General features: G+C 40.3%; 3 protein-coding genes across 3 annotated transcripts in view; 2 read left to right on the top strand and 1 right to left on the bottom strand.

Annotated features, from left to right (window-relative positions):
* LOC136333302 (zinc finger protein 699-like) overlaps nt 1–2103 on the bottom strand; it is a 16790-nt gene extending 14687 nt beyond the window's left edge. Inside the window, exons 1-2 of the mRNA XM_066272271.1 lie at nt 1848–2103; nt 1675–1758 (exon numbers count right to left, since the gene is read on the bottom strand). The gene's annotated coding sequence lies outside the window, so the exon portion shown is untranslated. The remainder of the gene's footprint in view (nt 1–1674; nt 1759–1847) is intronic.
* Nucleotides 2104–20725: 18622 nt separating this feature from the next.
* On the top strand, nt 20726–46865 carry LOC136333445 (zinc finger protein 699-like). The gene is made up of 6 exons (XM_066272604.1): nt 20726–21153; nt 24420–24472; nt 25682–25808; nt 28066–28170; nt 36520–36703; nt 41828–46865. The coding sequence occupies exons 1-6, from the start codon at nt 21051–21053 to the stop codon at nt 43290–43292; spliced, it is 2037 nt and encodes a 678-aa protein (XP_066128701.1). The 5' UTR covers nt 20726–21050; the 3' UTR covers nt 43293–46865.
* Nucleotides 46866–57990: 11125 nt separating this feature from the next.
* LOC136333426 (olfactory receptor 7E24-like) lies at nt 57991–58941 on the top strand. Its single transcript, XM_066272569.1, is given in 4 exon segments — nt 57991–58291; nt 58294–58314; nt 58317–58901; nt 58904–58941. Coding segments are annotated over 4 exon segments (879 nt in total). The 5' UTR covers nt 57991–58056.
* Nucleotides 58942–72089: the final 13148 nt, after the last annotated feature.

A 72089-nucleotide genomic window follows, 5' to 3' on the forward strand; every position in this document is an offset into this window, starting at 1 on the left:
GGCTCACCAAATAAGTAAACATTTTAATATTCCATTATAGGGGTGGAAATACTTGTTTTCTCAAGTATTTCCAAAACCAGGTAAGTACAATTAACAAAAATCTCTTACACATTAGTGCAAATAATATATCAGTATAGTCAACAAATGAATAATAAATATATTAATCACAAACAACATTCATTTTGTCCTAAGAATAAAATGTGGTTAAAAAAGAAATCATTAGGCCCTGGCCCATTGGCTCAGCTGTAGAGTGTTGGTCTCACATGTTGACCTCGGTCAGTATACAGGAGAAGCAACCACCTGCTTCTCCACCCCTCGCCCCCTCCTCTGTCCTCTCTTGCAGCCATGCTCAATGGTTAGAGCAAGTTGGCCCCAATGCTGAGGATGATTTCATGGCCTCGACACAGGCACTGATATAGCTCAGTTTTCCCATGGAGCCGTGGCACCAGATGGGCAGAGCATAGTCCCTTACTGGACTGGGTTATGCAGGAGTCTGTTGGCCTGCCTCCCTATCTCTCACCTAATAAAAAAAAAAAAGAAAGAAAATGTTATGAAAATAGAATCGATTTATATAATTCACCTTATTAAATTGTCACGTGACTCATCCCCTTCAATAAAAAGTAGTCACTGTCTAGATTAATGTTCACTAGCGATAACAATTTAACCCACCAGAACTAGAGGGGAACACGTTTTACTAGGAAAAAAACCTACAGACATACAATAAACATTGTATTTAATGCTGAAATGGTAGAATAATTCCCTCTGGGATCGGGAACAAGGCAAGGATATAAATTCTATGCTATTCAACATGAACTGGATGGAGGACCTGGCACGTGCACTAAAGAAATACAAGGTACAAGGTAAAAAACAGCTAAAACGGGCAGATGATCAAGCCTTATGTATGAAATTCAGAAAAGATCTACACACAAATGATTACAATGGATAGCTGCATTCGGCAACGACAGTTACAAATACACTTAATTATTAGTTCACTTGTATGCACCTGAATATAATGTAGCAAACGGGTGCCCACAGGCAGGGTAATGTAAAGATTAAATAATATCTTGTATGGCCAGTAGTCACCACCGTTGTGGCTATGCAAGTGCAGGTTCCCATTGGATTCTGGCAGACAATAAAGAAACAGTGGAGCCAAAAAATGGTGGGCTATTTCTTTACTAAAGTCGCGCACCAGCCAATGAGCAACACGCACAGGGAACACACTTCCCTTTCACTCAGGGCTCCCAAAGCCACTGACACATCCAGTTCCACACACAGGAGAATCATCTCCGGTTTCTCCTAGAATCAAAGGCCCCACCAGTCTCAGTGGAGCTCGCAAAAGCCCCTAACCTCTGGTTCCCATCTGCACACTTTCATTCTCTCTGTTCTTACTCTGCAAACATGGCTTCTCCCTCTGCCTCTTTTTCTTCAAAACTTTCTGGCGCGAAAACCTCTCCTCCAGCAAACATTAGCAAAACAATGGCCCATCCCACGCAGGAAAGTATTCTGCAATTTCACAGACACACATATACCTGTCCCTGCCCAGCCCCCATGCAAGCTATAAGCGAACAAACATAAAAATTATTATTTTAGAAACTTATTTGACCAACATATCTCCTGCACCAGAGGGGAACGGAAGGGGGACGTAATGGAGCTGAATGCCAGCCCCTTGCTCACCGAACACGCCGAAATCCGCAGATCAGCGCAGAGACGACCAGGTGAGGCTCTTGTCCCCGGATGCGAAAAGCGGTGATGCTTTTCCTGTTTGGAAAGGGAGCAAAGGACTCATCTAGAGGCGATTTATAAATATTAGGATATAAGCGTTGTTCTCTACTTCCCTTTGCTCTCACCCGATTGTACCCAGCCTAGAGTGCCCGATTCAGGGAGTTGGAGACGAGTAACAGCCACGGGCGGAGCGGACCAGGGCTCTGAGGTAACGTGGCGGCGATCGGAGGCCCGGGTGCGGGGTCCGGCGGCGCCACCCTCTGATCTCTGCCTTCCCCAAGCCCGAGCTCTCCACCTCTGCCACCAGACCTGAGACAGGGCCGACCCAAGCCGGGAAGATTGCAGACCCAGGTGAATATTGAGCTCAGACAGGAGTGAGGACACTAGAAGACAGAGCCCACGGCGCACGCACGCGCAAAGGCTCACTTTTGCTTCCTGCTAAGGGGCGGGGCCTCGGGAGCTGGGAAATGAAGGTACCAGACGCGAGAGAAACAGGGAAGCACCCAGAAACAGGGAGGGGAGGAGGAGCAGGGAAACAGTCACTTCCAAGGTAGCGTAGAGACCTGTTAGTTTCCTCCCAGGAGAGATGAGCTGTTGGAATTGGATGAACTTGGGACCGAACTATGTCAGCGGGTGAGGTTTGAACAGTCCTATGATGTGAGACTTACTCAGATATTCAAAGAGGCAAGGCTAGGTCGAGGGGCAGGACTCGGGGAGGTTGGGGCTACAGGCGGTTAGGTTTAGGACCTATTCAGGCTCTCAAGAGTCACAGACTGGACACAAAACTTAAGCCAGTAGGAATCCATGAGATTGCGTTTCCATTCACTCAGTCCTCTCATTAGGCCTTTAGTGTTACCTTTCATTGCTTTATTGATAACTGGTCATGTAGAGCAGGGGTTGGGAACCTATGCCTCACAAGCCAAATGTGGCTCTTTTGATGGCTGCAGACAAATCTTTAAAAAATATAATGTTAAAAATATAAAACATTCTCATGTATTACAATCTATTCATTTCCTACCACTCACGTTCATGGTTGCAGGTGGCTGGAGCCAATCACAGCTGTCCTCTGGGACAACACCAAATTTTTATTGGATAATGCATAAGGTACACGGGTCATTGTGAGGTAAAGGAATGACTTTTCTCCTTTTAATCAAGTAGTCAGCTAGCTAATTGCAGAAACCCTTTTGATGAACAAGATGGCTAAAGAAAAAAGGATGAGGAGTATTGTACTTTTCAGCAGAAATGGACAGAGGAATTTGCCTTTGTGGAGAGAGCAGGTTCTGCAGTGTGTCTAATATGCAATGATAAAATTGCACCTATGAAATGGTCAACTATAAAGTGGCACTTCACACACGCCATAGTACATTTGCATCGAAATATCCAGCAGGGGTCAGCAGGAAGAAAGCATGTCAAGAGCTACTGTGCAGAGTGCAAGCTAGTCAGCAGCAACTCCGTGTTTTGACCCAACAAGGTGACTGGAATTTGGCTAGCTTTACTGTTGCTTTAGCAATTGTGAGAAATGGAAAGCCATTCACATATGGTGAGTATGCCAAAACATTCATGCTTGATGTTGCCAATGAACTTTTTGACTACTTTTTGGATAAAGACGAGATAACCAAATGAATAAAAGACATGCCTCTGTTGGCAAGAATTGTTCCTGATCATACCATCATGATGGCAAATCAAATTGAGGCAACACAAGTGAAGGACATAAATGCAGCATCATTCTTTTCTCTCGCTTTGGATGAATCAACAGACGTAAGCCATTTATCCCAGTTCAGCATGATTGCAAGCTATGCTGTTGGTGAAACACTACATGAGGAAAATCTTGCTGTTTTGTCTATGAAGGAGACAACAAAAGGGGAATATTTATTCAAGTCTTTCACTGCTTTCACTGAATTTGCTAAAGAAAAAATCTACCGATGGATAAACTTATTTCGGTGTGTACTGATGGTGCTCTGTGCATGGTGGGGAAAAACAGAAGATTTGTAGCACTTCTTTGTGAACATGAAAAGAGACCCATCCTAAGTTTTCACTGCATCCTACATCAGGGGGCGCTTTGTGCTCAGATGTGCGGTGAGCAGTTTGGTGAGGTGATGTCACTGGTCATTCAGGTGGTCAACTTTATTGTTGCCTGAGCTTTAAATGATTGCCAGTATAAAATACTGCTGATGAAGTTGGGAATAACTATCCTGGTCTGCTTCTGCACAGCAATGTGTGTTGGTTGTCAAGAGGGAAGGTGCTCAGTCATTTCGTGGCTTGTCTGAGCGAAATACGAACTTTTCTTAAAATGAAAAATGTCGAGCATACTGAGTTAGCTAACACTGAGTGGCTCCTAAAGTTCTACTATCTTGTGGACATATCTGAACCAGCTCAATGTGAGAATACAAGACATTGGAAATACAGTCTTATCTCTTCAACAAGCAGTGTTTGCATTTGAAAACAAGCTGGAAATCTTTATTACAGACATTAAAACAGGTCATTTATTACACTTTGAAAAACTGGGAGAGTTTAAAGATGCATGCACAGCAAGTGACCCTGCTCAACATCTTGATCTCCAGCAGCTAGTGGACTTCACATCTGATCTGCAGTTATTCAAAGTGCGCTTTGGAGAATTTCATGATTGCACTCATCTTTTTAAGTTCATCACCCATCCACACGAGTGTGCAGTGGACAGCATTGACCTGAGTTACATCCCCGGTGTCTCCATCAGAGATTTTGAGCTACAAGCTGCTGACCTGAAGGCCTCAGACATGTGGGTGAATAAGTTCAAGTCACTAAATGAAGATTTGGAAAGACTTGCATGACAGCAAGCAGAGTTGGTGAGAAAACATAAGTGGGGAGAAATGAAAAAACGTCAACCTGCAAACCAGCTGATTGTCAAAACTTGGAACACACTTCCTATCACATACCACACACTGCAGCATGTGAGTATTGCTGTACTTACAATATTTGGCTCTACCTGTGCATGTGAACAGTCTTTATCACATCTAAAGAATGTTAAGACTAACCTTGATCACGTTTAATGGATGAAAGTCTCAACGCCTGCATGAAGCTTAACCTCACCACGTATCAACCACACTACAAAGCCATCAGCAAAACCATGCAGCACCAGAAGTCACATTAATGGTAAGAAGTACTTTATTCATCATTGGTTAGCAACAGCATAACAATGTTATTAAAAAGAATTTAGAGACTTATTATACTACAAAAGTGTTGGTTTTACATAAAATGCACACATTTACTTGTATTTTTTTTTGTATTTTTCTGAAGTTAGAAACAGGGAGGCAGTTAGACAGACTCCCGTATGCACCCGACCAGGATCCACCCAGCATGCCCACTGGGGGGCAATGTTCTGCCCATCTGGGGCATTGCTCTGTTGCAACCAGAGCTATTCTAGCACCTGAGGCAGAGGCCATAGAGCCATCCTCAGTGCCCGGGCCAACTTTGCTCCAATGGAGCCTTGGCTGTGAGAGGGGAAGAAAGAGACAGAGAGGAAGGAGAGGGGGAGGGGTGGAGAAGCAGATGGGTGCTTCTCCTATGTGCCCTGGCTGGGAATCAAACCCAGGACTCCAGCATGCCAGGCCAACACTCTACCACCGAGCCAACCAGCCAGGGCAATTTACTTGTATTTAATGTTAAACATATTATATGGCTCTCATGAAATTACATTTTAAAATATGTGGCATTCATGGCTCTCTCAGCCAAAAATGTTCCTGACCCCTAATGTAGAGAAAGGCTACTGCAATTATTTATGTAGTTTACTTTAACTGGAAACCTTGCTGACCTCTAATGTCCATTCCTAAACTTGGACTTAAAGTACAAATAAAATGTTCTGTACATATTTTTTTGTTCTAATATTTGTTAGATTGAAACAAGGGGCGGCCACTTCACTGGGGAAGGGGAAAGCCTCCTTTTAGCTTCTCTTGGAAACTGCCGGGTCGGTATAAAACTGTAAGAATGAGATGGCACTCGAACATCAGATCTGCAGGCTTTATTAGATGAGAAAGACCTGCCGGGGCACTTCTCTGGGAAGAAGGGCCTCAAAAACAGACTGAGGCAAAGTTTTATACTTTGGGAATAGCCTTGAGCAAGGGTGTGCTGGTATGTTTGGCTTTCTGGAATACTCCTCTTTGGGGTGACTGACCAGCTTTCTGGAATTCCTTTGTCCCAGGGGCGATTGTCTGGTAATTAAGAGTGGGGTCAGGTAGCCAAGTGGAACAGGAAAAGGGCAGTTGTAATTCAGTATCTATCATTTCTCAACTCTGTCGTATGATAAAAAAGGAAAAGAGGTGTGGGAAGGAGAGGGTATTGGGTCCAGGAAGGAGGTTTGTCTCGGACCAGCCATCTTCTGGAGCTACTTCCTGATGTTATGCCTATAGGGGGCTCCTTCATGAACCCCCCCAATGGGGAAGTTGGAGTAGGGGTTGTAAAAGCATTTGATTGTAGGTAATCTTAGAGATTTCTCTCATTCGAGCCTGTAGGAACTTGATAAAGAAAGAGGCAAGCATTAAAATTACGTACAGATTAGGATTGGTCCTATAATTGGTGCTAGCATGGAGAACAAGGGGTTCTTACACCATTGTTCAGAGTAGAGGTGTATTTATAGAGTTCCAGATTTTTCTGTTTTGCAAGGGCAGGTTTCAAGGTTAGTTTATATGGTTAGGTAGATTTTTCCAACTTTTTGATTGGCGAAGGTCTGCATGTAGTTCTGTAAGAAACTAGTGAATAAACATAAGAGGCAGGGTCCAAAAGTTAGAAAAATAAATAGGAGAGTGAGTGGACTAATGAAAGGCAATAGTCAAGACACCCAGTTTGTGTGAAACCACCGATTCCATGACTTGGTTTGTTTTTTATGAATTTGCTGGGCTTGAGAGAGAGAGAGAGAGAATAAGACAGGGCAGCGGCCAGCCCCCCTGCCCCTAGACCTATTTTTATAGAGATTTTTAAAGCAACAAGAAGAGGGATTACCTGTACAGCTTATTTGGTCGTTAGATTGACGGGAAGTGTACTAGGAATTGAAAGAGAATCATAGGGTGGGATTAGGTTGATATTTGGGGTGAGAAAGTTTAGGGTACAGGTTTATTTCCAATTAGTAGGGAAACATATATAGGTGTTGGTCCCACACGAGTAGAAAGCCCCCGATTGGTTGATACAGGATGAGAGGTGGATAGAGAATAGAAGAACAAGGGGTTGGTTTTGTTTCTCTGATTCTGATCTCCAGATGGTCAGGGTGGAGGAAATAGTTGCACTTAGCAGCAGTGGGAGTTGTCAGGATCATGGTGTGTGGGCCTGTCCATGTGAAAGTCAGTCCTTGGGTAATGTAATGCTGGAAGTGCCTCTTGGACAGTGTTTGAAGAGTTTTCTGAGTAACCTGTAAATCCTGCAAGTACATAGGGAAAGGGTGGTTACATTTCTATACTTTGTAGCTAGAGTTTAAGTCCTAATGATCACTTCTTCTAGCTGGAATTAGCAGCAGGTCCCAGCTTGCAGTAGACATGGGGCATTGAGACAAGAGGAATAAAGGAGATGTTATACATTAAATAAAGTAACAAAATCAGACTGTCAATACCCAGAGTAGAAATCTTCAAGGGATAAATAAAACTCAAATATTCAGGAAAGGCACAATAGATGGCCCTTGTGTTTCCAAGAAATGAGATCAGCTTATCTGCTACTTGGAAAAAATACCTTAGGCTCGTGAACAATGTCCTTGGGCCTTCAGTGGCAATTCCTAGCATGCTAGGCTAGCAAGGTCAGGTCACAGGTTGCTGGAGCAGGGCTAGAAGAGACTGAACCCTCCCTCCATGGAGCAAGGGGCAGCTTACCTTCTCATGTTTCTCTTTTCACAGCAGAGGTGTGTCCCTTGATGGGGCCGGGAAGCCTGGAAGACTTCAGTTCCATAACCTTTCTTTCTACTCTGGAGCAGGGCCCTGATGGAATCCTATGAAGCCCTTTAGGGTGCTGGAGCCCTTAAGAGTGTATGCCAAAAGCTGGTATTTCCTGACTTCTTTTGGGCATTACTTGCCTTTCCTGTTACTTCCTTGGCCATTATAGATCTTAAAAGCCATGCTCAGAAGATCTCACTGAGGGTCTTGAGTAAGAGAGCAAAATTGGAAATCCAGTGTTTAAAGAAGCTTATTAGATTAAGGAAAAAAAGGATTTAAATTGTGGTATTAGGTGGTTGGAGACTGCGGAGGGTCTGAGTTTGATTTAGGGTGAGAATTCAGGTGGTGGGGGTTAAGGTGATGCCTAGATAGACTACAAACTGAGAATGAAGTTGAGCTTTAGCAGAGAAGACATGTTATCCCTTTACAGCGAGGAAGTTAAGAAGGGTGGTGGTGTGTCTCCTTGAGGCAGGCAGGGAGGGGCTGCAGAGGAGTATGTCATTTACATATTGTAAGAAAGTACTAGTTTTGAGATTGCATGCTGCGAAATCCTAAGCTAGTGCTTGCCCAAACAGGTGTGGGCTGTTTCTGAACCCCTGTGGTAAGACAGTTCATATAAGTTGCTGGGCTGCATTAGTGTCTGGGTCAGTTTAAATAAAGGTAAATAGAAAGCAAGAGTCAGGGTGTAGAGGAATGGTAAAGGAGGCATTCTTAAGGTCTAGGACTGTGTAGCAAGTGGTATTTGAGGGAATGTGTGACAGTAACTTGTAGAGATTATGGACTACTGGATGGAGGGGAATTACTGCCTCACTGATTAGGTGTAAGGCTTGTAAGAGGCAATAAGCTCCTGAAGGTTTTCAAAAGGAAGGATGGGGGTATTGCAGGGAGATTTTGTGGGGATGAGTAAGCCTGGTGTAAGAGGTGGGTAATTATTGGTTTAAGGCCTTAGAAACAGATACAATTACACATTAAACAAAGAGTTTATATATAAATTATGAATTAAGGAATTTAAATGAGTGTGCTTTACTTGTTTTAATTAAAATTATACTAGAGGTGTTTTCTGAAAAACAAAGAGACAAAACAAGTTATTCACTCATATAGCTCAATAGACAACTCTGCTTTTTTTAAGTTTTTCAAGATGGCAGGGAGTTGTCAGCATAGAGGGGAGGAAGAGAGAAAGCAGATGGATGGACAGTGTGAACAGCTGGATGGAAAGAAGGAGAGTAACAATCTGCAGAAGAAAGGTTGAGGTGCTAGTGGTGGTGCCACGTGGTTAGAGAAGTCAAAAAGATTTTGAGCTCTGAAGAGAGGGGAGAGGATGAGGGGGAGAAGGGCATAGCTGTCTCTTTTTCCAGCAGGGGAGGAGAAAGAGAGAATGGTATTTGCAGGTGAATTAAGAAGAGGATTCAGCAAAGAGAGGGGAGGGGGCCATATGGAGGGAAGAGACTCAAGTGGAAGAGATTTGCAGAGGGACCAGAGAGGGGTCTCAAGAGAGGGGTGCCCCCGGGGGTCAGGCAGGAGGGGAAGAGAGTTGGGAGTCCGCAGAGGACAGATTGGAAGTGGAGGTTTTAGGTGAGGTTTCTTGAGCCAAAAAATGGCCTGTGTGTAGAACAAGTGGTACAGAAATTAAGGACAGGAGTGAAGGTAGAAGGAACCTTGCACGTAAGGAATTTCTGAGACCTTCCCAGTTCAGTGGTAAAAATTATCTAGGTTTCTCAGAATATTGTAATCAAATGTTGCTGGGTTCCAGCCCCGGGGGGAACCCAGGGGTCCCACAGGAAGAGACAGCGTTGGCGCGAATCAAGTGAGAGAGCTGAATTCTTTTTTTTCTCTTTAGCATTTACTGACAGGCATCTCTGCCAAATGCTGGTCTAGCTTTATTTTTATACACACACACTAATTTACAATCACATGGTATTCAGAATACATTGATAAATCATTATTTTTGTTTCACTATGGTTACATATTTCTAGGTAACAGTTAATTTATTTCTATAAGCTACAAATCAGGTGGTAAGTCATTCAAAGTACAGTTATACAATAACTTGAACAGCAATAACAATATTGGTACAAACTTCTAAAAGGTCAGTACTGATTAATAACTCTACCTTACCTAAGGTCCTATTGTCTAGTCAAATTTTATTTATCTACTATATTTATACACTAGTTAAGTTCTAACTTTATTTTTCTCAGAGTGTTCTACCACCTGTAGGTCAGGTATGAAAGAAGAAAGGAAAGTTTCTTTACTCTACCACATGAAAAGGCTAGGGAGGTAAAGTAATGAATTAAGTGAAGGCTGAAAGGTGCTTCTGTGTATAGTTACTGTTTCCTATCTATTCATAAGTCACAATCTATTTTTTCTAACATGATTAATAAGAAGGAATTCTCCTACAAACTTAACCCTTTTTGAGGGATGTCATAGCCAGCCTCTTATGTCTATGAACCCAGGCAAAGGGGTTTACAGGCTTTTCTGTGGAACTCACACCCTCTGTCTCATTTCCAAAGAAATTACTATGAATCTACAGGGAAAGCACGGTGCTATTATTCCTGTGCCATAAATGATAGCACATACACCCAGAAAAGGGGGGATATAAGGTCAAATTAATTCAAAAGGTCAAAGGGGGAAGTATTGTTGTGCCTTTTCTCTGCTGTGACTTTGTCAACCAGCAGCTGTTGATCTTCTCTGCTGTGACTTTGTCAACCAGCAGCAGTTGATCGGCTTCTGACAGAATGTTCTGTTTTCAGGCCAATGGGAGTCATTGTCTAATTTGTATTGGGGCCACACCATGTTACAGAAGAAAATGGAGTTTTTGGCTTAAGGTCAGAGAGGCCCAATTTAGTGAAGTTTTTTTTTTTTAATATTTTATTTATTGATTTTTTTAGAGAGAGGGGGGGGAGAGAGAGAGAGAGAGAGAGAAGGGGGGGAGCAGGAAGCATCAACTCCCATATGTGCCTTGACCAGGCAAGCCCAGGGTTTCGAACCGGCAACCTCAGTGTCCCAGGTTGACACTTTATCCCACTGCACCACCACAGGTCAGGCCTAGTGAAGTTTTTTATGAGACATCCTAGAGGGGTCTGGTAGGAAGGCTTAGACTCTGAAGAGCCGTGGAGACAGGTGAGCAAGAGGGGGTGTCACCACCTTTTGTCACTGTCCCAAGAGGAGAAAATCTCCGTGTGTCATCCCTGATAGAAGTCGTCACCACCTGTCAGGGAGTTCCAAGAGAGAGAGTGGAGAGGTTTGGCTAGGCACCTAGTCTTTTGTGCAGTCCACTGAGACTGAAAGTCAAACCCCTCAAAATGTGAGGTGTGTCAGAGAAACCCGTCTGACCAGAGAAAGTTGTGGAAAAGAGAAGCCGACCAAGGAAGGGAAGGCAGAAACTTTTTACCTTTCTCTGGTCTGGCAGGGGTGCAAGACAGGGTTAGACTGCCAGCCAATTAACCTACAATTGCTTGTCCAGTCTTCATCTGGACAGCAAAGAGGGGTCATCCAGGCAGTTAGTCCCCTGTCCCAGGTTTCAGCACCAGATGTAAGAATGAGACCGCTCTTGAACATCAGATGTGCAGGCTTTATTAGACGAGAAAGACCTGCTGGGGCACTTCTCTGGGAAGAGGGGCCACTAAAACAGACTGAGGCAAAATTTTATAGTGTTGGGAATAGCTTCAAGCAAGGGTGTACTGGTATGTTCAGCTTTCTGGAATACTCCTCTTTGGGCTGATTGACCAGATTCCTGGAATTCCTTTGTCCCAGGGGTGATTGTCTGGTAATTAAGGGTGGGGTCAGGCAGCCAGGTGGAACAGCAAAAAGGCAGTTGTAATTCAGGTATCTATCAAAAACCCGACTGGGTCAGAGCTCTGAACTGCTTTATTCAGTATGATGTACTGACAGGCTAAACCCCTTCCCGGTTCTGTGGGTTGGCACTGTTGCAGGAAGGCAACCCAATGGAGGATAGAATCTAAGATAACTTTATTAGAGGAAAAGAAAATTTATTAAAAAGCCAATGGAGAATGCAGGACTAGTGACTCCAAAGACACGTGCTCCCCAAAGTTGATTTTCTTACAAGTTATATACCTTTTACAAAATACAGGTTTTCATGCAAGGGGCTTGTGATCTCTTTGTCTTGAGGTTTACATTAGTCTCATGACTCCAGGAGGGAAGGGTGAGTTTAGGTGAGGTCAGAGAATAAGCAGTGACTCCAGGATAGAAGGGTGAGTGTAGGTGAGGTGAGAGAATAAGAGTTGGAAATTGCAAATTAGGGTCTTAAAAACTTTTTTTTATTATTCATTTTAGAGAGGAGGGGGAGAGATAGAGAGATAGAGAGAGAGAGAGAAGGGGGAGGAGCAGGAAGTATCAACTCCCATATGTGCCTTGACCAGGCAAGCCAGGGTTTTGAACCGGCAACCTCAGTGTTTCCAGGTTGACTCTTTATCCAATGCGCCACCACAGGTCAGGCATTAAAAACTTTTTAAAAAGGGAAAGAGGAAGGGGTTTTTAGATTAATTCTAACTTCCTTTCTCTGTGTAGCAAGTTGCCCCATGCACCATTTCAGAGAACTACAGGAAGCAGTTAATCTCGTGCAGGCTCCCTTCCCCCTGCATTCTTCCTTGCTTCTTCTCCTTCCTTCTCTCTTCAAAACTTTCTGGCTCAAAAACCTATCCTACAGCAAACATTAGCAAAATAATGGCTCTTCCCAAGCAGGAAGGTAATTTGCAATTTCTCTGACTACATTTACCTTGAACTGCTGTTGTAAGGTAGAGAAAAGCTGAAAATTGATATTGATATTTTGTTAGGAAAGGTCAGGCTTTCCATTCAGGCTTTCCTGTCCTGTCTCTCCTTTAGGGAGGGGAGGGAGAAGAATGTAGAAGTTTCTGGGCCCTGGCCGGTTGGCTCAGCAGTGGAGCGTCAGCCTGGTGTGTGGGGGACCCGAGTTCGATTCCCGGCCGGGGCACATAGGAGAGGCACCCATTTGCTTCTCCACCCCCCTTCCTTCCTCTCTGTCTCTCTCTTCCCCTCCCGCAGCCAGGGCTCCATTGGAGCGAAGATGGCCCGGGCCCTGGGGATGGCTCCTTGGCCTCTGCCCCAGGCGCTGGAGTGGCTCTGGTCATGGCAGAGCAATGCCCCGGAGGGGCAGAGCATTGCCCCCTGGTGGGCAGAGCATCGCCCCTGGTGGGCGTGCTGGGTGGATCCTGGTGGGGCGCATGCGGGAGTCTGTCTGGCTGTCTCTCCCCATTTCCAGCTTCAGAAATAAAAAAAAAAAAGGAAAAAAAAAAGAATGTAGAAGTTTCTGGCTTGCAAGAACAATGGGTCATTCAGTTTCAAATCTAAAATAAAGGTTAACCTAGAAACTTCTTCTCTTTCAATAGGAGGCAGCATTTACATACCACCTTGCATTGATTGTAGTTTCTCCCCCTTCCTGGAATCTTGAGAGTAAAATACCTCTAGGCTAGTGAGGGAAGAGGAACCCTGAAAGATTTGTAAACATCTTTGATTGTGTTACCTTAAAAGTTTTAATGTTTCTGTGTATCCCCTAAATGAATGTTGCCAGCCTATGCCATGATGTCATGCTCTCCCCCACCCATGTGTGAGCAAGGGTATTTAAACAGCCCCTGAACTATTTTTGGGACTGCACGATTTGGGCTTACAGATGCCCCGTGTCAGCCATATGTGGCTAGCATATTTAATAAATCTCCTCCTCTAATAAAACTCTTGAGGAGCCACTGAGCCATTTCACCTGCAGATGTTGTAAAGTACCAAAAGGCTACAGAATTAATATTAATATTTTAGGAGACTTGGAGAACATTTTATTAATTTGGGTTAAGGTGTGCAGAGAAATTGTGAGAATAGTCTCTGTACTGTGTGATTGGCATAACCAGGATGGCTCTTGCCATTGTATTGTAAATGAAAAGGGAAGGAAAGCATAGATTCCCTGATTCCACCACACCTGTGGGGAAAGGAGTGAATGGCTAGCCAGGTGCAGGAAGAGAAAAGCCAAAATAAACCTTTTCTTATAACTATGAGCCATTTGCGGGCATTTGTCCCCACGGAAACTACCTCTCTTATGTAAATGCATGTGGTTAATACGTCCTACTCTGGACAGAGAGATGGCGGATGAACACTAGAAAATATAGGAAGGCCTTTTAATATGTAAAGAGATATCTTTCTACCATTGTGTTGACTTGTAAATTTTGTTTTCTCCAAAATGATGTATGGTTTGCAAATTGAACATGGTCCTATCATGTTAAAGGACATATGACTATAACCAATAGCGGTAAGGGGCTCCTAATTGCAATTTTTGCTTCTGTACTTCCCACTTACAAAACTATAAAAACTAAGTAGAACAAAGGGCCAGCGCGCTCTCCGTCAGATTTCTTGTCGGAGTTCCCGCCGCTTGGCCAAGCTAGACAATAAAGCTTTAATGTGTAAACGACGGACCTTGCTCCTGTCTTCCATATTTCGGGTCCCTCCGAATTTGGATTAACACTCTTTAAAATTTATCTGGACTGGGTGTCTCTATGTGAACTCGATGAAATGAGGTACAATGCCTTTCAGAATCTGGGATGTGGTACTTTATAACATATGGGGGCTCATCCAGGATCTGATGTTGTCTCACTGGATAGAGACACCTTGAATCAGCTGGTCTCTCCAGGGAGTTGCCCAACCCCACTTGAATCTCGAGGAGATGCACACCACCTGGGACTTTCCAGGGCTCCCAGTCTTCTTGTGGGGTCCAGACAGTTCTCTGCTAGATGCCTTCTGGTTCCCAAGTTTGACAATTTGGATAATTTGGCAGAAAAAATTGAGGAGGTAGATAGAGCAACTCTTTTTGCTCTACTGAACTTTCTGGCTTTCCTTTGAACTCTTGCTTTCACTTTTCTGTTTTGGACAAGAATGTAGGTAGAGTGGATTTGGGGTCTTTGCTTATTTGGGACTCCAGGGATGTGGAACTCCAGTGAGTAGGTAGTGCTTTCAAGACTACTTTGCTGTTTGTTACTAGTCTATAGTATTGCTTTCATTTTTGTGTTTAGGACTGGTACTGGTCTGGGACTAGTTGTAAGTAAGGTAAATTTGTGATTTACTAATCTGTAACCCTGTGGGTAGATAAAACAGATCTCCTATTTTGCTGATCTGGAACACTGGTAGTCTGTAGGTAAGGTCAATCTAGATGTATGGCCAATCTAGATCTGTGGTTTTTATAATTCTGGTCTTTAGGTAAAGTAAACCTTTTGTTTTGCTAATATGAAACTCTGGCAGCCTGTAGGTAAAGCAGACTGTTGCTTTGCTAATCTGAAGCTCCAGGTGTGTAAGTGAAACAGAATTAAGCTCTAGCTGCAAAGTGTAGAATGTGACCACAACTCCAATGCCTTGTGGACTTTTTCTGAATATGTGTAACTCCTGTTCTTTAGGACATTTCTCAGACTTAGTGAAATTATGTTAACATGTTAAGAACATTAATGACTGTAAAAATTTTATTTTGAGCCTGACCAGGCCATGGCGCAGTGGATAGAGCCTCGGACTGGGATGCAGAGGGCTCAGGTTTGAGACACCGAGGTTGCCAGCTTGAGCACGGGCTCATCTGGTTTGAGCAAAGCTCACCAGCTTGGACCCAGGGTCACTGGCTCAAGCAGGGGGTTGCTCGGTCTGCTGAAGGCCCCTGGTCAAGGCACATATAAGAAAGCAATCAATGAACAACTAAGGTGTTGCAATGTGCAACAAAAAACTAATAATTGATGCTTCTCATCTCTCTCCATTCCTGTCTGTCTGTCCCTGTCTATCCCTCTCTCTGACTCTCTGTCTCTGTTAAAAAAAAAATTATTTTGAATCCTGTTATATTAGTTAGAATTTTATTTTTGTTTAATAATCTGGTAGGCTTTAGTCATTTTATTGTATTAAGATGCTTGTTATAGTATTTGTTAACATTAGCTACTTGAATTTTATTATTATTTTTTTATTTAATTTTATTTATTTATTTATTTATTTTTATAGAGACAGAGAGAGAGAGAGTCAGAGAGAGGGATAGACAGACAGGAATGGAGAGAGATGAGAAGCATCAATCATTAGTTTTTCATTGCGACACCTTAGTTGTACATTGATTGCTTTCTCATATGTGCCTTGACTGCGGGCCTTCAGCAGACTGAGTAACCCCTTGCTTGAGCCAGCAACCTTGGGTCCAAGCTGGTGAGCTTTTTTTGCTCAAACCAGATGAAACTGCACTCAAGCTGGCAACCTCGGGGTCTTGAACCTGGGCCCTTCGCATCCCAGTCCAACACTCTATCCACTGCGCCACTGCCTGGTCAGGCTTGAATTTTATTTTTAATTGTATATTTTTCTAGTCTGCTTCAAAATCAGAACATAGTAATTCAAATGCATAGATGCCACCCAGAACCAATGGGGTCATGGGACCCTTATTGCCAAAGGTTTATTCAAAACCAATTAGAAAAAAGGATTTAGCCAGTATAAAAGGAACTGAATAATAATTAGAAACTAATTTGAAGTTACATTGTGCCCACAGGTACCAAAAGGTCCAGGCAAGTAAAATGCATGAATCAAATAGTAAAAGAAATGTAACCACTCTTTCCCTAAGTAATCACAGGATTTACAGGTTACTCAGCAAACTGTTCAAAGACTGTACAAGAGGTGCTTCCAGCAGTATATCACCAAGGACTGAACAGGTCCATACACCATGATCCTGACAACTCTCACTGCTGCTAAGGTAGAAAAACGGCATGCCTTACTACAATCAGAAACCAGAAGCTGGCTGGTCTACATATGGCAAATGTATGAAAAACTCACTAAGGACTTCTTTTTATCAGACTTTGGAAAAAGGGAAACTAGGGTAAAACAAAAGCCAACTTAATTGTCACTAAAGGTAAGATTTTTAAAATCAAGAGTTCTGACTAGAAAGGAATTGTATGGTTTTGATAATAGAAGGTATAAGATATGGAAATACCTTTTTTTAAAAAAAGGAAAAAGCAGGTTGTTGTGAAGGCCAGTTATTTCTGGATAAGAAAGTTCATGAAAGTTGAAGGTTTATGTAAGTTACAGAAGGTTTGTGCAGGTTGTAGGAGGTTTGTACAGACAAAAAAAGAATCTGAACAGTCAGAAAACTGGTTTTCAAAAAATGTTTAATTAGTTACGGTAGCTAACAATCCTATTGTCTGCGGTGATTAGTCCTCTTACTTTAGTATTGTCTTGTACTATGTTTAATCAATTTTATAGCAAGGTTTGTTCCTGTCTGTTAAATATCTGTTACATGTTATAAGTTAATATCCCTAGACAGCAGCCTCATACTTTTCAGTAAATCAAGTCAAGGATTTGACTTAAGAAATAGAACCATTGGGGATGTTGTAAGGTACCAAAATGCTGAAAATTGATATTGATATTCTGGGAGGAAGGGTCAGGCTTTTCTTACAGGCTTTCCTGTTCCATCCCTCCTTTAGGGAGGGGAGGGAGAAGAACATAGAAGTTTCTGACTTGCAAGAACAATGGGCCATTCAGTTTCAAATCTAAAATAAAGGTTAACCTAAAAACTTCTCTTTCAACAGGAGACAGGATTTACATACCACCTTGCATTGGTTGTGGTTCCTCCCCTTCCTGGAATCTTTTTTTTTTTTTAAAGAGATTTTATTTATTGATTTTACAGAGCGAGGATAGAGAGAGAGAAGGGTGGGGGGAGGACTGGGAAGAATTAACTCATAGTAATTGCTTCTCATATGTGCCTTCTTGACGTGGCTAGTTCAGGGTTTCAAACTGGTGACCTCAGCATTCCAGGTTGATGCTTTATTCACTGCATCACTACAGGCCAGTCTTTCACCTTTTGCATTTTAATTATGATGTCTTGATGTAGGACTCTTTGGGTTCATATTGTTTGGGACTCTCTCTGCTCCCTGGACTTGTGAGTCTTTTTTCTTGACCAGGTTAAGGAAGTTTTTAGTCATTGTATCTTCAATTAGATTCTTTTTTTTTTTTTTTTTTGTATTTTTCTGAAGCTAGAAATGGGGAGAGACAGTCAGACTCCCGCATGCGCCCAACCGGGATCCACCCGGCACGCCCACCAGGGGTGACACGCTCTGCCCACCAGGGAGCGATGCTCTGCCCATCCTGGGCATTGCTATGTTGCGACCAGAGCTACTCTAGCACCTGAGGCAGAGGCCACAGAGCCATCCCCAGCGCCCGGGCCATCTTTGCTCCAATGGAGCCTTAGCTGCAGGAAGGGAAGAGAGAGGCAGAGAGGAAGGAGAGGGGGAGGGGTGGAGAAGCAGATGGGCACCTCTCTTGTGTGCCCTGGCCGGGAATCGAACCTGGGACTTCTGCACACCAGGCAGATGCTCTACCACTGAGCCAAGCGGCCAGGGCCGGAATCTTGAGAATAAAATAGTTCTAGGCTAGTTAGGGAAGATGAACCCTGAAAGATTTGTAAACATCTTTGATTGTATTACCTTAAAAGTTTTAATGTTTCTATGTATCCCCTAAACAAATGTTGCCAGCCTATGCCATGATGTCATGCTCTCCCCTGCCCGTGTGTGAGCAAGGGTATATAAACAGCCCCTGAACTTTTTTGGGGACTACACGGTTTAGGTTTTCAGATGCCCCATGTCAGCCATATACAGCTGGCATATTTAATAAACTCCTCCTCTAATAAAACTCTTCAAAATTTATCTGGACTGGGTGTCTATACAGGAACTTGATGAAATGAGGTACAGTGCCTTTCAGAATCTGGGGTGCGGTACTTTATAACACTGCCTAGCCCTCATTCCAAACTATAAGCGAGCAAACATAAAGATCACATTTTACAAACTTATTTGGCCAATATTTCACTCCTTTTGCTCGCTTTTTAGTCCACACCACAGGCATTTCTGTGCAGGGAATGAGGTAGTCCAATGCTTCATTCACTGCACCACTGCCTGATCAAATGAGTCTATACTATTAAAAGAGTGGTTTCTGACTTCTGGTCAAGATGGCAGCATAGGTAAGCACAGTACTAGTATCCTGCCACAACCATATCAAAATTACAACTAAATTACAGAACAACCATCATTTGGAACTGCTGGATATTTAGCTGAATAGAAATCCTAAAAGTGAGGATTTAATGAAGAAGGCTCATCAAGACTAGTAGGAAGGGCAGAGATGTCAAACGGGCTGGTTCCACACCCAAGTGTAGCAGATAAACATAGGGAGAGCTATGACTGCTGCAAAGGCCCCCGCTGGGAAGCTAGTAGTCCAAGCTTCACAGCAGGCTCCCCAGCCCAAAGAACCTTGGTGCCTTTTGAATTGCTATTTCAACACCAGAGCTCAGAAAGAGTGAGGCAGACAGATTAAGTCTGCGTGCTGGCCCTTCAGGAGAAACTGCCTGGGTCTCCAGCAGCACTCAGCCATTATCCCTGGGGGTTTTTACTGCCAAAAGCTATAGGAACGCCCTGGCCGGTTGGCTCAGCAGTAGAGCGTCAGCCTGGCGTGCGGGGGACCCGGGTTCGATTCCCGGCCAGGGCACATAGGAGAAGCGCCCATTTGCTTCTCCACCCCCCTCCCTCCTTCCTCTCTGTCTCTCTCTTCCCCTCCTGCAGCCAAGGCTCCATTGGAGCAAAGATGGCCCGGGCACTGGGGATGGCTCCTTGGCCTCTGCCCCAGGCGCTAGAGTGGCTCTGGTCGCAGGGCAGAGCAACGCCCCGGAGGGGCAGAGCATCGCCCCCTGGTGGGCAGAGCGTCGCCCCTGGTGGGCTTGCCGGGTGGATCCCGGTGGGGCGCATGCGGGAGTCTCTCTGACTGTCTCTCCCCATTTCCAGCTTCAGAAAAAAATACAAAAAAAAAAAAAAAAAAGCTATAGGAACTTCTCTTCCTGTTACTAGAATCCTGGGCTGGGGAGCCTGGCATGGAGATGGGACTACTTGCATGAACCTCTGCAGCAGATATATGTCTTCCCATTTTAATCTGCCACAGTTGGGTGTCGGACCAGTTCATTTCACATCTCTGCCCCTTCTACCAATCTTGATGAGCATTCTTCTTTAAATCTCTGCTTTTAGGATTTCTATTCAGCTACATATCCGGCAGCTCTGCATGATGGTTGTTCCGTAGTTTAGTTGTAATTTTGATATGGTTGTGAGAAGATGCAAGTACTGTGCTTAGCTATGCTACCATCTTGACGGGAGATCAGAAACCATTCTTTTAAAAGTATAGACTCGGGCCTGACCTGTGGTGGCACAGTGGATGGAGCGTTGACCTGGAAGTGCTGAGGTCACCGGTTCGAGACCCTGGGCTTGCCTGGTCAAGGCACGTGTGGGAGTTGATGCTTCCAGCTCCTCCCCCCTGTCTCTCTCTTTCTCTCTCTCCTCTCTAAAGTGAATAAATAAAATAAAAATTAAAAAAAAAAATTAAAAAAAAAGTATAGACTCAGGCTATATAAAATTAAAGATTTTATACAGATATCACAAAGTAAGTTAAAGGAGCAAAGTTATCAATTCAATAGATACAAAAACATTTGATAGCATTAATCAACAATTGATAACATGTACACATAAACCAGATTTAAAAGGGACTTTATTAACTTAATAAAGGCCACAACCTAAAGCAAATAAATTGATAATTATTACTAAGAAAAGAATCCTTTATTTCTTTCTTACTTTAAGAGACACTACACAAACAAGAAAAAAAAACAATATTAGAAAAAAAAATCTGTACAGAACATTTTATTTATTTATTAAGTCCAAATTTAGGAAGGGACAACATAAGAGGTCAGCAATGTTTCCAGGTGAATAAACCTACAGGAGGCCCTAAACCTAACCCCGCCTGTAGCACCAATTTTCCTGAGTTCCACCCCTCCACCTAGGCTTGCCTCGCTGAATATTCAACTAAGTCCCGCCCCATAGGACTAGTCAATCAAACCTCCGCCATCGTCCCCTCTCACATCCACCCAATCTCAACTGCGCGGACCTGGCTCCAGGACCGGACCACTTCTCTGCCCGGAGGAAGCCAGCCTCTTCCCGCTCCGTCGTCCCTTTTACTGTCCCTCCGCGCCTTGTACCCCTAACTGTATTTCCCAGCTCCCGAGGCCCCGCCCCTTTCGCTGAGCGCGGTGCAAAAGCAAAAGTGTGCTTCTACGCGTGCGCAACTCGTGAGGCGGCTCTGGCCTCACCGTCACTTGCCTCTGAGCTCAATATTCACCTGGGTCTGCAATCTTCCCGGCTTGGGTCGGCCCTGCCTCAGGTCCGGTGGTGGTGGCGGAGAGCTCGGCCTTGGGGAAGCCAGAGATCAGAGCGTGGCTGCCGCAGGGACCCCGCACCCGGGCCTCCGATTGCCGCCAGATTACCTCAGAGCCCGGGCCCGCTCCGCCCGTGGTTGTTGCTCGTCTCCCAACTCCCTGAATCGGGCACTCTAGGCTGGGTCCAGTCGGGTGAGAGCAAAGGGAAGTGGAGAACAGCCCTTACGTTTCTGATTCGCTTCTAGACGCGTCCTATGCTCTCTTTCCAGAAAGAAAAGGCATCCCTGCCTTTCCCGTCCCGGGACAAGAACCTCACCTGGTCGTCTCTGCACCGATTTGCGGATTTCGACATGTTCGGTGAGCAAGGGGCTGGCATTCGGCTCCACTACGTCCCCACCTTCCCTTCTGGTGCAGGAGATACTAGTTAATCCTTATGTTTCCCTGCCTGTGGGCACCCGTTTGTTACATTATATCCAGGTGCATACAAGTGAACTAATTATTAAGTATATTTGTAACCGTCATCGAGGAATGCAGCTATCCATTGTAATCATTTGTGTGTAGATCTTTTTTGAATTTGACACATAAAGCATGATCGTCTGCCAGTTTTAGCTGTTTTTTACCTTGTACCCTGTATTTCTTTAGTGCACTTGCCAGGTCCTCCATCCAGTTCATGTTGAATAGCATATAATTTATATCGTTGCCTTGTTCCCGATCCCAGAGGGAATTATTTTACCATTTTACCATTAAATACGATGTTTATTATTATATGTGTTTGTAGATGATGTTTCCTAGTAAGACAGATTCTCTTCTAGTTCTGGTGGGTTAAATTGTTATTACCAATGAACATTTTTTTTTTTTTTGTATTTTTCTGAAGCTGGAAAGGGGGAGAGACAGTCAGACTCCCGCATGCCCTGGACCGGGATCCACCCGGCACGCCCCCTGGGCGACGCTCTGCCCACCAGGGGGCAATGCTCTGCCCCTCCGGGGTCGCTCTGTTACGACCAGAGCCACTCTAGCGCCTGGGGCAGAGGCCAAGGAGCCATCCCCAGCTCCCGGGCCATCTTTGCTCCAGTGGAGCCTTGGCTGTGGGAGGGGAAGAGAGAGACAGAGAGCAAGGAGAGGGGGAGGGGTGGAGAAGCAGATGGGCGCTTCTTCTGTGTGCCCTGGCCGGGAATCGAACCCGGACTTCTGGACGCCAGGCCGACGCTCTACCACTGAGCCAACGGGCCAGGGCCAATGAACATTATTATAGATCCGTCACTACTTTGTATCTAAGGGGATAAGTGATATCTTTTTCTGTTAACACAGTGAATTATATTAACTGATGATTCCATTTTTAACCACATTTTATTCTTAGGACAAAATGAACGAGGTTTGTGATTAATATCTTTATTATTGATTTCTGGACTGCACTAATTTATTTGCACTAATGTGTATGAATTTTTTTTAATTGTGCTTCTCTGGTTTTGGAAATACTTGGAAAAACAGTGTTTTCGCCCCTATGATGGAATGTTCCATTTTTTTAATTTGGTGAGCCAGCTGGTTAAACAATTTGTAACTTCTGTGCCCTTTGTGGGTATGTTTTAAAGTGCTGAATATTCTTTTCTTTAATGACTGGATATAATCAAGTGTTGTGTTTATTTTAGACATTGCTGGAAAGTTGTATTTCTCTCTCTCAAAATTAATTCATTACTTGTTCATTAGTTCATTCCCTTAACTTTTTTTGTTGTAGTCTTTCTGTAACATGTGTAATTATAATTAACTCATATCTCCTTTTGTCTGGGCTCCGTTCCTAAACAAAATTGCTACAGGTTTGTAGACTTCATTAGGTTTCAAAGGATACATTGCTGGCTTTTCTGATTTTCTTTATTATTTTTAAAGTATCATTAATTGTACCTTGTTTTCACTTTTCTTTTGAACCATTTATACTGTTCTTTCCCCAACTTCCTGTGGTGAGCCCATTTTTACTGATTTTGTTCTTCACTGGGATTTGATGATATTTGTAAGTCTATAAATATATGTATACAACCCCAGCTGTGGATTTCCAGTGCTATATGTAACAGTTATTTTAATTTTCTGCTTCTGTCCTGCCATTTGAGTAATTCTGACTCACTGAAGTAAAATGTGTGTGCTCCTTATCCCAATAATGTGCTTCACTATATATAGCATCTGCAACCACCTGAGAGTTTGTTAATTTACTGACTTCTTTCAAGAAATGATGAAGTTCATGTGTTTCAGGGTTCTTCTGTTTTGTTTAGTGCTGTGTCCCCTGTGACTGCATGTGGTAGGATCAGGGGAGATGTTACCTAAGTGAATATGAAATGAAGGAGCAGGAGGTAGGGGCCTTAAGGGAAGCTACCTTGTTTAAGAGATAGGTCTTAGTAAAGAGAAGGTATTCAAAGATAAAACATTTGAATGGAATACTCCATTTGTCTATTCTGCATAGTGTGCCCAACAAAGTTCTAGGACAGACCCTGGTAATGTTAGGGAATAAGGTCCTCACTAACTTTGAAATTATAAGTGTATGTTCAAAAATATACTCACTGGGCATTTAAGCTTTGAAGATAAATAGACCTGCATACACACCTGACAGAGTGGCTCTCTAAATGGGTAACATTGAGTGTGTAGTTAATGGACTGTAAGATTCCTGAATTATTAATTAGTAGTAATAATATGATTTGCAGAGCTTCTATAAAAAATAAGTAATTTCTTTGCAAAGTAATGGTCATCTCTTCACAGTCATTCTCACGTCATGGTTGCTAAAATGGAACATGTTATTAATATAGTAAAGAATATCACAGTTTTTATTGGCTTTAAAATACATACTTGATCTACTGCGTTGGATAGAACAGCTGTGTTTTTATTATTTGAAATTTGTGCACCAGTACTGTATATATTACTATCAGATGACCCACATTTCAACTTAAATATTCTTCTGTTGCTGCTTCTGTACAGGTAAACCTTTGCAGCAGAATTACACCATGGCAGTCTTCTCTGCCTCCTATGTGTGGAATTTAGGCAGTTTATGCACTTTTTCAAAAACCAGATTTCAGAGACCCTGCTGCACATGGGGGGAGCCCATTGATCGGGGCAGAGCAGTAATGTGTGTTAGTCTGCCAAGGGGTGCAGAAGTAATATTGGGAATGGAGCACCCAAAAGTGGTATATAAGTCAGTTCTATTTTGGGTTTGAGACAGTGTATATTCTTAATATATTCTAAAGGTTGAAGGTATTGCCTGATACTTTTTATGCTTTTCAATATCATGGGCAAACTGCCAGTTAAACTTTTAGACTGCATTGAACTTAACTTGCAAAATGGGACTCTTCAAAAAATAAGAAAAACACTCAACAAGAACCAGATAATAGTTTTCTAGTTCTAGATGAGGTAAGATTACTCCACCTTCTTACAGGATCAGTGTGTGTTTGCTTCACTGTCTTGGGCAAACCTTGAGTGTGAGGGTTTTGTATGTATGGGAGGGAGATGGAAGTGTTTGAGGGGAGTGGTCCCTTATAGTGTGCTGCAGCATCCAGGCTCATGATTGTGCGAATTGTGGGGAGACCCAGAGGATCATGACTCTTTTGCCTCAGCTATAACTTCTCAACATTCTGTCTTTCTTCATGAAGGGAACACGGCTGAGGAAAAAAACACTACTGAGTTCTTGAAAAACATGAAACAGGTCAGTAAGAGCTAATAATTTTCCGAGTATATTCTCATTTAACCATTTGTTGATCTGATTGTTTAGAGCAGGGACCAGCAACCTATTTCTGTGTTAGTCCACATTGGAAGTATGTCACTTAGATTTTCCATTTAATTGTGTACTCATTTATTGTTTGTCATATGCGTACAGACTTGGGGTCGAACTCATGATATCTGGCACTCCACATTGATTCTTTATCCACTGAGCCACTTGGCTAGGACTGGATTATATGTCTGTTTTTTTTTTATGTTGAGTTTTATAAGTTCTCTATAATTTTTGGATATTAATTCCTTATCAAATGTATTAGCGAAAATGTTCTCCCATACAGTGGGTTTGGCTTTTCATTGTATTGTGGTTTTTGCTGTGAAAAACATTTTAACTGATGTGATCCCATTTTTAAATTGTTTTCTTCCTTAAGAATATAGATCAGAAAATATACTGCTATAAGAAATACCCAAGATTTTAGTGCCTATGTTTTCTTCTGGAATAATAGCGTTTCAATTCTAATATTTAAGTGTTTATTCCATTGTAAGTTTATTCTTGTGCATTCCATATTGTGTTTTTATTCATTAAAACCTCATCCAGATTTGACCCAGTGTTTCATGATGCACTAATCACTACATTGAGAGAGAAGGAAGAGGTGAAATTGTTCGTGAAACAAGGAATTGTTGGTGTCAGGGTAGAAATTACAACTAAGTACTTAACATTGTTGATAGGTTCTGTATCTTTAAGAAAAACAGCAGATAATAAAACCAATTTCAATATAGACTAATTGATATAAATAAGACTAAAGTTCCTATAGCATCTCATTAACATTGTAACAAAAAGAAGACATTCGAGGACCTGTTGTGTTTCATGTATATAGTTTTCTCTGATTTTTTCTATATGCTCTAGACTGTTCTGGATCATGATAAGACTGGAATTGTTTACCACCACATTGTGGAGATAGAAATTGTGTTTCTTAGGAGTGTTGTGATGTCTGTGATACAGGACTTGATCAGTCAGGAGCATGTATGGGGGAAGGAGAAAGAGATCTGATGGCTGAGTCCCAGGGTTGATGTTAGGAGACTGTACAATTCTCAAATATCCTGTAAATGGATTCACTGTTCGCGGTATTGTCAGTATCATCCTCCCTCCTTAACTCGGGGTATTGGCACCGTTCTAAACAGAATGTATGAAATGTTTCAGGACCCAGTGGTCTTTGAGGATGTGGCTGTGGACTTCAGCCAGGAGGAGTGGGCTTTACTGGATCTCACTCAGCGGAGCCTCTACAGAGATGTGATGCTGGAGACCTTTCGAAACCTGACTTCACTAGGTAAGGAAGGCAACATTCCTAGGTTCAGTTGTCTAGAAAAAAAATCTAACAAATTGACCTTATTCCTTATTTTAGAATTTGGGCTGCAGATTTGAAATACATTGGTAAATATGATGGACACAGTCAGGAACCCCAAGAAACGTATAGTTTAGTGGCTTGACCATGAAAATAAACATCTGTGTGTTGAGCTGCCTTATTGTGATTGAAAGCCTCAAGGCTTATTGAGCATTGAAAGTGTGGGCATAGACTTCGGGGGTCACTGTGGGACACAGGGAGGATTATGGTTTGGGACCTGTTAAGAATTTTGCTAACATCAGTACGCTTTAGCCAAATACCACCAGGAAGAAACCTAAAATTTAAACAAGTTGAGTATTTTACTCAGTCCAGTGAGAAAAACACATGACACAGGGAGCTATAGGGTGTCTCAGTCAGATAGTGTTGGTACATATTACAGGATTTGAACTTTTGTTGAGTGATTGGAGGATGGATCTGTGGATCAAGCTGTATTAGTTTCTGAGGCCTTTTGTAACAAAGTACTGCAAACTGGGTGACCAAATACAAAAGAAACTTTGAAGTGTGAAACCAAGGTGGTAGCAGGGCCATGCTCCTGAAGCTCTATGGAAAAAATTCTACCTGTTTCTTCCTAGGTCTGGTGGTGGTCAGCAGTCTTGGTATTCTTGACTTGCCGATGCATTTCTCTAAATCTGCCTCCATCTTCACACAGACTTCTCTCTGTCTCTAAGTCTCTCCCTCTTTGTAGGACAGTAGTCATTGGATTTAGAGCCCACCCTAATCCAGTGTAACATCATCTTAACTTGATTACATCAGCAATGACCCTATTTCCAAATAAAGCAACATTCTGAGATTCTAGGTAGACAAAAAACTTTTAACAAATATGTTTGTTTATTTTTAGAGCTGTTTTAGGTTCACAGCAAAACTGAATGGAAGATACAGAGATTTACCATATACCCCTTACCGCCCCATGCACAGCCTCCTCACTGTCAGCATGCACCACCAGAGTCCTGCATTTGTCACAGTTGATGAGCCTACACTGACACATGATCATCACCTAGAGTCCATAGCTTCCATTAGGCTTCACTCTTGGTGTTGTACCTTTGTTGTTTGAACAAATATGCAATGATGTACACCCACTGCTGTAATATCATGCAGATAGTTTCACTGTCCTAAAAGTCCTCTTTGACGATTCTTTCCTCCTTTTCTTCTATCCCCTGGCAACTATTACTCTTTTTACTGTGTCCATAGTTTGTTTGTTTTTTTTGAGAAAGTCATGTAGTTGGAGTCATACAGTTTGTAGTCCTTTCACATTGGCTTCATTCACTTAGCGACATACATTTAAAGTACTTTCATGTCTTTTTATTGCTTGATAGCTTACTTCTTTATAGCATTGTAAAATGATCTCAGAGTAACCTTGTGTAAGATTGCTATTCTGTGAGATTACTCATGTTCAGCAGGAGTATAAAATGTCCTAGCTGTAAGTATTAAACCAGTCTAATAATACTGAGAATTAGATATGAATGTCAGATCAGTTTTTAATTTTTACTTATTGACTTTAGCGAGAGTGTAATAGGGAGAGAGAGAAAGAGGCAGGAACATTGATCTACTTCTATATGTGCCCTGACCAGGGATCAAACTTGCCACCTCTGAACTTTGGGACTACAGTCTAACCAACTGAGCTATCCGGCCAAGATTCAGATCAGTTTTAGACATCAGAGGCTTTATTGTAACTCCTCTCCCTTAAACATATTTTGGTTAAACATTTGGTTGCAATTAAATTTAGACTTATGGCCTGACTAGGTGGTGGCGCAGTGGATAGAGCGTCGAACTAGGATGCCAAGGACCCAGGTTCGAGACCTTGAGGTCGCCTGTTTGAGCACAGGCTCATCTGGTTTGAGAAAGCTCACTACCTTGGACCTAAGATTGCTGACTCGATCAAGGGGTTACTTGGTCTGCTGAAGAACCATGGTCAAGGCACATGTGAGAGAGCCATCAATGAACAACTAAGGTGTCACAACGAAAAACTGATGATTGATGCTTCTCATCTCTCTTCTTTCATGTCTATCCCTATCTATCCATCTCTCCAACTGTCTCTCTCTGTCTGTTTAAAAAAAATTTTTTTTTTAAATTTACACTTATGCTCTTTTCTGTATCAGAAGACCAAAGTATCAGCCTTGTCTCCTGGAAATGTTTGTAGTTCCTGATTGTTTTCCTACACGTGACAAGCCTTTCTATTTATTAGGGTACGCACTGCATACACCCTGGCTGATCTTCCAGTGGAAGCAAGAGGAGGACCTGGAGATGACAAAGAGAGGGCCTGTCCAGGGGGAGCACCAGGAAGGCAAGAGTTCTTGGGAGAAACTGTCTAGGTTGGGGGATATTCATTTGGAAAAATCAAGTGAAAGCCTAACACAGCTGTTTTGTCTGAGATATGGTTTTCCATATATATCAGTGATTACTGTTTGACTTTTTATTAATAGTCTTCCTTATTTTTGAAAAGACTTTCCTTGTTTCCTTTTTGTAAGTTGTTTTTGGTCATGTACATTGTACGCTGTTCCTGTTTGTTTTGTTCTCCCAATAATACCCTATTTGTATTACTATTCATCAAAATCTTCATGGAATTATTTCTCATTCAGTTTCTTTTTTTTAAAATTTTTATTAATTTTATGGGGTGACATCAATAAATCAGGGTATATATGTTCAAAGAAAACATGTCCAGGTTATCTTGTCATTCAGTTACATTGCATACCCATCACCCAAAGTCAGATTGTCCTCCATCACCTTCTATCTAGTTTTCTTTGTGCTCCTCCCCCTTCTCCTGTTCCACTCCCTCCCTCATTCCCCCCCTCCTAACCACCACACTCTTGTCCATGTCTCAGCCTCGTTTTTATGTCCCACCTGTATATGGAATCATGCAGTTTTTAGTTTTTTCTGATTTACTTATTTTACTCTGTATAATGTTATCAAGATCCAACCATTTTGTTGTAAATGATCCGACGTCATCATTTCTTATGGCTGAGTAGTATTCCATTGTGTATATGTGCCACATCTTCTTTATCCAGTCATCTATTGAAGGGCTTTTTGGTTGTTTTCATGTCTTGGCCACTGTAAACAGTACTGCAATGAACATGGGGCTACATGTATCTTTACGTATCAATGTTTCTGAGTTTTGAGGGTATAAACCCAGTGGAGGGATTGCTGGGTCATAAGGTAGTTCTATTTTCAGTTTTTTGAGGAACCACCATACTTTCCTTCATAACGGTTGTACTACTTTACATTCCCACCAACAGTTGATGAGAGTTCCTTTTTCTCCACAGCCTCTCCAACATTTGCTATTCCCTGTCTTGTTGATAATAGCTAATCTAACAGGTGTGAGGTGGTATCTCATTGCAGTTTTGATTTGCATTTCTCTAATAACTACTGAAGATAAGCATCTTTTCATTTATCTGTTGGCCATTTGTATTTCTTCACATCTGGGAGATGTGTTTGTTCATGTCCTTTTCCCATTTTTTTTTTTATTCATTTTTTTTATTATTTATTTATTTATTCATTTTAGAGAGGAGAGAGAGAGAGACAGAGAGAGACAGAGAGGAGAGAGAGATAGGGGGGAGGAGCTGGAAGCATCAACTCCCATATGTGCCTTGACCAGGCAAGCCCAGGGTTTCGAACCGGCGACCTCAGCATTTCCAGGTCGACGCTTTATCCACTGCGCCACCACAGGTCAGGCCTCCCATTTTTTTTATTGGATTGTTTGTTTGTTGTTGAATTTTATGAGTTCTTTGTATATTTTTGGATATTAGACCCTTATCTGAGCTCTTGTTTGAAAATATAATTTCCCATTTAGTTGGCTGTCTGTTTTGTTGTCAGTTTCTCTTGCTGAGCTAAAACTTCTTATTCTTAGTCTGACGTAGTCCCATTCATTTATCCTTGCCTTCACTTCTCTTGCCTTTGGAGTCAAATTCATTAAATACTCTTTAAAACCAAGGTCCATGAGTTTAGTACCTATGTCTTCTTCTATGTACTTTATTGTTTCAGGTCTTATATTTGGGTCTTTGATTCATTTTGAATTAATTTTAGTACAAGGGGACATACTGTAGTCGAGTTTCAATCTTTTGCATGTGGCTTTCCAGTTTTCCCAGCACCATTTGTTGAAGAGGCTTTCTTTTCTCCAGTGTGTGTTGTTGGCCCTTTTATCAAAAATTATTTGACCATATATATGTGATTTTATTTCTGGACTTTCTATTCTGTTCCATTGGTCTGACTGTCTATTTTTCTGCCAATACCATGCTGTTTTGATTGTTGTAGCTCTATAATATAGTTTGAAGTCAGGTATTGTAATGCCCCCAGCTTCATTCTTTTTCCTTAGGATTGCTTTGGCTCTTCAGGGTTTTTTTATAGTTCCATATAAATCTGATGATTTTTTGTTCCATTTCGTTAAAATATGTCATAGGAATTTTGATGGGAATTGCATTAAATTTATAAATTGCTTTGGGTAATATGTCCATTTTGATTATATTTATTCTTCCTATCCAAGAACAAGGAATATTTTTCCATCTCGTATCTTTTTCGATTTCCCTTAACAATGCTTTGTAGGTTTTGTAATATAGGTCCTTTACATTCTTTGTTATGTTTATTCCTAGGTATTTTGTTGTTGTTGTTGCAATTGTGAATGGGATTATTTTTTTGAGTTCGTTTTCTAATATTTCATTGTTGGCATATAGAAAGGCTATGGACTTTTGTATATTAATTTTGTATCCTGCGACCTTACTGTATCGACTTATTGTTTCTAGTAATCTTTTTATGGAGTCTTTGGGGTTTTCAATCTATACGATCATATCATCTGCAAAAAGTGATACCTTTACTTCTTATTTTCCAATATGGATGCCTTTTATTTTCTAATCTTGTCTGATTGCTCTGGCTAGAACTTCTAGCACCATGATAAGAGTGGAGAGAGGGGACAACCCTGTCTTGTTCCTGATTTAAGGGGGAAAGTCTTCAGTTTTATGCCATTTAATATGATGCTAGCTCATGGTTAATCATATATGGCCTTTATTATGTTGAGATATTTTCCTTCTATACCCATTTTGTTGAGTGTCTTAAACATAAAGTTGTGTTGGATTTTATCGAATGCCTTTTCTGCATCTATTCATAAGATCATGTGGTTTTTGTTCTTTGTTTTGTTAATATGGTGTATTGCATTAACCGTTTTATGTACGTTGAACCATCCTTGAGATTCTGGAATGAATCCCACATGATCATGATGTATTATTTTTTTTAATATGTTGTTATATCCAATTTGCTAGTATTTTGTTTAGTATTTTAGCATCCGTATTTATTAGAGATATTGGTCTGTAGTTTTCTTTTTTTGTGCCGTCCTTGCCAGGTTTCAGTATGAAGGTTATGTTGGCCTCATAAAATGTGTTTGGAAGTATTGCTTCTTCTTCAATTTTTTGAACACTTTGAGTAGAATAGGAACTAAGTCTTTGAATGTTTGATAGAATTCACTAGTATAACTGTCTGGGGCTGGACTTTTATTTTGGGGGAGGGTTTTAATAGTTTTTTCTATTTCTTCCCTGCTAATTGGTTTGTTTAGGCTTTCTGCTTCTTCTTAACTCAGTCTAGGAAGGTTGTATTGTTCTAGGAATTTATCTTTTTCTTCTAGGTTGTTGAATTTAGTGGAATATAGTTTTTCATAGTATCCTACAATAATTCTTTGTATATCTATGATCTGTGGTTATTTCTCCTCTTTCATTTTGGATTTTGTTTATATGAGTCCTTTCTCTTTTTTCCTTGGTGAGTCTTGCCAAGGGTTTGTCAATTTTGTTGATCTTTTCAAAGAACCAGCTCCTTGTTTTATTAATTTTTTCTATAGTTTATCTGTTCTCTATTTCATTTATTTCTGCTCTGATTTTTATTATCTCCTTTCTTCGACTGGTTTTGGGTTGTGTTAATTCTTTTTCTAGTTCCTTAAAGTGTGAAGTTAGGTGATTTACTTCGGCTCTCTCTGGTTTGTTCTCATATAGGCCTGAAGTGATATGAACTTTCCTCTTATTACTGCTTTTGCTGCATCCCAGAGATTTTGATATGTCCTATTGTCATTTTCATTTCCCTGTGTATATCTTTTGATCTCTGTGCGTATTTATTCTTTGATCCATTCATTTTTTAAAAGTATGTTGTTTAGTTTTCACATTTTTTGGTGTTTTTTTTCTCTTTTTTACAGTTGAATTCTAGTTTCAAGTATTTATGATCAGAAAATATGCTTGGTACAATTTCAATTTTTCTGAATTTGCTGATGTTATTTTTGTGGTCCAACATATGGTCACTTCTTGAGAATGTTCCATGTACACTAGAGAAAAATGTATTCTCTGTCACTTTGGAATGAAATGTCCTGTAGATGTCTATCATATCCAGGTGCTCTAGTGTTTTGTTTAAGGCCAATATATCTTTATTGATTTTCTGTTTGGATGAACTATCAGCAGTGTATTGAGGTCTCCAAGTATGATTGTATTTTTGCCAGTTTTTGTTTTTAGGTCAATAAGTAGCTGTCTTATATATTTTGGTGCTCCTCGGTTTGGTGCATATATATTAAGAATTGTTATGTCTTCTTGATTCAGTGTCCCCTTAAATCATTATGAAATGACCATTTTTGTCTCTGAGCACTTTTGCTGTCCTGTAGTCAGCATTATAAGGTATGAGTATTGCTACACCTGATTTTTTTTGGATGTTATTTGCTTGGAGTTTTGTTTTCCAGCCTTTCACTTTGAATTTGTATTTATCCTTGTTGCTTAGATATGTTTCCTGTAGGCAGCATACAGTTGGATTTTCTTTTTTAATTCATTGTGCTACTGTCTTTTTATTGGTGAGTTTAATCCATTTACATTTAGTGTAATTATTGACACTTGTGGGTTACCTATTGCCATTTTATAAATTGCTTTTTGTTAGTTTTGCATCTTGTTTGATTCTTCTCTTTTGTTTTTCTATCATTTGTTTTTGTTTGTTTGTATTCCATACTTCTTTCCTCTGTCGCTATCTTTTTTAAGTCATGTGCTTCTGTGGTGGTTTTTTCAAGGGTGGTTACCATTAAGTAATGAAAAGGGTACCTACCATGTTCATTGTAGTACACTATCTTATGAGTGCTTCTGCACTCCATCGTCCTATGCTACTGTTAATCTCTGTCCTTCCCCCCCCCCCCTTTTCGGTTTTTGTCACAGTTTAAATTTGGTTTTATTGTGTTCTTGGTGGAGCATTTTCTTGTGGTTTTGTTTTGTTTTGTTCTTTGTATCTACTTGGAAAACCCCCTTTAGTAATTCCTGGAGTGGGGGTTTTCTGATGATAAATTCCCTCATCTTTTCTGTATCTGTGAATGTTTTTATTTCTCCTTCGTATTTGAAGGATAGCTTTGATGGGTATAGTATTCATGGCTGAAAGTTCCTCTCTTTCAGGACTTTAAATATTGGGTTCCACTCTCTTTTAGCTTGTAGAGTTTCTGCTGAGAAATCCAATGATAATCTAATAGGCCTTCATTTATATGTTGTATTCTTCTTTCCCTGGCTGCCTTGAGAATTTTTTCTTTGTCGTTGGTTTGTGCCAATTTCATTATGATGTGCCTTGGAGTAGGTTTGTTCGGATTAATAAAACTCAGTGTTCTGTTTGCTTCTTGAATTTGAGGCTTTAGTTTTTTCCACAGGCTTGGGAAGTTCTCATCTATTGTTTGTTTGAATATGTTCTCCATTCCATTTTCTCTCTCTTCTATCTCTGATATACCTATTATTCTTATGTTAGTCTTTTTGATGGAGTCAGACAATTCCTGTAGGGCTTTCTTGTTTCTTGTTTTTTTTAATTTTTGAGTCTCTTTCCTCTTCTCTCTGTTGTGCCTTAAATTGATTGTCTTCTGTTTCACTGATCCTACCTTCTATCTTTCCTGTTCTATTAGCTAAGCTTGTTACCTCTTTTTTCAGTTCATGAATTGAGTTTTTCATCTCTTTTTGATTTGTTGTTATAGTTTCCATTTCCTTGGTAATATATTTTTTGTGTTCGTTGAATTGTTTTCTCAGCTCCCTAAACTGCTTTTCTGTGTTTTCTTGTATATCTCTGAGTATTTTTAGGATTTCTATTTTAAACTCTCTGTCATTTAGCTCCAAAGTTTCCAATATATTAAATTTTATCTCCATGAATTTTTCCTCATCCTTCTGTGCTATCTCTCTGTCTTTTGTATCCATGATATTCTATTTCCTTTTCCTTAATGGCATCTGAGGGTGGTTTTGTTGATAGTACTAATGAGAATTAATAAAGAATAAAAAGTAAAAAAAAAAAATTTATTATTTTTCTTTTTTTTCTCCTTTCCTCTTCCCTCCTCCTTGAGAAAAAGTTGTGATGAACTGTGAGTTATATTGTACTAAATGGAACAAAAACTACTTATAACAGAGGGCCTGTTTTGGGGAGAAGTGATAAAGGGGTAAAAAGGAGGTAAGGACCCACAAAATGCAAAAAAGGAAAAAATTTGGGTCAGGAATAAAATGATTTGCTTCTAAGTGATGGTTGACTAAGAGATATAATGAGAGGGTAAGAGGGAAACAGGAAAAAGGAAAAAAAATTTAAAAATTCCTGTTGTATTTAGTGGAGCAAAAACTAGATAGAATGGAGAGCCAGGGTTGGGAGAAATGCTAGTGAGTTAACAAGTGAGGTATAAAGCACCCAAAGTGCCACTAAGAAAAAATTTGAGTTTCAAATAAAATAATTTGTTCATGATGATTGAATTAGAGGAAAAGTAAAGGAGAAAAGAAGAAACTAATATAGAGGGAGAAAAAAAAGAAAGAGGAAAAAACAAAAAGAAAAGAACAAAAGGAGAGAGAGAGAGAGTTAAGAGTTTTGAAGTGCAACACTGCTAGAGAGAAAGGAAGAAGAAAGGAAAGATAATGGGAGATGTAACACTTATGGGTAATGTAGTTCAAGGAGAGGAGAGAGTAAGACTGGCAGAGAATTAAATGACCAAATTGGAAGAGGAAGAAAATAATCAAGACAAGAAGAAAAGAGAAACAAATGAACAAATATAATAAAATGGGATAGGTTATAAAGTCTGTGGATTATTCTTAATTTTGAGAGGTTATCTTCTTGCTTTTTCTTTCCTCTCCTTCTTCCTGGTCAGTGACTCTGTACCCCAGGTTCTGCCCCTGTGGCACGCTTAGGTAGAGAATTGCAGTAGATAAGTATCTATGGCAATATCATATATTAGGCTTCAGTCTCGTTGTTAGTCAAGGCTCGTTAGCATTTGCAGGCTCCGACAATAAGAGAGTCCATTTTCCCGGAGCCTCTCTCTTAGTCTCTCCTTCCTGAATTAGCAGCCTGATGATCCAGCTATGGGGTTGCTGCTTTCTCTGCCTGGAGAGTAATAGGCTCAAAGAGCTGGCAAATCCCCACTCTATCCCCACTCAGCTCAGGGTTCTGGGTAAGACTCTGACAGTCAGAGCCACCAGCATAATCAGGCAGGGCTGGGAGCCAATTGCTCTCAAGGTGCCTTTCTATGTGCCTCCAGGAGTGTCCAGTATGCCTCAGCACTCTGTGGGACCACTCTCCCAAGGCTTTTTGCACTTTGTAACCTGTTTTGGCTGGGTAGAAGATGCCCTAGTCGCTGTTTACATAACAGGAGGTCTTACAAGCTGCCAAATCCCTCTTTTTAATGTATAGCCCTGAGTATGAAAGCTCTGCCAATCAGAAGTTGCCCCCACCCCTATGTGCATAGCAAGAGGCACTAAAAAATATAACACCTCTTATCTTAGATCACTGAACTAAGAGTGATCTTGTCAGAGCTGCATAGGTCAGTTGGGAGGTGAGCAGACTGTGGGTTAAGCTAATTTCAGTGATTGGATCCACAGATCTGCTCCCGAGTCAGACTGGAAGCTGCTTGCCGCCCCTCCTCCCAATGCTTTCATATTTTTCTTTTTCTCCCCAGGTCTGTTAGCTTGAATAGCTGGGTGAGGTGCCCTGCCTGCTTGGAGAAGTTTGGGCGTAGGAAAGTTCGCTTTCACGCACTTCCCACACGCCACTGTTCAGGGTGCAGGGACCACACCGAGACTGGTCAGAGCCCACCTAAAGGCCTCTGACTCTGCCCCTCTGTCCAGTAACCCGGGTGCCCACTCCCGGGGCACTAGGATGAACCTCTTGCACACTAGCCATGCTCGCCGACCAGGATATCGAGGCTAATGGCAGCTGCCATTTGCCTGTCTTTGTCAGGGTCTGGCACAGGCGTTAGCTCGCGTTGTCTGAGTCACTGCAGGCACACTCTTTCCTTGGCTTGGACATCTGTGCTGCCACCTGGCTCCCTCCACACCTTTAGCCCTCTATCTCAGTTCCAAGCAAAAGCAGCCCTTGCTTAGGTTAGTGAGGAAGGCAGAGTGTTCCTTTCTCCATCTTATTTCTTTTGGGGTTGATTATATATTTAGTCAATTTTTTGCTTGATCATACCTTCATGTTCAGTGTGTGGGACTTCTAGATGCTCCAAGGATAGATTTTTCTGTTTCTGGTTGAAGAACTTGTTGAAATCTTGGGGAGATTTATTGGTGTTGCTCCTCACGGTGCCATTTCTCTGATGTCCTCTCATGCAGTTTCTTATCATTTGACCCTGTGCTTGAAAGCAGTCTTGAAATAGCCACACTGCCCAAAGCCCTTTGTTCAAAGGTGCCTTTTCATTTCGTTTCAGATTCTGACACTCAACTTAAGACTAATGAATCAGTCATTTCACAAGATATTTATGAAGAAAAAGTAACCAAGAAGCAGGAAATAGTAAGATTCAAGAAGAATGATGCACAGTCATCTATTTTATACAAAAAGTGGGAATACCATGGGATTGACTGTAAGAACAAAAACCATGAGAGACATTTGAGGTGAGTTCCATTCATATAAAAGAATATAGTGCTGCATAATAGTGTCTTAAAATGTCACAAAATATAAAGAACATGTATATAAAACTTGTCAAAAGTTGTAATTTTATAAAGAATTTTCACAAGATTTTCTTGTACAAATGAGACTGCGATTTTCAATGTTTGATATAATTCCATTATAAGCAGTTATGAGAAAATTCCCGTAAGTCAAAAACTCAGTGACACATAATGCAATTAACAATTCAAATGCTATAGAGATGTTCACTGAAATTTATGTACTTTTACAGATCAATGTCATCTGATTGAATTAACTTCAACAAAAAACAAAGAAGGTCCTGGCCCATTAGCTCAGTGGTAGAGCATCAGCCAGGCATACGGATCTCCCTGCTTCTCCTCCACTCCCTCTTTCCCTTCTCTCTCTCTCTCTCTCTCTCTCTCTCTCTCTGCCTCTTGCATCCTGCAGCCATGGCTCAATGGCTTCTAGCACATCAGCCCCAGTCCCTGAAGTTGTCTCAGCAAAATCATGCATCAGGCTCTAAAAATAGTCCGGTTGCTATTGTAACCACAATGAACTACTCAGGGACCAGATGACATGCTCTGAGGGGCAAAGGGGAGACAGCAGTCCCAGTCAGCAAACCAAAGGACTGAGGCCCCAGGCTTACTTACATATTTATTAGAAAGTACAAATAACTCAAGGAAGCAGGCAGCAGAAGTTTTCAGGGGATGAAATAATGGACAAGGTATGTGCTGACTTCTAATCTCTGTTCTGAGAGCTTAATCATTTTCCATTACTGAATTTTATCCTGCTGCTTCACTTTTTTCAGCACATACTGTTTCTAGTACATGGTCAGAAAGGTCCCTGGACTCTCGTCCACTCAGAGGTTATACGCTCTGGCAGCTCGCTGTCTCTAATTGTAATTTTAACTGTGTATTTTCATAGCATATTGGTACGTATCACCCTTTTTTGTTTTAGTAAAGATTAATATAGAGAAAGATGATTGGGTGGTTGCAGTGGAAGGTGAAGAGCAAGCATAGAGAGAAACAGGTTTTTAGGGGTCACAGTTGTGTCTGTATTTTGCAAAAGTTCTTTAGCATGTCTCGTTACATGTTTCAAAGTGTCCCTGGTGATATCAGGCATGCCCTGAGTACTTGGTAGCATGTTAGGTGTCCTCTATTCGGGTTCATTTACAGACATGGTTTTACTACTAGCTTCTGAATCTCTGGAATCGGGTTGCTTTATAGGGGCGGATGCTAATTCATGATGAGGCTTCACATTTCTCACTGGTATCCAAAGAGGACCTGTTGATGACAAAATTACAACATATTCTTACCCTAAGGTTAGCAGACTAAGTAGATTCTGCCACTTAGGGCTAGCTAATATTTCCCAGTACAACATGAGAGGCTTAGGTTGTTGCTTGGCTTGGTATAAAATGCCTTTCAGCTGCAGTAAGTTTAGATGAAAAAATGTTTTAAAAATTGAGAGTAAAAAGAGCCTTATACAATTGTTTTTGTGGGGTGAGTCTCTCCTCCTGACTCCCTGATTTTTGTTTCTGTAGTTGGGGCTTAAGAAGGCCATTGGATCTTTCTGTAATACCTGTAAGTTTGAGTGAATTGCTCAAGCTCTTGAAGCCCCTAAGAATGTTCTAATGTTTCTTTTTAATTTTTTTTTCAGGACAGTACTTCTTTTAAAATCCTTTCTTCCTCTTCTCACCTTTGTCTATTTTTTTAGTTCCTTCTCTTTTTGGTTCTTTATTTTCCACAAACCTTCTACAACCCACACAAACCTTCTGCAACTTACACAAACCTTCTGCAACTTTCATAAACTTTCTTATCCGGAAATAACTAGCTTCAGAACTTACTTACTTTCTATCTTTTCCTTCCAAAAATATCTCTATACCTTATACCTTTTATCATTAGAATCATATAATTTCTAATTAATCAGAATTCTCAATTTCTAAAAACCTTAATTTCAATGAGGACTAAGTTATTAGTAATTTTAGATTGATACTTTTATATTTTAAGACCCTTAGAACTGGTAATTTTACTGGCAAACAAACATTTTTAAAGGCTATCAAAGAGATAACAGGAACCTAGGCAAAATAAGCACTAGTAGTGATATCAAATGTATTTTTAGACCACCTGGTTAAAGAAATTTGGAATACTTTTATATTTTACAATATTCTTAATCATTTTTCTATTGTTCTCAGGATTACAGTAGTTCCCAGGTCTCTAGAAGAAGGCTTTAAGATATTTAAATGACCTGGTTTCTCTTCTTCCCATAATTACCCACAGTCATTTTCTTAATAGCCAAATTAAGATTATTCTAGTTAGAGTATTAACCCCAGTTTTAACTTGGCCTGGTAATTTGCATAAACGGAACAAGAATAGTAATTAATGAAATTGGTTAATTAAAATCTGCTTTGCTGGTACTTTTAAAGGAATTTTTAGATTGAGTTTTAATTAGTCTCAGGGCATACTCAAAAGCTAGGCTACATATGGTTGTTGTTATTAGGCTCTGCTTGTAATCTTTCTAAAAATCTTTTTCTTTTCCACAGTTGTAACAGGTTGGTGGCCTTGGTCACAGACTTTCTCCCTTTCCCAACCCCGAGATCTCTCCTGAAAGCATTGTCCTAAGGACTCTTACTAGGATCTTCCCAGGGTGGGGATCGTTGTTTAAGTTGGGGTGAGGGGAATTTGAGACTTTAAAGAGATTCTGGATTTAAAGGAGCCCTGGGCCCAAACCTAACATTCCAGCTTTTTGTTGTTTAAGGAAAAAGGTTGAAAGTCTCTTCTGTAGCTCCTTCCTGCTGGTTAGGGTCAATAAAATAGCTAAGGGTGTGGCTGGTCTGGGGTTTGGGCTAGTCAGTAGTCTGTAAACTCATTAGTCAACAGAGCCAAATATCAACAATACAATGATTGAAATTTCTTTTGAGAGCGCAATATTTTAAACTTAAACTATCTATATAGGTAGGTACATTTCTTATCGAGGTATTGCCCATACATGGTATTTTGTGGAAGAGCCACACTCAAGAGGCCAAAGAGCCTCATGTGGCTCGTCATCTATAGTTTGCCGACCAGGGGGCTAGGTGGTGAGAACAGTTTTTACAAGCCCTTTCCAATTCTAAGGGGTCATTTATATTCCATCGATGTTGCTTCAACCATCCCTTTGGAAAAGTCTTTTTCAATCTTCTAAGTCTGAACTTCTGTCCTTCAGATACGAAGGGCTTTGTTGTCAGGTTGTGAGCAAGAAGGCAGTTCAATTCTGATCCGACACTGCATTTTGAAAGAGTCCCTGTAGCAGTAACTTGAGACTCCACTGCCCAAAAGAAAGGGAATTCCCCATGATGAAGGAGAGATGAAGGGAAAGAGAAATCCCCTGGTCTGATCCCTAAAAGTGACCTCACCACATGCATTCAATGGCTATTCCCCTGCTGCTTGTGTTCCTTAACAAATAGGATGAGCAGACGTCTTTTTTTTTTTTTTTTTTTGCTAGTCTTTGGGAGGCTGTTTCTTCTGATTCCTCATATGAGGAATCAGTTGTGATGAGAATGAACTGCTCAGAGTAGCAAACCTATCATTTGGTTCCCATTCGTCACAGAGGGCCCCACATGTCATAGAGACAAAAACTACTGAGACCAGATGAAATGCTCCAAGGGGCTGAGGGGAGGCAACAGCCCAGTCAACAGACTAAAGAGCTAAAGCCCCATCCCCAGCCTTACTCAGATATTTATTAGCCAGTACAAATAACTCAAGGAAGCAGACAGCAAAAGTTTTCAGGGGGTGATGTAAAGGACAAGGAACATGCTGACTTCTACTGTCTGTTCTGAGAGCCTAAACATTGTCTGTTACTGAATCTTATCCTGCTGTTTTGCTGTCTCCAGCATGAACTGTTTTCAGTACGGGTCAGAGAGGCACCTAGACTCTCATCCACTAAGGGCTTTCACCTTAGATCACCTTGCTGTCTCTAATTATCATTCTAACTGCATATATTCCTACAGAATTTGAGTATGGCCCCAAATGGGCAGAGCATTGGCCCCAGATGGCATTCATTGGGTTAGTCCTTGTCAGGGTACATGCAAGAGTCTGTGTATCTCCCCTCCTTTCACCTGTAAAAGAATTTATAAAAAAAACAACAAAAAACTTGGTGATAAATACTGGCTATTGTAGAGCCCTCTGTGAGAACTTTCAGTTTATAAACCCTTAGGGCAGTGATTCTGAAACTTTTTGAAGTCGGGGTGCATTTAAAATCCTACAAATAATTGTAGGTTCGCTATATACAAATTTCTGAGAAATATGTTATAATTAAGTCAAATATTTAAAAAAATATATAAATACAGCATGCATTTATGGAAATTAAAATAAATATGAAAAAATTAAATTATTCTGATATTGAAAACATCTTTATGTTAAATTCTTTGTTATGCTTTTTAGAATTCATATAAAAGTGGTTAAATAATAAAAAAAAACAAAAATGTTATCTTTTTATATATATACAGATACATTCTTAGTAAGATTTAGTAAATTCAGCAAGTCCCAGCATAAATGTGTTAAGTTCTTTCATTCTTGTGTTTATGAGCAACATAAGCCTGATGTGTCCTAGTGTCTTCTTCAATGTTTGGGCATATATTGAAAGGCAAAGTCTCATTTCCTTGTCAATATACTGAAGAATTCCTCTCTTTTACTCTTAATTGTGTTGAGTGCAGAAAACCCCCACCATACATATCATCTTAACTTTACACCAAACAAAGGATAGTAGAAACTTGCCTTCAGTCTTTCTGGATAACATGGGCAGTAGTGTAAACAATCCAGCACCACAGCTTAACAGCCTTTTGCAACTTATTCAGGCAAGTGAGGTGGGGCATTGGGCAGACTATCAGCTTACAGCCAATTCCCCACACTTCTGTTCCCCAAAAATCTAAACTCCAAAAACCCTGTTGTTTTTTTGGTCCCCAACAGGCACATATTTCTCTGGAATACCATAGGGTGCACCGGAAAATCTTCTATGGCACACCAGTGTGCCCTGACACACACTTTGAGAACCACTGCCTTAGAGTGAAAAACATGCACAGTTACTGAAAATATTAAAAATATATTTATTACTAATATTGTGCTTTTTATTTTTAAAAGAAATCATGTGGTGGAGAACATTTATGAATGTAAACAAGAAAATCAGTGTGAAAAAACCTTTGACCAAATTTCAAATCTTAATGTACTCAAGAGAACTGCTGAGGTACAGTCCTATGAATGCCATGAATGTAAAAAGGTCTTCACAGATCATGTTTCCCTGAAGACCCACGTCAGTTCGCACACGGGAAACAAACCCTACCAGTGCAGGGAGTGTGGGAAGGCTTTCTATTTTCTCGCCTGTTTCAGGAAGCACATGAAAACCCCCATGGAAGACAAACCCTACGAATGTCAGCAGTGTACCAGAGCCTTCGGCTGTTCTTCATTCTTCAGGGCGCATATGAAGCTTCACTCTGGACAGACAAACTGTGAATGTGAGCAATGTGGCAAAACCTTCAGCTGTTCTTCATCCCTCACAGAGCACAAGAGAATTCACAGTGGAGATAAGCCTTTTGAATGCAAGGAATGTGGGAAGGCCTTTAGTTGCTCCTCCTCACTATCCAAACATAAAAGAATTCACAGTGGAGATAAGCCTTACGAATGCAAGGAATGTGGGAAGGCCTTTAGTTCTTCCTCTCACCTCATAATACATTTAAGAATCCATACTGGCGAGAAGCCTTATGAATGTAAGGAGTGTGGGAAGGCCTTCAGTGAGTCCTCAAAACTCACTGTACATGTCAGAACACATACCGGAGAGAAACCCTATAAATGTAAAGAGTGTGGGAAGGCCTACAATTGTCCCTCCTCCTTAAGTATCCATATGAGAAAGCACACAGGAGAGAAACCTTATGAATGTCTGGAATGTGGGAAAGCCTTCTCTTTCCTCAGTTCCCTTAATACCCATGTGAAAAATCAAAGTAGAGAGAAGCCCTATGAATGTAAGGAGTGTGGAACAGCCTTCAGTTGTCCTTCATCCTTCAGAGCACATGTGAGACATCATACTGTCAAGACAAAATATGAATGTAAGGAATGTGGGAAGGCCTTCAGTCGTCCCTCATCTCTCACTGAACACTTGAGAACACACAGTGGAGAGAAGCCTTATAAATGCAAGGAATGTGGGAAAGCCTTTATTAGTTCCTCCCACCTTGCAGTGCATGGGCGGACTCACACTGGGGAGAAGCCTCATGAATGTAAGAAATGCGGGAAAGCCTTTATTTATCCTTCAGCTCTGAGGATTCACATGAGAACACACACGGGGGAGAAACCTTATGAATGTAAGGAGTGTGGGAAAGCCTTTCGTCACTCTTCATACCTGACTGTACATGCCAGAATGCACACTGGAGAAAAGCCTTTTGACTGTCTGGAGTGTGGGAAAGCCTTCAGTTGTCCCACATCCTTTCGAAGACATGTAAGAAGCCACACTGGAGAGAAACCCTATGAATGTAAGGAATGTGGGAAAGCCTTTGTTTGTCTTGCCTATTTTCGAAGGCATGTGAAAATTCACTCTAGAGAAAACATACAAATGTAAGAACTATGGGGACATCTGCAATGCTTTTCCAATCTTAGGCAACATATGAGATCTCCCACAGTGAGAAATCCTATGACTGTAACTAAGTAGATAATTGTCCCTCATCTTTTAGATGACTCCTGAGAACTCATAACTAAGAGAAAACCTTTGTATGTAAACTATGTGGTAATGCCTTCCAAAATATTACTTATTATGTCATAATTTCTAAGAAATAAGTGTATAGGAAAATTTGCACTAAAAGCAAAGATCAGTGCTTCACTTTTAAAGTAGAATGTTGGTTCACTTGTTTCTGGTTTGTATTTTTTTTATGTATTTCCTGGTTAGTGTAGTCTAAAATAGAGAGTTTGTATGTGAATTGAAAGGCAGACTATAGAATTCCTTATTTGAGTTTAGTAAGGCCATGATACTGGGAGACAGATTGATAGGTTCCTGGTGGACTAGTTTCCAGCTCATTTTCTTGATCATTGGCCTCACCATTCAATACTGGCTCAAGAACATTAAGTCCTTGATGTTAGTTACCTTGGAAGCAGTGGTTCCATAAACTTCCCTATAAGTTTCTTCATTATGGCCATACACACCCTCTTAGACTTTGACAAGTTTTAGCATTGTCATCCTGCAGATGTTACACTTTCCCTGAGAGATCAACTGATTATATAGATTTGGCCCCAGTTTGGAGCTGACTGTTGTCATCTCCACAGTCCAGTCGCATGATATCATTACTCAATTGGAAAGATACATCTGTGTAAGTTCACTGTGGTTTCAAAACAAAAAGAGCTGTGGACAGTGAGTAAAATTGCATATAAGTAAGATAAGCATCAGATAGGGTGTCATCCCATTTTAGTGGAGGAAGATTTATATTTGACATCTTCAAACAGAAGATTTTACCATTTTTTTTTTTTTTTACCTAAGATGATGCTTTATTGGTTTGTGCTTCAGGTATGTTTAGCCACACTTTTTCCTTCTATTATATTTTCCCTCATCTCAAAAAGTACATTCCTGTGTTGCATACACCACATAAATCAGCAACGGATGATGGTTGTCCCAGAAGATTATAACGAGCTGAGAAATTCCTATTGCCTGTGAATTCTAATATGTTTGCACAGGGACAAAATTGTCTAATGATGCCCTCAGAATGTATCCCAGTCGTTACATGGAGCCACACTGTATACCTATAGAACTTCCCGTCATTGTTTTCTATTGTTTTATTAAGGAATATGTACACTACTGTACAGAAGTGTGCTAATTCTAAGTATACAGCTTGATGAAATTGCACATAATGTTTACACCCTGATAACTGACCACTTCCATCACTCCAGAAAGTTATTCATCTACCTTCTTAGTAATTGCTCTATAGAGGAAAGCACGGTTTTTACTTTAATTATAATTTATTAGCTTTGCTTCTTCCTGATTTACTTTTATTTTAATTTTTATGCGTTGATTGTAGAGAGAAAGAAAAGGAGAGGGAAAGAGAGAAATTGACCTGTTTCACTTATTTATGCATTTCTTGGTTGAGTCTTGTGTGCCCTGTCTGGGGATCAAATTCACAATGTTGGTGTATCAGGATAATGCTCTAAGCAACTGAGCTACCCGGCCAGAGCTTTGATCTTTGCATGAATGTTAAAATATAACGTACAGTTATGTGTTTGGCCTGTTTTCTCTACTTAATGTCTGTTTCTTTTTCCATTGTCCTTTTGGCAGACACACACTTATTTTTCTTGGTAAATGCTCTGTATGTGGGAATATGGTTAGTGGGTCAGGGTAGGCTTCAGGTGTAGTTTTGGTAGGTATTTCACTATTTTAGAAAAACTGACTGTACCTACAATTCTAGATCAATAGATGAACATTTCAATTGGTCTAGATACCTGGCCAGCACACACTCATTTTAGCCATTCAGCATAAGATGTAATATTTTGGTTTTGATTTTAATTTGCATTTACTTGATCTATAATTATGATATAGTTAAAAAAATGTTTTAAAATTTATTTACTGATTTCAGAGAGGAAGGAAGAAGAGAGAGAGGAAAAGAGAGAAGCATAGACTTACTGTCCCAATTATTTATGCATTCATTGGTTGATTCTTGCATGTGCTCTGCCTGGAAATGATTAATCCCACAATAGCGGCATGTCATTATGAAACTCTAACCAACCAAGCACCCGACCAGGGTTGAATGTATTTTTATGTGCTTGTTGGCTATTTGGGTATCTTTCATGAGGGTACCTGTTGAAAAATTTTACCAATTTTTATTTCTAATTTGGAAAATTTCTGTTACTTGTCCATTTTATGTATGTGCATCTCTGTAGTTACATAGGCCATATATGATATATATGTAATGTGTATTTTACACATATGTATATTGTGGAAAACTTTTCTCAGTCTCTGGTTTGTCACTGTTTTCATATTTTTTAGTTATAACAGGAATTTATTGGTTGGATTACTGGAAAGTCCTTGGATATAACTGGCTTCATGCATGGTTGGATCTTCAGGCTAAACCAATTTTGTCTGGCTATACACTTTTTTTTTTTTTTTTTTTTACAGAGATAGAGTCAGAGAGATGGATAGATAGGGACAGACAGGAACAGAGAGAAATGAGAAGCATCAATCATCAGTTTTTCATTGCGACACCTTAGTTGTTCATTGATTGCTTTCTCATATGTGCCGTGACCGTGAGCCTTCAGCAGACCAAGTAACCCCTTGCTCCAGCCAGGGACCTTGGGTCCAAGCTGGTGAGCTTTGCTCAAACCAGATGAGCCTGCACTCAAGCTGGAGATCTTGGGGTCTCAAACCTGGGTCCTCCGCATCCCAGTCCGACGCTCTACCCACTATGCCACTGCCTGGCCAGGCTGGATATACTGTCTTAATGTCTTGGTGGTGCATCTTATTGCATTAGTTTTTGGCAGGCTATCTCTCTTTATGGCCCCAGGAAATGCACACTGCTTTCTTTCTGGATTAGATTTTTAGGGAGAATAGAGTGATGGTCTTTTGGGACAATTCCAATATGATTGTTGCCACTGAATCTGATTGGCTCCCTTGCCCACTGTTATTCACAGGAATGTGAGACTCTGACTTGCTTTAGGAGTGGGCACTCATACTCATCCACACACCAGAGTAGAGTCTATATGTGCTTCTCTGTTCATTTCATTCTGTATTAATTATAATATCTTCTTATCGATTTTAAAAATAAAGCTGAGACTATGCTTGGAATTACATTGATTTGATAAAATAACCTGAATGAAATTGACATTTTTATAATGCTGGGTCTTACAGGTGATGAACATAATATAATTGTCCATCTTTCTGGGTCATCTTTAACAGTGGATTGTAGTTTTAATTGTAGAGGTATTGAGTACCTTCATTTATGTATATACTGTGTTTTACTTTGTAAACATTTTTATTTACTTTAAAAATATTTTTTATTGAATTTATTGGAGTGACATTGGTTAATAAAATTACATAGGTTTTATATGTACAATTCTGTAATATATCATTTGTATATTGTATTCTGTGTTCACCACCCAAGTAATTTTTTTTTTATTTAGTATATAGAATTTCAATTTCTTTTTATACATTGATCTTTTCTCCATTAACCTTTATAAATTAAATTACTTATTTAGATATTTATGGCTTATTTTGGATTTTTTGTGTATACAGTCTTAATATCAATAAAAGAAATTCTAAACTTTATCTTTTATTTTCTTGCCTCATTACTTTACAGTGATGAAAAGGTAAAAACACCATTGCCTTGTTTCTGATCTTAGGAGATAGTGTCCTATAATACTCCTTTTAGTATATATATATTAATAGCTATAAAGTTTTTATAGTTAATGGCATCTGTTAGATAAGCACTAGATATGTTTTCAATCATACACAATTATATGGGCTACCAATGTTGTGAAAGGAGCGTTAATCCTTTGAGTATGAATGCTCATGTACGTCCTTGTGCCTTCTGACCATCCAGAGTATGATTATTTTAATGTGTAAGACAACATTTAAAAAAGGCAAATGTATGTTCTTATTTTTAAAATTGGTTATCAAACAAACACGATTTTGTTAGTAAAACTGTAACTGGAACTTATTTTACTTTTTGAAAAATAATTCACTACTGGGGGTCAGCAAGCATGAAAAAAATCTCACTACTCAAAGGTTAAAAAGGAAGAAAAAACTCAGTTGGCAAAGTATGAGAGATCCAAGATCATGGTATCTTTGAGTGACAACATATGGCACATTGTTACTTTATAAATAATAGTTTGGTTTGACTAAAATAGCTGTGGTTTATTTAGTGATTACAGGGGTTCCTTGGGTTATGATACAGTTTCATTCATACAAGAGTGATATAACCTGAATTTTGATGTAAGTCGAAACACACCCTAGTCCAGGAGTCTCAAACTCAACTCGGCATGTGGGCCGCAGAGCAAGATCACAGCCGTTTGGCGGGCTGCACTAGGTCTACAAAAGGCAACTGTTACGCAACACTTTTCTCACTGCAGTTGAAAACAGTCTGCGGGCTGCACAAAATTGTTCGGCGGGCCGCATGCAGCCCGCAGGCCGCGAGTTTGAGACCCCTGCCCTAGCCTGTCAGTTACCTATCCTTACACAGTTGTAAAATCATAATGTAGAACATAAAGACACAAGTAAGCCACAGAAAAAGGAAAAAGACATAAACATACTGTACTGTACACTACTGTGTATTCTGCCCCGCTGCAACCAAACTGGTTTGCCAATGTCGTCCATAAGTATGTTAACAGCAGAAGCTGAAATACATCTTGATTTTTTTGGTTTTTATGGTAGTGAGTGTAGTAAACTTCAAATGTTGTATGTCGATACTGTCATAACCTGAACTCCCTGTGCTCTGTGTTAGACACCCTTTAATGCAGTCTAGCTCTATTCTTCACAAAAATGCATTTCTTTTCACAAAAATAATGTGAGATGGGTGCTGTGTTCACCATGTTTTACAGATGAAGAAAAAGTGTCAGAGAAACTGCTTGCCCAAGGCCACATAGCTTGTAAATAGCTAAATCTACCTGGCTTCAGAATTCAAACTTGTGTCTGACCAGTGGTGGTGCAGTGGGTTGAGCATCATCCTGGGACACAGAGGACCCAGGTTATACTTTAAAAAATTACTTGGAGCCCTGGCCGGTTGGCTCAGCGGTAGAGCGTCGGCCTAGCGTGCGGAGGACCCGGGTTCGATTCCCGGCCAGGGCACATAGGAGAAGCGCCCATTTGCTTCTCCACCCCTCTGCCGCGCCTTCCTCTCTGTCTCTCTCTTCCCCTCCCGCAGCCAAGGCTCCATTGGAGCAGAGATGGCCCGGGCGCTGGGGATGGCTCTGTGGCCTCTGCCCCAGGCGCTAGAGTGGCTCTGGTCGCAACATGGTGACACCCAGGAGGGTCGCAACATGGCGACACCCAGGATGGGCAGAGCATCGCCCCCTGGTGGGCAGAGCGTCGCCCCCTGGTGGGCGTGCCGGGTGGATCCCGGTCGGGCGCATGCGGGAGTCTGTCTGACTGTCTCTCCCTGTTTCCAGCTTCAGAAAAATGCAAAAAAAAAAAAAAAATTACTTGGAAAATTTAATTTTATGAATTGATTGCTTCTGATTTCCACATGAATGTCTTCCTGAAGTAAGCCCCTACTTATGCTTTATCCTGTTTTCCATTTTAATTTATTTTTTTTATTCTAGCAGAAAAACCACATAAATTTACCCTTCCCCAGTATCTGAGTGTATAGTAGAATGTCAATCACATGCACATTTTGGTGCAACAAATCTTCAGACTCCCTCGTTCACATTCTTCATGACTGAAATGACCTACCAAAAACAACTCCACCATCCTTTTTTCTCAGCCTCTGGTAACATCATTCTACTTTCTGTTTCTAAGAGTTTATGTATTTTAGATATCTCGCACAACTGGAACTATGCAGTGTCTTTTTGTGACTTGTTCATTTCACTTAGCATAATGTTCTCAAGGTTCATCCATGTTGTATAAGACAGCGTCTCTTATTTTATGACCCAGTGATATTCCATTCATGTAGACACCACATTTTCTTTATCCCTTCATCTGTCAGTAGGTACTCAGATAGTTTTCACCTTTTGGATGTGGTGAATAATGCTGCAATAAACATGGTCGTGCAAATATCTTTTCTCTGAGAATCAGATTCCAAATGGCAAATTTGGATTATCTACACTTACCTTTCAAACAGAGCTTCCAGATTTAGTAGGACAATAACCATTCCCAAATTGAAAGTTTAGAAAATGCATTTGGGACCTACTTGTACCAAAGAGTTCTTTGTTATTTACCTCAAATTTTATTTTATTTATTTATAAAATTTCTTAATTCATTGGATTGATATAGTTCATCAAGCTAATTTTTGTTACTAATTTAAGTGACATTATTAGTTTTATTTACTGCTAGTTGGTTTATATTAGCATATTAGAAAATAATTAAATTGTATGTTTCTATTATCTAGAATTCTTCTTTAAGTGTTTTTAGTTGTTTTTCTTGAGTAGAATTATATTATCTGAATATTCATTTCTGTGGTATTTTGTGTGTGTGTGTCTGCCCTAATACATGGGCTACATCTTCTAGAAACATAATATTGATAAAATCAACTTGTATGTTTGCTCACTATGATGAAAATGACTCCAAGGTCCCAGCATTAAACCTCATACTAGGTAAATACTGTACTTGGTTAGTGTACATATTTTGTTTTTCATATATCTCTTCTGGTAAAATCTGTAATATGAAATGGATTATAATTTACCAAATGCTATTTGAACATAAATAGAAATTTTGTATTTTTTTCTTTGGGCCTCTTATTATGATAAACACAACTTCCACTTATTGATTCTTTACTATGAGCCAAACACTGTCCTAAGTACATTATATTATATATTTAGTTTTCTCCTCACAGTAACCCATAAAGGAAACAATTTTATCAATAACACCAGAAAAGGGTCAGCAAATCTTCCTGTAAAGGGCCCGGAGAAGCAGGACATTTGGAGTAGACAGGTGACAGAGCATCAAATGGGGTTTCTACTTCAAGAACTGTGAATTCTATGTTCTTCTGGTGGGAGTTTAAGACCTTTTTATTTTATTTTTTTTCTGAGACAGAGAGAGAGAGAGTCAGAGAGAGGGATAGACAGGGACAGACAGACAGGAACGAAGAGAGATGAGAAGCATCAATCATCAGTTTTTCGTTGCGCAATGCAACATCTTAATTGTTCATTGATTGCCTTCTCATACATGCCTTGACCACGGGCCTTCAGCAGACCAAGTGACCCCTTGCTTGAGCCAGAGACCTTGGGTCCAAGCTGGTGAGCTCTTGTTCAAACCAGATGAGCCCGCACTCAAGCTGGCGACCTCGGGGTCTCGAACCTGGGTCCTCTACATCCCAGTCCAACACTCTATCCACTGCGCCACCGCTCGGAGTTTAAGACCTTTTATTCAGAGTTCTGATTACCTCTTATAATGTTTTTAGTTCCCATAGAAATTACCCCTATGATGGCAAGAAACAGACCTCTTTAAATGGCCTCATAAGTACTCCAAAATCAGGAGTTGATGAGGATGAGCAGGAGGAGTTGGAGGAGGATGAAAAAAGTGATCCAGATGTCATGAACAGTCACTGAGGACGTCCTAAGTGCCAGGCGCTCAGCTGAGTGTTCTACACCTTGTTTATTTTATCTGCATAATCACTCCCTGAAAGAGGAATGAACATTCTATCATTTTACATATGAATACAAGAGCACAGCATTTACATATAACTTGTACCAGGTCATTGCGTAAAGTGGGAGTGATTCCAGTTGGAATCCAGGCATCCAGACTCCACACACAGGACATATGGCCAGTATTCTCTCCTGAAAACCCAACTCATCATTTTACTTGCCAGGTCACTCCAGGCAGACCCCTGTTCACTGTCCTCCTCCCTGTGGGAGTTCCTAGGAGACCTCAGTGGAGAGTGATGGATGCCCCCTGCTGCACTGACTGTAAGAAGGCTAGCTGAGTTCATGGTGCGGACCATAGACAAATCAGTTTATAATTTAGGGCAGACCTTTTGCTTGCCCCCACTCCTAGATTTTTCTTGAACTTTTTCCTCCTTCATTTCTGAATCTTAGCCCTTCTCAGTCTAAAAGAAACATATTACAGGTGTTGGTTTTCATTCTTAAAAACCAAAAATCAGTTAAAATATGTATCTCAGCTGTACTTTTAGTTAAGACCTCTGAACTTCTATGTTAAACTTTTTGAGGTGTTCGGAAACAGTAAAGAATTTTAACATATAAGCAGCAGAGTCTAAGATTTAGTTTAATTTTGTCTGCTATATAATCTTTTGCAATAATGGTCAAGTTCTGGTGTCTTTGAACCTCAACATTTTCATCTTAGTTGATTCCTGTTGCCACAACTGCATTTTTTCAAAGATTAAATATAGTGAAAATTCCATATATAATGAGTGTACACAGAAAGTTCAAAATAAATTTTAGATATTATTAATATTAAGTTTACCTTTACATACTTTGAATAAAATATTGTGTGATTTGAAGGTATGCATTTCTCTGGATCTCTGATGGAACATTCTTTTCTGTTTTTATACAAATAGATACTGAGTATATGAAGGGAAATGACTGAATCTCATTAATTTAATTTTTAAATTTTTATTGTTTTTAGAGGGAAAGGTAAAGGTAGAGAGAGGAAGAGAAAAAGAAAGAAATATCTATTTGTAGTTTGACTAAGCTGTGCATTCATTGGTGACTTCTTGTACATGCCAAAACAAAGATAGAACTCACAATCCTAGTATATTGGAAGGATATTCCACCCAACTGAGCCACTTGGCCAGGGCTGAATGTCTTTAATTTCTGATTCCTCAGAGCCTGTACCTTTGCACAGAGTAGGCAACAAAAACAAAAACAAAATTTTTTTTAACATTAAATAGACCCTTTATTCACACAAACACAGAGTAGGCAATAGGCTTCCACCCTGGGCTACTTTTCTTCCTGCCTTTCATCCCTTCCAGCAATATTTCACAGGAGTACAGAAAAGATGCAAAGGGGATTATGTGCATCGATGACATGAACTTCCTTTGAACTTCTTACTTTCTTTTTATAAGACATGCATCATTCACTTTCAAAAAATTGTGTTAATTTTAAATAATGAAAGCTTTAGAGGGTGGAGAAGGGCAGGATCAATCTGACTTCATGGACTGAGACACTTTTAGGATTTCACATTCAGGATGTCATGTCATTCCACATTCAAGTTCCCTGAGACAGGTAAGGTTTTGATCTCTCTGCCATGTAATGATTAAAGAAGTCATTAAATATTTCTTGAGGTTAAATTTATCAATAAGTGGTTACTGCAATAGCAATTTAATTCTGATTAAAATATGGTAACTGGATGTTAATTGCCAAATTTTGGGGCATATTTTTTCCCCATTTCCTGGTAAAAATGTCATCAGAAAGAGGCTGTGATGTTTATACACACTCTAAATTTGCTTTGTGAAAGATGTGGGACTCAAATGTTCATCCCCTGAGTCCTAACCCAGGACTCTGTTTCTCAACTAGAGCTGAACAATTTATTTCATGCCTGCTTTGTACAAGATCAAGAAACAGAGGCAGGGCCCTGGCCGGTTGGCTCAGCGGTAGAGCGTTGGCCTGGCGTGCAGAAGTCCCGGGTTTGATTCCTGGCCAGGGCACACAGGAGAAGCGCCCATCTGCTTCTCCACCCCTCCCCCTCTCCTTCCTCTCTGTCTCTCTCTTCCCCTCCCGCAGCCGAGGCTCCATTGGAGCAAAGATGGCCCGGGTGCTGGGGATGGCTCCATGGCCTCTGCCTCAGGTGCTAGAGTGGCTCTGGTCACGACAGAGCGACGCCCCGGATGGGCAGAGCATCGCCCCCTGGTGGGCGTGCGGGGTGGATCCTGGTTGGGCGCATGCGGGAGTCTGTCTGACTGTCTCCCCGTTTCCAGCTTCGGAAAAATACAAAAAAAAAAAAAAAAAAAAAGAAACAGAGGCAGAATCATTGGTTCCTCCTATTGGGACTTAGTGAGGTCACTATGAATAAGGGAATGGAACAAGTGATTCACAGGGGCCTTTCTGGAATAAATATTGTAGTTTATAAGATTTTCTATAAATAATATTTTTTACATGTCAGTTTGGAAATCTGACATGTACAAGCAATATTTCTTTTAAAACTGAGAAATTCAGTGAGCTATCATGACATGACTATTACTAGACAGACTTCAGGGAAATCCTGGTTCTAGATCTCAGCAATAAGAGCAGGTAATTGATTGTATCTGATTTTGGGGGGAAAGATTTAGTTAAATAATAGTAAAATTTAATGTGCAGTGACTTTTATAATGTAAATAACTATAAAAGTGTGGGTTTATTTCTGGGTTCTCTGTTCTATTCCATTGATCTATATGCCTATTGTTATGCCAGTACCAAGCTGTTTTCAGTACAATGGCCTTGTAGTATAACTTGATATAAGGAAATGTGATACCTCCCACTTTATTCTTCCTTTTCAAGATTGCTGAGGCTATTTGTGTTCTTTTTTGGTTCCATATAAATTTTTGAAATATGTGTTCTATATCTTTGAAATATGTCATTGGTATTTTAATTGGTATTGCATTGAATTTATAAGTTGCTTTGGGTAAATAGACATTTTAATGATTATTCTTCTAAACATGAGCACGGTATATGGTTCCACTTGTTTGTATCTTCCTTGGTTTCTTTTATCAGTGTTTTAAAATTTTCTGAGTACAAGTCTTTAATCTCCTTGGTTAAATTTACTGCTAGGGGGCAAATTTAACTAGGGATGCAGAGCATCGCCCCCTGGTGGGCGTGCCGGGTGGATCCCGGTCAGGCACATGCGGGAGTCTATTGGACTGTCTCTCCCCGTTTCCAGCTTCAGAAAAATACAAAAAAAAAAAAAAAATTTACTCCTAGGTACTTTATTTTTTTGGTTGCAATGGAGAAGGGGATTGCTTCCTTATTTTCTCTTTCTGAAAGTTCATTGTTGGTGTATAAAAATGCCTTTGATTTCTGAGTATTAATTTTATATCCTGCTACCTTGCTGAATTCATTTATCAGGTCCAGTAGTTTTTTGACTGAGACTTTAGGGTTTTTTATATACAATATCATATCATCTGCAAATAACGATAGTTTTACTTCTTCTTTTCCAATTTGGATGCCTTTTATTTCTTCTCGTCTGATTGCTGTGGCTAGGACTTCCAGGACTATGTTGAATAAGAGTGGTGAAAGGGGGCTTCCCTGCCTTGTTTCTGATCTTAAAAGGATTGCTTTTCATTTTTGCCCACTGAGTATGATGTTGGCTGTGGATTTGTCATAGATGGCCTTTATCATGTTGAGGTATGTTCCCTGTATTCCCACTTTGCTGAGAGTTTTGATCATGAATGGGTGCTGGATTTTATCAAATGCTTTTTCTGCATCTATTGAAATTATCATATTTTTTTTCCTTTTGTTTATGTGATGAATCACATTGATTGATTTGTGAATATTGTACCAGCCTTGCCTCCCAGGAATAAATCCCACTTGATCATGGTGTATGATTTTTTTCATATATTGCTAAATCCGATTGGCTAATATTTTGTTGAGGATTTTAGCATCAAAATTCTTCATGGATATTGGCCTATACTTTTCTTTTATTGTGTTGTCTTTTTCTGTTTTTGAAATCATAATTATGCTCACCTCATGAAAAGGAGCTTGGTAGCCTTTCTTCCTGTTGAATTTTTTGAAATAGCTTGAGAAGGATAGGAGTTAGTTCTTTTTTGAATATTTGGTATATTTCACTTGTGAAGCCATCGAGCCCTGGCTTTTGTTTGTTAGTAGTTTTTTGATAACTGTTTTGATCTCGTTTGTTGTAATCTGTCTGTTTAGGTTTTTTGATTCTTCCAGATTGATTTTTTAAATATTATATGTTTCAAGAAATTTTTTCATTTCATTTAGGTTCTCTAATCTTTTGGCATACAGTTCTTCATAGTATTTTCTTATAATCTTTTGTATTTCTGTTGTGTCAGTTGTTATTTCTCCACTCTCATTTCTAATTTTATTTATTTGAGTCCTCTCTCTTTTTTTCTTGGTGAGTCTGTTTAAAAGTTTTGGCCACTGGAGTTCAATGAGTGTGGCCTCTGGGTCTCCTACATGTGTTCTGTCTGCAGGCCCACCACCCCCTCTGCCGCTGCCTAGGGCATTTGGGAGTGGGCATTGCCAGCACCGCTCCTCTATAGCCCTGAGAGAGGCTGTGTCCAATTGCCCAGGTCTAGTAGCCTCAGCAGTCTCGGCCTTTGCCCTGCTCCTGTAAGTGAGGTTATGTGCTGTGCCTGTGCAGCAGGCCTCGCCACCAAGGGCAGGTGTGAGCACCTTTGCTCAGCTCCCGGTTTACACCTGTTACCAGGCTTTTACTCTGCCTCCGAGGTTGGAGCCAGCCCATGCGTTGGGCTGCAAGCCTTAGTTCTGCATGACCTTGCTCAACGGCCAATCCACCCATTCTTGGGCTTTTGCCTTTCCCCTGCAGGCAGGATTGCAGGCTGGCCCACAGCCTGGTGGCCAGATCATTTTCAGGCATCCCCTCCACCCCCACTGGGCAGGACTGAGCTCACACCCAGGCCTCAGTTGTGGCCAGCCAGCTTCCTCCCTTGCTGACGGAACCATGCTTTTGTGTCCAGCCGCTGACCACTGTCTGGCAAGCCTTCAGTCATGTGGGTGGGGCGCTGCAGCTCAGACCCTAACACTCAATATTGTAGTTCTGAAAGCTCCCTTCTTCTAAGCAACTCTGCTCTGAGTGCTGCGGGAGAGCTTTTTTGGCTGGTGTCCTGCTGTTGTAAGATACCAAAAAAGTTGAAAATTGATATTGATATTCTGGGAGGAAAGGTCAGGCTTTCCTATCAGGCTTTCTTGTCCCATCCCTACTTTAGGGAGGGGAGGGAGAAGAATGTAGAAGTTTCTGGCTTGCAAGAACAATGGGTCATTTAGTTTTAAATCTAAAATAAAGGTTAACCGAGAAACATTTTCTTTTTCAATAGGAGGCAGAATTTACATACCACCTTGCATTGACTGTAGTTCCTCCCCCTTCCTGGAATCTTGAGAATAAAGTACCTTTAGGTTAGTGAGGGAAGATGAACCCTGAAATATTTGTAAACATCTTTAATTGTGTTACCTTGAAAGTCTTAATGTTTCTGTGTATCCCCTAAATAAATGTCAGCCCATGCTGTGATGTCATGCTCTCCCCTGCTTGTTTGTGATCAAGGGTATATAAGCAGCCTCTGAACTATTTTTGGGACTGCATGATTTGGGTTTGATGCCCCGTGTCAGCCATATTGGCCAGCATATTTAATAAACTCCTCCTCTAATAAAACTCTTCAAAATTCATCTAGACTGGGTGTCTCTACATGAACTCGATGAAATGAGGTACGGTGACTTTCAAAATCTGGGGTGCAGTACTTTATAACACTGCTTCCCTTTGCTGGTATTGCTGTTTCCAGGGGAAATATTCACTTCAGCTTTGGGGAGTGGCTTAGCCCAGGGGTTAGGGTGGCTGTCCCTCAAAGTGTGTCTCCCTGTGCCTCCTAGATTACACTCTCTGCTGCTCCAGTACTCTTTTTTCTCCCTGTCCCCCAGAGCCCCAAGTGAGTGGTTGTGAGAGAGCTTTTCTGCATGGTCATTTTAAGATGAATTCTGGATCTGAGATATCTGTCTCTTTCTCACAAACAGTATCCTGACTTGTTTCACAGCTAAATACTGTCCATACACCTCTTCTAGGCTCTGGGGCTGCAGGCTGGGGCTTTGTTCCTGGGATTTAGGACCCTCCCCTCTCCGCTAAACTTACTTTTCACCACGCAAGTCTCTCTGGGCTGCCATTTGCTCCAGGGAGCTGGGCAGCCCTCTCCATGTTTCTGCTTCTCCTACCAGTCTCAGTGTGGCTTCTTCAGTGTTCCTTGGTTGAAGAGTCCTCTTAGTTTAGTCCAAAGTTGGTTTTTCCAGATGATGGTTCTTAAAATTAAGTTGTAATCCACTTTGGTTCTGGGAAGTGGAAGTTGGTACCTCTGCCTACTCCATTGCCATCTTGCCACCCCAACCCGCTCCTTTCTGACAGCTGTTTATGTGTTCCTTTTAAAGTACAACTCTCTTGTTTGAGTTATCACTTATTTTAATGAAGAAAGAGAGATGGAAAATCAAATGATAAAACTCAGGAAGATAACTATAACATACAAATTTTTCTGATTATGAACATTCAATTTTCATTTAGAATCCAGATTACATAATCCTGCCTTTTATACAGTGTTTAAAATATTCTAAATAAAGTGTCTATCTACTAGCATTGTATTTGAATAAAATAAGGCATATTTATCTACTTATTAATTTCTTTCCATAAAAAAGATTTTTATTTTCTTTAAAGAAGAAAAGGTATTCTTATTCTATATTTTTTCTTAAAGAAGTTGGCTGTGTGTTTCTGTGATTATGGGTTTGTTATCGCTAATGTTCCTGCTTCTCTGATACTCTTCAGTTGACTTTTTGCCAAGTAAAATGTGTATAGAAAGAAATGACACAGAAACATTAAAGAAACAGTTCTAATTAGATAGGATTGGTCATACTATCTGCTAAAGGTACTAAGATGTGTGACCTCAGAAATTAATTGCTTAAATACAAAATATGGAAACAATACAGTATGGCCATTTACTTATTTTCTTTTTTCCAGTCCTCTTTTCTTTTTCCAAAGGTGTCCAGGCTACATAGAACCAGAAAATATAACACGTATATTAGAGTTCTTCCTCATGAGTCTGTCAGATGATCTGGAACTGCAGCCTTTGCTCAGCAGGCTCTTCCTGTCCATGTACCTGATCACCCTGTTGGGGAATCTGCTCATCATCCTGGCCATCAGCTCAGACCCCCACTTCCACACGCCCATGTACTTCTTCCTCTCCAACCTGTCCCTGGTGGACATTGGTTTAATTTTTACCACCGTCTCAAAGATGATAGTCAACATTCAGACTCACAGCAGAGTCATTTCTGTGAGGGCTGCCTCACACAGATGTCTTCTTGATCCTTTTTGGATGTGTGGATGGTATGCTTCTGACTGTGATGGCATATGACTTGTTCGTGGCCATCTGTCACCTTCTAAACTACTCAGTCATCATGAACCCACACTTCTGTGGCTTCTTAGTTTTCGTGTCATTTTTCATCAGCATTTTGGACTCCCTGCTGCACAGTCTGATTGTGTTACAACTTGTCTGCTTCAAGGATGTAAAAAATTATCATTTCTTCTGCAATCCTTCTCAACTCCTTTGTCTTGCCTATTCTGACACTTTCACCAATCACATAGTCATGTATTTTGTTGGCATCAATTTTGATGGAGTTCCACTCTCAGGGATCCTTTTCTCTTACTATAAAGTAGTTTTCTCCATTCTGAGGGTCCCCTCATCCGGTGGGAAGTATAAAGACTTCTCCACCTGTGGCTCTCACCTGTCAGTTTTTTGCTTATCTTATGGAACAGGTATTGGGGTGTACCTTGGATCAGCATTGTTCTCCACCCTGAAGAAGGATGTTGTGGCCTCGGTCATGTACACTGCGGTCACCCTCATGCTGAACACCTTCATTTACAGCCTGAGGAACAGGGACATTAGAGTGCCCTATGGAGGCTCCACAGCAGAACAGCCTAATCTTACTACCTGTGCAATCCTCTTTGGAATGTGGTTTGCAAAACTAAAAAAATGAAACATGTAGACTGGTGAATACTATTTAGTCACTTTCTTTTTTTTTATTTGAAGGATTTTATTTTTTTATTTAATTAATTGTGTTTACATACATTCTAGGATCACCCCAAATGCATCCCCCTTTGCCATATTTCCGTCAACATCTCCCTTAGCCCCTCCCTACAGCGCCCCCCCTTCCCTTCAGGTTTATCCCATCCTATTATCCCCTTTCCCTCTGTCCTCTTTTCCTCTGATCCCTTTGATCTCTCCTCTCTCTTATTTCTGTTCCTCAGTTCACATTGTTCATTGAATTCCTCAAAAAAGTGAGGTCAAATAATATTTATCTTTTTCTGCCTGGCTTATTTCACTTAACATAATAATTTCCATGTCCATCCATGTTGTCGCAAAAGGTAAGATTTATTTCTTTTTCATGGCCCCATAGTATTCTATTGTACATATGTACCACTGCTTTTTAATCCATTTGTTCACTGATGAAAACTTGGGCTGTTTCCAGATCTTTGCTATTGTGAACAATGCTGATATAAACATGGGGGTGCATTTCTCCTTTTGAAATGCTATGGTGTTCTTGGGCTTTATTCCTAAAAGTGGGAGAGCTGGGTCAAAAGGCAGTTTGATTTTTAATTTTGTGAGGAATCTCTATACTGTTTTCCATAGTGACTGCACCAGTCTGCATTCCCATCAGCAGTGCAGGAGGGTTCCCTTTTCTCCACATCCTCACCAGCACTTATTCTGTTTTGTTTTTTTTGATGAGCACCATTCTGACTGGTGTGAGGTGATATCTCATTGTGGTTTTAATTTGCATTTCTCTAAAGATTAGTGATGTTGAGCATTTATTCGTATGCCTATTGGCCATCTGTATGTCCTCTTTGAAGAGGTGTCTATCCATTTCTTTTGCCCATTATTTGATTGAGTTGTTTATCTTCCTGGTGTTGAGTTTTACAAGTTCTTTATAAATTTTGGTTATTAACTCATTATTAAACATATTGTCAAATATGTTCTCCCATTGTGTAGTTTGTCTTTTTATTCTGTTCTTATTGTATTTAGCTGTGCAAAAGCTTTTTAGTTTGATATTGTACCATTTGTTTATCCTGTCTTTTACTTCACTTGCTCGTGGAGATAAATCAGCAAATATATTGCTGCGAGAGATATCAGAGAGCTTACTGCCTATGTTTTCTTCTAAGATACTTATGGTTTCATGGCTTACATTTAAGTCTTTTATTCATTTTGAGTTTATTTTTGTGAATGGCATAAGTTGGTTGTCTAGATTTATTTTTTTGCAAGTTGCTGTCCAATTTTTTCAACACCATTTGTTGAAGAGGCTGTCTTTACTCTATTGTATGCTCTTACCTCCTTTGTTCTGGGTTTTCTGTTCTGTTTTATTAATCAATATGTCTGTTCTTATGCCAGTACCAAGCTGTTTTGAGCACAATTGCCTTGTAGTATAACTTGATATCAGGAAGTGTGATACCTCCAACTTTATTCTTTCTTTTCAAGATTGCTGAGGTTATTCATGGCTATTCATGGCTTTTATTAGTTCCATATAAATTTTTGAAATATGTGTTCTATATCTTTGAAGTACATCATTGGTATTTTAATTGATATTGTACTGAACTTATCAATTGCTTTTGGTAATATAGACATTTTAATGATGTTTATTCTTCCTAACCATGAGCACAGTATATGCTTCCACTTGTTTGTATCTTCCTTGATTTCTTTTATCAATGTTTTATAATTTTTCAAGTACAAGTCCTTAATCTTCTTTGTTAAATTTACTTCTTTGTTAAAAAATAAGGTACCTTATTTTTTTGGTTGCAATAGTGAAGGGGATTGTTTCCTTAATTTCTCTTTCTGACAGTTCATTGTTGGTGTATAAAAATGCCTTTGATTTCTGAGTATTAATTTTATATCTTGCCACCTTGCTGAATTCATTTATCAGGTCCAGTAGTTTTTGACTGAGACTAGGGTTTTCTATATACTATATCATATCATCAACAAATAATGATAGTTTTACTTCTTTTTTTTTCAATATGGATGCCTTTTATTTTTTCTTCTTGTCTTATTGCTGTGACTAGGACTTCCAGGACTATGTTGAATAAGATTGGTGAAAGGGGGCACCCCTTCCTTGTTCCTGATTTTAAGGGGATTGCTTTTCATTTTTGCCCATTGAGTATGATGTTTGTTGTGGGTTTGTCATAGATGGCCTCTATCATGTGAGGTATGTTTCCTATATTCCCAGTTTGCTGATAGTTTTGATCATAAATGGGTCCTGGGTTTTATCGAATACTTTTTTTGCATCTATTGCAATTATCATGTGTTTTTTCTCCTTCGTTTTTTTTTATGTGAAGAATCACATTGATTGATTTGTGAATATTGTACCAGCCTTGCATCCCCAGAATAAATCCCACTTGATCATGGTGTATAATTTTTTTCATATATTGCTGGATTTGGTTGGCTAATATTTTGTTGAGAATTTTAGCATCTAGATTCATTAGGGATATTGGGCTATAATTTTCTTTTATTGTGTTGTCTTTGCCTGGTTTTAGAATCAGAATTATGCTTGCCTTATAAAAGGAGCTTAGAAGTGTTTCTTTCTCTTGAATTTTTGAAATAGCTTGAGAAAGATATTAGTTAGTTAGTTTTTGAATATTTGGTATATTTCACTTGCGAAGCCATTGGGCCCTGGGCTTTTGTTTGTTCAAAGTTTTTTGATAACTGATTTGATCTCATATGTTGTAATCGGTCTGTTTAGGTTTTCTGATTTTTCCAGGTTGATTTTTAAAATATTATATGTTTCAAGAAATTTTTCCATTTCATCTAGGTTGTCTAGTTTTTTTTTTGTTATTTATTCATTTTAGAGAGGAGAGGGAGAGACAGAGAGAGAGAGAGAGGAGAGGCAGAGAGAGAGAAGGGGGGAGGAGCTGGAAGCATCAACTCCCATATGTGCCTTGACCAGGCAAGCCCAGAGTTTCAAACTGGCGACCTCAGTATTTCCAGGTCGACGCTTTATCCACTGCACCACCACAGGTCAGGCTAGGTTGTCTAGTTTTTTAACATACCATTCTTCATAGTATTTTCTTACAACCCTTTATATTTCTGTTGTGTCAGTTCTTATTTCTCCACTCTTATTTTTAATTTTATTTATTTGAGTCCTCTCTCTCTTTTCTTTTTTTTTTTTTTTTGTGAGTCTTTTAAATGTTTATCAATCTTCCTTAACTTTTTAAAGAACCAACCCTTGTTTCATTGATCCTCTATATTGTTTCTTCAGTCAGGGGTTGAGAACGTTTTTGGCTGAGAGAGCTATGAACACCACATATTTTAAAATGTAATTTTGTGAGAACCATACAATATGTTTAACACTAAATACAAGTAAATGTGTGCATTTTATGTAAGACCAATACTTTTATAGTACAATAAGTCTCTGAATTTTTTTTAATAATGTTGTTATGCTGTTGCTAACCAATGATGAATAAAGTACTATTTACCATTAATGTGACTTCTGGTGCTGCATGGTTTTGCTGATGGCTTTCTAGTCTGATTGATATGTGGTGAGGTCAAGTTTCATGGAGGCATTGAGACTTCCATCCATTAAATGTGATTGTAGGTTGGTCTTAACATTCTTTAGATGTGAGGACTGCTCACATGCATATGTAGAGCCAAACATTGTCAGTACAGCAATACTCACATGCTGTAGGGTGTGGTATGTGACAAGAAGCACACTCCAAGTTTTGAATCAGCTGGTTCATGGGTTGAAGTGTTTTCATTTCTCCCCACTTGTGTTGCTCACCAACTCTGCTTGCTGTCATGCAAGTCTTTCCAGCTCTTCATTCAGTGGCTTGAAATTATTCACCCACATTATGAGGCCTTCAGGTCAGCAGCTTGTTGCTCAAAATCACTGATGGAGACACCGGGGATGTAACTCAGGTCAGTGCTGTTTACTTCACACTCGTGTGGATGGGTAATGAACTTAAAAAGACAAGCGCACTCACAAAATTCTCCAAAGTGCACTTTGAATGACTGCAGGTGATTATATGTGAAGCCCACTAGCTGCTGGACATCAACATGTTGAGCATGGTCACTTACTGTGCATGCATCTTTAAACTTTCCCTGTTTCTCAAAGTGTAGTAAATGACCTGTTTCAATGTTGGTGATGAAGAGTTCTAGCTTGTTTTCAAATACAAACACTGTGTGTTGAAGGGATAAGACTGTATTTCCAATGCCTTGCATTTTTTTTTTGTATTTTTCTGAAGCTGGAAACGGGGAGAGACAGTCAGACAGACTCCCGCATGCGCCCGACCGGGATCCACCCAGCATGCCCACCAGGGGCGATGCTCTGCCCACCAGGGGGTGATGCTCTGCCCCTCTGGGGCATCGCTCTGCAGTGACCAGAGCCACTCTAGCATCTGGGGCAGAGGCCAAGGAGCCATCCCCAGTGCCCGGACCATCTTTGCTCCAATGGAGCCTTGAATGCCTTGCATTTTTATATTGAGCTGGTTCAAATGTTCAGTCATGTCCATGAGATAGTAGAACTTCACAAGCTGCTCAATGTTAGCTAACTCAGGATACTCGACATTTTTCATTTCAAGAAAAGTTCGCCTCATACACTGTTGGTGGGAATGTAAAGTAGTACAACCATTATGGAAGAAAGTATGGTGGTTCCTCAAAAAACTGAAAATAGAACTACCTTATGACCCAGCAATCCCTCTACTGGGTATATATCCCCAAAACTCAGAAACATTGATACGTAAAGACACATGCAGCCCCATGTTTATTGCAGCATTGTTCACAGTGGCCAGGACATGGAAACAACCAAAAAGCCCATCAATAGATGACTGGATAAAGAAGATGTGGCACATATACACTATGGAATACTACTCAGCCATAAGAAATGATGACATCGGAACATTTACAGCAAAATGGTGGGATCTTGATAACATGATACGAAGCGAAATAAGTAAATCAGAAAAAAACAGGAACTGTATTATTCCATACGTAGGTGGGACATATTAGTGAAACTAAGAGACATTGATAAGAGTGTGGTGGTTACGGGGGGGAGGGGGGAATGGGAGAGGGATAGGGGGTGGGAGGGGCACAAAGAAAACAAGATAGAAGGTGACAGAGGACAATCTGACTTTGGGTGGTGGGTATGCAACATAATTGAACGACAAGATAACCTGGACTTGTTATCTTTGAATATATGTATCCTGATTTATTGATGTCACCCCATTAAAAAAATAAAATTATAAAAAAAAAAAAGAAAGAAAAGTTCGGATTTTGCTCATACAAGCCATGAAATTGCTGAGCACCTTCCCTCTTGACAATCAATGCACATTGCTGTGCAGAAGCAGACCAGGATAATTATTCCCAACTTCATCCAGCAGTGTATTAAACCGGTGATCATTTAAAGCTCAGGCAACAATAAAGTTGATCACCTGAATGACCAGCGGCATCACCTCACCAAACTGTTTGCCACACTTATGAGCACAAAGTGCCTCCTGATGTAGGATGCAGTGAAAACTAAAAATGGGTCTCTTTTCAAATTCATGAAGAATTGTTACAAATCCTCTGTTTTTCCCCATCATGCACAGAGCACCATCAGTACACACTGAAATAAGTTTATCCATTGGTAGATTTTTTTTTGCAAACTCAGTGAAAGACTTGAATAAATCCTCCCCTCTTGTCTCTTTCATAGACAAAACAACAAGACTTTCCTCATGTAATGTGTCACTGACAGCATACCTTGCAATCACGCTGAACTGGGATAAATGGCTTACATCTCTTGACTCATCCAAAGCGAGAGAAAATAATGGTGCTGCATTTATGTCCTTCACTTATGTTGCCTCAATTTGATTTGCCGTCATGATGGTACGATTGTGAACAGTTCTTGCTTACAGAGGCATGTCTTTTATTCATTCGATTATCTTGTCTTTATCTGAAAAGTCATCAAAAGTTTGTTGGTAACATCAAGCATAAATGTTTTGGCATACTCCCCATCTGTGAATGGCTTTCCATTTCTCACAATTGCTAAAGCACCAGCAAAGCTAGCCAAATTTCAGTCACCTTGTTGGGTCCAAACACGGAGTTGCTGCTGACTAGCTGGCACTCTGACCAGTAGCTCTTGACATGCTTTCTTCCTGCTGTCCCCTGCTGGATATTTTGATGCAAATGTAGTAAGGCATGTGTCGAAGTGCTGCTTTATATTTGACCATTTCATTTATGCAATTCTATCATTGCACAGTAGACAAACTTCAGTACCTGCTCTCTCCATAAAGGCAAATTCCTCTGTCTATTTCTGCTGAAAAGTACGATACTTCTCATATTTTTTTTCTTTTAGCCATCTTCTTCATCAAAAGTGTTTCTGCAATTAGCTAGCTGACTACTTGTTTAAAAGGAGAAAAGCTTACTTCCTGACCTCACAACAACCTATTTACCTTATGCATTATCCAACAAAACTTTGGTGTTGTCCCAGAGGACAGCTGTGATTTGTTCCAGCCATCTGCAACCATGAATATGAGTGATAAAAAATGAATGGATTGAAATACATGAGAATGTTTTATATTTTAATGTTATTGTTATTTTTATTAAATATTTTACTGAAAGCCAGATGCGGTCATCAAAAGAGCCACATCTGGGACTTGAAGATGGCAGTGGAGTAGGCAGATGCATAGACTCCCAGCTCCAAACTGGATTAAAAATTAATTTAGAAACAATCAGTGGAAAACCCAACTCTGAACTACAAGAACAGCTATCAAAAACCAAGGAGCAAAGAAGAAGCCACACAAAGCCTGGTAGGGAGTGCCAAGGAGCAATGAGTCTCCCCTGCTTATAGGAACAGAGGGGAGGGTGAGGCTGAGAGCACAGAAAAGTTCTTACTTCAAGAAAAAGAGCAGAAATGTTTCTCACAGCCACTTGCCTAAGAACCTGGAAATGAGGTGTGTTGAAAGGGCTGGCTTGTCTTCCAAAAGGATAGAAGAGAGAAAGAGAGAGAGACAGATGGTGAGGTGCAGAAGAATGCATGGGACGACCTGAGAAGCTGACTCATCTAGCACTGGAGGTGTCCAAGCTGGGGGAGGGGTTGATCCTTCCACATAACACAAGAATAAATTGGTTCTGGGTCACACATCTCCAGACATCTCTCCAGTTCCAATTAGCACAAAATGACACAACTGAAAACAAGAAGTGGGTAGGAAGGGCAATAACTCAGGTCTCCATGGAGATGTGAGATACACCTCCCCCTACTGAAGCTGAGAAAACACCTCACCACCAGAGAAGGTAACTAGCAGATCAGGCCTTCAGAGTCTCAGGTTACACCCACCGCATTCCTGGATACAGTTTTAAATAAGCCCCCTGCTGAGATCAGTAAACAAGACTACTACGTGTTAAGAAAACTGAGAAAACAAACAAATCAAGACTTATAGTGGCTCTACTAGAAAAGCCAAATCAGAAAGTGGATTACAAATAACAGCTGATGCCAACCTAAGAAGATCTAGAAATAGCACAACTGAAAACTGGAGGCAGACAACACCAAGCCTAGACTCAACCACCTCTACTAACAATACACCCAAACACACAGACACAATGAGAAGACAGAGAAATGCAATCCAAATGAAACCAGAAGAGGAACCTCCAGGAAATGAACTGAGTGATACGGAAATAACCAAATTTCTGGATGCAGAGTTTAAAATAATGATTGTAAGGATGCTTAGGAATCTTAGAACAACAATGTATGGTCATTACAAACACCTAAATAAAGAAATAGCAAGTATAAAAAAGGACATTGAAATATTAAAAAGAATCAGTCAGAGATGACAAATACAATATCAGAAATGAAGACCACAATGGAAGGAATTAAAAACAGGATGGATGAAGCTAAGGATTGAATCAGCGAGTTGAAGCGCAAAAGTTAAATGATGGAATGGAAGCAAAGCAGAAGAAAAAAGAGACTCAAAAAGTCTGAGGAAACTCTAAGAGAGCTCTGTAACAATATAAAAAGAGATAACATTTGCATCATAGGGATTCCTGAAGGAGAAGAGAAAGAACAAGGAATAGAGACTTTGTTCAATCATATCATAGCTGAAAACTTCCCTAAATTAATGCAGTAAAAACTCTCACAAGTTCAAAACTTCCCTAAATTAATGCAGTAAAAACTCTCACAAGTTTAAAAAGCACAGAGAACTCCATTAAAGAGAAACCCAAAGAAATCTATACCAAGACGCATCATAATTAAAATACCAAGGCTAAGTAATGAGAAAATATTAAAAGCTGCTAGAGAAAAAAAGGTTATCAACTACAAAGGAGCCCCCATAAGGGGACTCTGAATTCTCAACAGAAACACCTGAGGCCAAAAGAAAATGGCAAGAAATATTTAAAGTAATGCAGAACAAGAACCTACAACCAAGACTACTTTATTCAGCAAGGCTATTATTTAAAACTGAAGGAGAAATAAAAAAGCTTCTCAGACAAAAAAAACAAAACAAAACAAAAAAAATCCTCAAGGAATTCATTACAACCAAACCAATGTGCAGAAAATGTTAAGCGGCTAGTTGTAAACAGATTAAATTGGGGAAAAAATATAGCAAAAGAGGAATACAGCCTTAAAGAATGAAATGGTGGCCCTGGTCAGTTGGCTCAGTGGTAGAGCATCAGCCTGGCATGCAGGAGTCCTGGGTTCGATTCCTGGCCAGGGCACACAGGAGAAGCACCCATCTGCTTCTCTACTCTTCCCTCTCTCCTTCCTCTCTGTCTCTCTCTTCCCCTCCCACAGCCAAGGCTCCATTGGAGCAAAGTTGGCCCGGGCGCTGAGGTTGGCTCTCTGGCCTCTGCCTCAGGTGCTAGAATGGCTCTGGTTGAAACAGAGCAAAGCCCCAGATGGGCAGAGCATTGCCCTCTGGTGGGCATGCTGGGTGGATCTCAGTTGGGCGCATGCGGGAGTTTGTCTGACTGCCTCCCCGTTTCCAACTTCAGAAAAATACACACACACAAAAAAAGAATAAAATGGCAATAAATACCTACATATCAATAATAACCTTAAATGTAAATGGATTAAATGATCTAATCAAAAGACATAGGGTTGCTGCGTGGATAAGAAAACAGGACCCATACATATGCTGTCTACAAGAGACACACCTTAAAACAAAAGATGCACATGGACTGAAGGTAAAAGGATGAAAAAAAATATTTCACGCAAATGGAAATGAAAAAAAACTGGGGTAGCAATACTTATATCAGACCAAATGGACTTTAAAACAAAGGCTATAGTAAGAGATAAAGAAGGCCATTACATAACAATTAAAGGAGCAATCCAACAGGAAGTTATAACCGTTATAAATATCTATGCACCTAATATAAGAGCACCAAAATATATAAAGCAGACTTTGATGGATTTAAAGGGTGAGATCAACAGCAATATATAATAGTAGGTGATTTCAATACCCCACTAAAATCACTAGATAGATCCTCAAGAAAAAAAATTAACAAAAAAACAGCAGACTTAAAGGACATAGTAGATCAACTGAAATTAATAGATATCTTCAAAGCCTTTCATTCTAAAGCAGCAGAATATACATTTTTTTCAAATGCTCATGGTACATTCCCTAGGATAGACCACATGTTAGGGCACAAAAGTGGTTTCAACATATTTAAAAGATTGAAATCATATCAGGCACTTTCTCTGATCACAATTGCATGAAACTGGAAATCAACCACAACAAAAAAACTCAAAAATTCTCAAACACATAGAAACTAAATAGCAGGTTATTAAATAACAAATGAATTAAGAACAAGATCAAAGAAGAAATAAAAAAATTTTTGAAGTTGCAAATACAAAATTAGTGGGACCCCCTACTTCAGAGGTTTCTTGGTCAGGATTTTAGTACAAGGAATGTGGCCCGTACTCAGAGCTTCATTTCTCTGCCACTTCTTGACACTCAAGTTTTACTTCTCCCCAACAAGGTGAGCAGCAGGTTCAGACTGAGTGTGGCTGTCCCCTCTGAAGTTCTTTTAGCTGGTGAGATCCTGGTCTCAGAAGGAAGACTGAGAGAGTCCTTTCCTGGGTCTGTGTACCCACCCCAAAGGTTGCTAAACCCCTCAACCAGATCCAAAAATAGACTCCCAGAGACCCATATGTTAAATGTCCATGCTCCAAGCCTCTTTCTGTTCCCTCTGTGGAATCTAGCTCTGCTGGGCAGGATATCCAGCATCCAAGCCGGCTTACTGTGAAGTTCCACCCTATCCAAAGCACATGAGTAACTGTCCTAGTGCTGATCACAGAGAGTGGAACTCACCTCAGCTTGCCCAGGTTTTAAGAAACCTTTCTTTAGGATACCACTCTAGCAAGTGTTTTTAGGTTCTGAACTGATGCTTTTTGCTGCTAGTCCCTGGATGTGCCAGCCCTGAGCCTTCCTGGCAGGAACCCAGTGCAGACCAATGGGAGACACTGCCTGTGTTTGGCCCTCAGCAACCTTCTTGGAGCTACAAGCAATCCTGAGTTTGTGGCTGCCTCTGCTGGGCCCAGGTGTACATGAAAATACCAAGCTGCACACTTAGACTGGCTTTTACCCACACTGGGCCTCGGGCAAGTTTCACTTAAAAGGTCAAGTTTCCCTGAGTCTTATGGCCTGCAGTCTCTGTCTGTTGGGCTCAGCCACTGAAAATACCTCTGCTAGAGTCTAACACAGGCATGGCCAACATACAGCCCACAGGCTGGATCTAGCCCGTGTAATGAGTTTATGCGACCCACGATTACATTTTTAATATTCTCTGCACAATGCCCTGTAAAAATGAAATAAGTGGTACTTTTAAATTGTTATACATAAACTACAATATCTAACCATTGTACAACAATGAAAGTTAAAATCTCAGCTAATCAGAAGTGGAAGCGTCTTTGATTATTGGAAATTGAGATATTTAAGAAGATAGTGATAAGAGGAAAAGAATTCCATGTGTGACTAATCTAGGTTTAACTTCCAATAATTGGTCGAATGGATTCAGGATACTTTTTATTTTTTAAAAAAATTCCATTATAAAAATTTACAACTTTTGTACTCATCTGTACTCAATATGAACTGTTTGACATTTAGCGGCAATGTGAAACCCACATTCTTTTAGGCGGAGTTTGCCAGTGTACACCCAAGGTCAAACAATTCATTATTTTTGTGTTTAAGTGTGCTGAATCAAGTGGCATTGTAGCATAGACAGTAGCTGCAGTTGATAACTGAAATCATGTCCTGGCTGTTTGTAAAACAAAATAATTGTTTTATTTGCGATATAATCCCTTCAAGCTCATTCTATTAACTTTTTTTTAATAAATTTCTCTATTTTTTTATTTTTATTTTTTTACAGAGACAGAGAGAGAGTCAGAGAGAGGGATAGACAGACAGGAACGGAGAGATAAAAAGCATCGATCATTAGTTTTTCATTGTGCATTGCAACATCTTAGCTGTTCATTGATTGCTTTCTAATATGTGCCTTGACCACGAGCCTTCAGCAGACTGAGTATCCCTTTGGTCGAGCCAGCAACCTTGGGTCCAAGATGGTGAACTTTTGCTCAAACCAGATGGGCCCGTGGTCAAGCTGGCGACTTCGGGGTCTCAAACCTGGGTCCTCCGCATCCCAGTCCAATGCTCTATCCACTGCACCACCACCTGGTCAGGCTCATTGTATTAATTAAATACTGTTTTGATTGATTATGATACAGTTTGGATATTTATACAGTATGTAATTATATTTTTTATTAATTTGTTGTACTAAATTACTTACATTTATTCATAAACAAATCACATAATAAAATTTTGTTAATTTACACGAATCATTTTTCTATTTAACATTTTTAAATTTCAATATTTTGTCTGGCCCGTGAAAAATGTTTTCTTTCTAATCTGGCCTGGGGGCAAAAACTGTTGGCCACAACTGGTCTAGCACCTGTAGCAATTCAGGGCTTAGGAAGGCTAGTGGGTGTGGCTCTACCCCTCATTCCCAGGTGTCAGTCAGTCCAAACTTCTTTTGCAGACTTCAGTAGGGTGTGGCTTCAGAATTCCAGTGAGTATGGACTCTGAGACCCAGAGGTGTGGTCTATCCCCTCTATGGACAGTTTATACTGAGCCTCCCATGAGGTAAAAGCACTAGTCCTACAGTCTTGTAGGGGAATGCTCTGGTCTCAATACCAGAAAACTGAGCCACTAATGTGCACCCTATTTCCTGGCCTCTTAGAACTACTCAATGCCATGACAGATAGGAGAGACTCCTGAGAGTGGAGCAGTTGCTTTTCCCCAGGCTGATGCTGCACAAAAAGGATGCTCCATCCAAGAAAGATGGTGACTGCAGTATTGGAGAATGACTCAGCACAGAGCTTCTGGTGGCCATTCCCCACAGTGTCTCTCCCTGGGCCTCCAACTTTATACTTTTTTTATGAGACTGCAGCCCTCTCAGCCCTACCTCCACTGGAGTCCTGGGTAAGAGGCTGTAAATGAGATTTTTCTGAATGGGCCCTTTAAGACAGAGCTTGCACCTCAGGAAGCTCAGTCTCTTTCTCACAGACTGAAACCCCGATTTTTTTCACCACCAAATGCTGTGTGGGCACCTCTTCTTGGCTCTTGGGCTCTAGGCTGGGGCTTCAGACCTGGGGCTGAGCACCCACACCTCTCAGGGCGGCTCTACCTATGCTGAGAGTCCCTTCAAACCCTCATTCACCACTCGCTCCTGGGAGTGGGCAGCCCTTTCCATTTCTCCTCCCTTCCTACCAGTCTCGGTGTGGCTTCCTCTATGATCCTTTGTTATAGAGTCCTCTTCGTTCAGTCCAGAGTTGGTTTTTCAAGATGATTGTTCTTAAATTAAGTTGTAATCTAACTTGGTCCTGGGAGGTGGCAGTTGGAATGTCCACCTACTCTGTCGCCATTTGGGACCCTCCCATTTTTGTCAATTGTAAGGCAAATCCTAGGGGGAGTAGAGACTAGATAGAAAAAAAGCACTTGAACTAAGTGTGTGCATCATCTAGGCCCTTTGTGAGCCTAAAACAAACATGCAGAGAAAAATGCAGATATCTGGAGAGACAAACCACTAGCTAAACACATGAGCTTTCAATTAGAGGCAGTGCACCCACC

The sequence above is a fragment of the Saccopteryx bilineata genome, chromosome 1, assembly GCF_036850765.1.
Source record: "Saccopteryx bilineata isolate mSacBil1 chromosome 1, mSacBil1_pri_phased_curated, whole genome shotgun sequence".
Classification (NCBI taxonomy): domain Eukaryota; kingdom Metazoa; phylum Chordata; class Mammalia; order Chiroptera; family Emballonuridae; genus Saccopteryx; species Saccopteryx bilineata.

Bases quoted from the DNA above. Each gene is read 5' to 3' on its own strand.
- LOC136333445 (XM_066272604.1), top strand. From the start codon at position 21,051: ATGCTCTCTTTCCAGAAAGAAAAGGCATCCCTGCCTTTCCCGTCCCGG. The intron at 24,473-25,681 runs GTCAGTAAGAGC...GAAATGTTTCAG, and splicing joins TCTTGAAAAACATGAAACAG to GACCCAGTGGTCTTTGAGGA. The intron at 25,809-28,065 runs GTAAGGAAGGCA...TCTATTTATTAG, and splicing joins TCGAAACCTGACTTCACTAG to GGTACGCACTGCATACACCC.